This window comes from Brienomyrus brachyistius, chromosome 4 (genome assembly GCF_023856365.1).
Source record: "Brienomyrus brachyistius isolate T26 chromosome 4, BBRACH_0.4, whole genome shotgun sequence".
NCBI lineage: Eukaryota > Metazoa > Chordata > Actinopteri > Osteoglossiformes > Mormyridae > Brienomyrus > Brienomyrus brachyistius.
Genome location: NC_064536.1, coordinates 26,526,123 through 26,587,934, shown reverse-complemented (window position 1 = coordinate 26,587,934; position 61,812 = coordinate 26,526,123). Strand labels below are relative to the sequence as shown.

Genomic DNA, 61,812 nt, shown 5'->3' with positions numbered 1-61,812 from the left:
CATGTGAGCAATGAGAGCCCATGGTGAGCCCAGTCTTCCGGGAAATGAATGAAACGGAGAGAGGAGACTCCAAGGGATATGGTGGCACTGGATTGCCTCGAGAAATCACCTCAGAAAAGTGGATAAAGGTAGGATATGTTACGCCCTCTTGGTGAGAGTGTTTTCTGAGCAGACACTGGTGGATGCGGTTTGTGTGTGGTGAGGGTGTGTATGTTTTTGGGATTGGGTGGGGCAGGATGGGTAGTGGGGGGGCTTCTGTCGATGCTCAGAGCCCAGGGCTTGCTGACTTATGGGACAGGAAGCCGAAGCGTAGTTCAGGAACAGGACGATTATGGAGCAGACAGTTTTCCTGGAGATGAGCAGAACCATGTTCCTTCATTTGGAATTCAGATCAGGAGTAGGAATACAACAACAACAACAACAAATTTATTTTTGTATAGCGCAGTTTCACGACATTACATCGTCTCAAAGCGCTTTACAGCATCCGCACCCAAAGCCCCCAGTGAGTAAGCCAAAGGCGACAGTGGCAAGGAAAAACTCCCAATTAGGAAGAAACCTTGGGAGGGACCAGACTCAAAGGGGGAGCCCATCCTCCAGGGGCCGGCAGGGAGAGTCAAATACACATCACATGCGGAGCTTCCTCAATGTGTCCGACTGGGTATCCCTAGCACTTCATCATCCACAAACCTATAAGACCATGCATGCCACACAGACAGTGAACTGTGCATGTGCAGCAAGGAAATGGCTTGTGCCATCACAGCTCATCATCAGATCTCAAATACATCTGGCCACAAGCTACCCCCCCCCCCCAAAAAATAAAATAAAATACAAAACTGAATACTTATTCATCAAGAACTCATTTTGTGCTGCAACACTAAATTAAATCAAGATATATTATTGTCATGTAAATATTAGTGGTCAAACTTTTTAGTTATGTTATGTTAGTGTGATTTAACTTAACAGTAGTCATGTGGAATCAGGTCCAGTTACCATCAACTGAGAATCTCTAAACAAAATCTTTACTCCAAGTAATCAAATAAAGTGCATTTAGGTCAAATCTTCAAAAGAACTAAGTCAATGAGATAAACAGGGGTTGTAAACAGCATTAAGACAAAGCTGATTAAACATTAACGGGACTGTAAGTGGCTGGTGAATCACGTGCTGGAAGTGCCAGGCTCGCACACACACGCGCGCCAGGAGAGAACCGTAAACACACGCGCGCCTGTGCACACACACATACACGCGAGCATTCACTACGTCGTACACCCACACAGACCATGCACCAAGGCACACCTGAACATTTAGACCTGAACAGGCACACAGACATGCAGGTACAGATGCACGTATTCCTGTGGACAGATCACCAGCGAACTGGATCGCATCTGCCTGGTCTCCAGTGTCCCGCGATTCTCACGCGATCGGGCTGGATTTAGATAAATCGGGTCTCATTTTGTGCCTTTGTGTTTAAACTAACTGTCGTCATCCCCCCCGGATGATTTTATATGAGGTAATTAAAACAGAATTCACACAGAGGCAGATGTTTGCTGACTCCTTCGATTCATGTTCCCCTGCGTAAAGCACCGACTCCAGTAAGGAGGAGGGGCGCACATCCGATCTGTAATGTAAATCCACAAATCTGCTCTCGCATCACCTCTTTGGGTGTTTCATTTCCAGCTCCGGGCTGCAGTGTGGACGCTAGTGGCAGCAGGACATCCGTATCTGTCCTCTTGCCTCCAGAATGACTGAATTCCTTTCCCGGAACAGTACACTTCAGCTGTTTAGTGCACGCTGGCTATTTTAAATATAGTTTACGTTTTTGTTGTATGATAAACTGTCTGTTCACTGTCTGTTCGTTTATATGTCACACAGATACTTTCGGGACGAATTTGACCCCCTCCAAAGAAACGCCATTTGCATCTTCTCAAATGATTGCACTCGTGAATATATAATTTGAGCTAAGATTTTGACCCGTGAACAATGTTAGTAATAACTGACCCCCACCCGCTCAGCTGAGCACCAGCTGTGCTGACTGATTCGGATTTTCTGAGGGTGGGGGTCATTGTTAATTGTTGAATGTTAGCGTTTATAGGCCTATAAATACAACACATTTTTTTCTGTTAACATTTAAACGATGCTACAAATTTATTTTTCCTTTGTTTTCAGAAAATGTTTATATTTTATTTTTTTCTATTGGGATACTATGTGGTAAATAAATAAGCACACTACTCTTCATTTGCAGTGATAATGTTTATATAACTATTGCAAATATTGTCACATTATCGAATTGGCCCCTATGAGTGTCTCTTACGCTGGGTGAAATTTCAGTAGTCGGGTAAATCTGATGCACGGGCTGGAAAATAACGAATAGACGACAAAACCTCAGATACCAACGACACCAAGCGGTTATACAAACACCACGAGATATATCCATTTAGATAAGCAGCGCCAGATGAAGCAGGGCATCGCGCACTGAGCGCCTCCATACAGCTACAAAAGCCAAGAGTGTAATGAAACGAAAATGCAGGATGGTCCCTCTTCCTCTTCTTCTTCTTCCTCTTCAGATCGGCGGCACCCGCCGGGGAGCGGCCGGCTACTGAGCGCTCCTCACCCCGGTATGCGCGCAGCCCCCCGGCCCCAAAACTTTCAGCCAATCAGAGGGCGCGGCCGCCCCGCATGCAGCAGGAACAATATGGAAGTAGGATCTGGGCTGGGATCCGACACGCAGCTCGCAGAATAACCCACAAACAGACCAAAAAGAGAGAGAAAACGAGAGAAAGCAACCCACTGTCGTTTCTTATTAATGTGCCATCCACTGTCACGATAGGCAATGGCAATGCTGGGTATGTACGTGCCAGACAGGTTCGCTCTGAAATCCTCTAAGGTCCAAGACGGGATCGGGCTTTACACCGCCAGACGGGTGAAAAAGGTTTGTTCAGCGAAATAAAAAAGAGGAGAGTGATTCGTACGAGCCGAGAGCAGCAGGGGAGTTACGGGCTTTCTGTGGTTAGTTTGCACACGGGGCAGCGCGACTTTGCGGCATTGCGTGTCCAGTCCGGGACGGCGAGTTTGAGGGGTTGGAGTGCCACGTATCAGGTCCGCTGTGCGCTCGCAGATGCGGGCATGCTCGCCTGCCCGGCCAGCGCTTTCGCTTTCCGGATCTCCGGCTTTCCCTTCGCACAGGGAAAGTTTGGCAGCCCGCGGGGGAGGGGGGGGGCGGCAGATGATTACGTCCCGATACGAAGCCGTTACGTTCACTGCAGGAATGCAAATCCAAGTGCACAAAAGACCCTTGAATTATACTATATATGCTGTCATTTATAGTTATGCATCCATTCGGGGGGGGGCACACACTTATCTGCAGTGTGTATAAGAAACCGAAGTTTCCATGTATGACGTGTCTATGAGGTTATGACGTTACATGATCTGTTTTTTTTTCTTTTTCTGTACCATTAATTAGTGTGGGTGACTCTTTCAGGGGGAGAAGTTTGGGCCCTTTGCGGGCGAGAAAAAGATGGCCAGCGAGCTGGAGGACAGCATGGATACACGGCTGATGTGGGAGGTATGTTGGTGTAGGAGGTGGGCCATAAACACACAGACACTGTCACCATTAGTGGGCGGGTTCAGTGCATCATTCTCTATAGGTGTGTACCAGGTGTATTTACCTGTTAACTGAATCTGTTGTCGATAATAATTTTAGTGGATTCAGGGGATTTAGGGGCAACATGGAATGGAGTCTAACACTGCAGCCTCCCCCCTCCCCCCCAGGGTTGGGGGTTAGAGTCCCACTGGTGCATGTAGATGGTAGTTCGTACTCAGAAGTTGAATTTCTGAGTCCTGAAGTCAGAATTACATCTCGGAAAGCCGGAGGAACCTCTGCAACCCCGACCTCAGAATTCAAGATGGCTGCCCCCGTCATCAACTTATGTGAAAACTGTAGTTTTATACTGTCTATTAGCACTTATGGCTCATTAAATCAGTAGTACGCACACTCTACTGTCCAGCCCCTATCTGTGGACATGTTGCTACAGTGTTTGTATGCGCAAAATACTGCATAATGTTTTGTTATCAACTGGTATTGCTAACTATGGCTAACAATGAACCTGACTAGTACAGGTATTGCCTAATGATTTGTTTGGGTGTGATGTCATTCACTCCCAAGCTAAATGGAATGCAGCACCAGTTCTGCTTGCGTTTGCATAGTTTCCTCCTGCGATTTTGGGGAGTCAGTGTCTCTGAATTGCCCATATTGTGTGTGTGTGATAGGGGGTGCAAGCTGGCTAATGCGTGACTGTGTACTGGTCTGTGCGGTAAGTAAGGAACTCCCAGTCACACGGGGATGGGAAAGCTTGTGCCATGTAAACTGGCAGCTACACCCCATTCACCCTGAAGTTACCCCGGTGTATTCCCCCCCCAGGGGGGGGGACAGGTATGCCAGGTTAATTTGAAAGGCGCAGGGAAAATTACAGTGGTCCCGCTCAGGTGGAGAAGATTGATTGGGTGACATCGTTGACATCGTATCATTTTCTGTTGGCTGAGGAAACACCATAAAATAGTGCAGTACTGGTAATAACAGGGTTTGCGAGGCGCTCGTAATGCACACAGTAACCCCCCCCCCTTCACTATGCACTGATTTGGGTGGTGGGTGTAAATAAATAAATAGGGTAACAGTGGACATCCCCTGGTCCTCCCTGTCTTACACAGTGTGGACTGCAGCATGTCACAGAGTCGATTGTGCTGGGAGGGGCTGAGGGGAGATTTAGAGGAATAAGAGGCACGATCTTTCCATACATCAAATACCGAGCGACTGCCCTCGGGCCTGGATCCAGCGCACACCCGTTTTTTTTGGGGAAGTCCCCTGCATAATCCTTCCACGTCGCAGGCCTTTGCCTGTTAGACGTCGCCATGCCGGAATCCTTCGCCCTCTCATCCAGCCGAACAGGTGCGACATGCGTTTTCGGGAGCCGCTGGTTTTTCGGTGGGATGAAAAAGCTCCTCCTCCGCCCCCTCCAGGTGAGAGGCAGCAAGGGCGACGTGCTGTACGTCCTGGACGCCAGCAACCCCCGGCACGCCAACTGGCTGCGCTTCGTCCATCAGGCTCCATCTCAGGAGCAGAAGAACCTGGCCGCCATTCAGGTGAGAGTCCCGCCACGTCGCCAAGCCGCCTGCCGGCACCATCTTAGTGCCATCTCCCATGCCGGTCCGCGACGGATAAAGGGAGAGATGGAGATGGAGATAGAGATGGAGAGAGGGAATGTGAGGAGGAGGGAGCAATGAGGTGCTCGGGAGAGCTTTGTTTAGTCTGAGTCTGTGCCCGCCCCCCGGGGGGAAGGAGGGGGGGGGCGCATCCCCCATACACGCTGGTGTCTGACAGGACTGGGTCCTCGTGCTGTTCTGTACCTCAGAGCTGATATCAGGTTTCAAACTGGCCTCGGCTCAAGTGAGATTGTAGGATTTTGTTTTAAGGTGGAGGACATAAGAGAGCCCGTAATTTATACAGAGGAGCCAACCTTATCGTTAGCCAATGGTATGTTTTGAATCGATGAGTGAAGGGGAGAGGGCACAACAGGGGCCAATCATCTTTCAGCTTGGGGTGGTGCCCCTTGTGGCTCCTCCCCTGTATAGCACTCTGGCCTGTGCTGCACCCCAACACCCTATCACAGCCCCCCTTTTTCATAATTAAAAAGGCAAAGGGGAGATAAAAGAACATAAATGAAATAGGTGGAGAAGGCACCTGGGAAGAGAGCGTACTCGGTGCGTCGTCGCCGTGGATACAGCCAGCGCTCAGCGCATTCCTCGCCGCCCGTGAGGGTGAGTCACCCCCACCCGAACAAGTCCCTTCCACCCTGGGGACTCCCACCTGGGATTTCTATTCCTGGACGGTTCCGTCTGCCATGTTTCGGAAAGCGCAGAATTGCCTTTCATCTCGCCTCCACCCCGTCGGACGCCGTGAGCTCGGGACACGCCAGGCTCTGGGATCCGTCGGGCCGTGTCGTCTATTAGAGCTGTTTTTCCCAAACATATCCCAACCCTCCAGGCTGTATCAGCACTTTGATTTCATTAGCATGTGGCCTTTTTGCGCTGGCCAGTCCAACGATGATAAATGAAAGCGTTCTGGTCTGACCTGTCCCCATAATCAAGCCGGCACTGGTGAACATCTTACTGTAACGACTTTGAACTTTCCAGGTCTGGTGGGAACCCTCAAATGCTCGGGAACCTTTATGGTGGCGCCAAAGATGGGGAATTCGCCGTTTAGGTCATGTGATTCTCTGCTGTACAATACCCAGTCCACTAGGCATTTTCCTGACTCGTGTTTTTAACTTAATTTTCAATTAATCCTGATCTCTACTCTGTCATTGGACCCGGATTGTACAGGGAGTGAGAGTCTTGGGTGATATCTAGTTTTTCATATCATCCAGACATTATACCGTAGTTCATGGTATTTTGAAAGTGTTTTCAAAAGCTATGTTATTCTGGTATTGTGATCTACTCTTGCTTCATTAGGACATGCATGGAAGTGAGAGTGAGGCTTGGTGTTCGCGCACTGGGTTAGCCATTTATCCAGCACCCTGCACAGTTTTCAGAATTAAGGCCCCAACTGTAATACGACCTTATTGTCAGTAATGGGATTCAAACCAACGACCTGCTGATGGCAGACGTAGAGTACTAAACCTATAACAATGGCTTCTGTGTGTGCGTGGGGTAGGCGAGTGCTGGGGTGGAACACCTTTGTCACTGGAGCTTCTGGGAGGGACGGGGAGTCCCTGATTGTCTGAGGTTGAGTCTTTGTTGTGGGACTCCTGAACATGATGCATTATGGGATTATGCCCACGGCCCATTCACCGTCTCTGGGATTGTGAAGTCCTGAGGTGGGGTGGACGGGGGTGGAGGCACAGCGATCCAGCCCTCTTTCTGCTCGTGCCACGTGGGTCCAGCAGAATTTGTGTTTCGGTCAGCCTGGGGCCTGTGTGTATGGGGATTAAGCCATGATGTCGCTGTGATCAGGACAGAGACACCCCCATAAATCCTCAAGTTCTTGGCGTTTCTAAAGGTCATACCTGGGCAAACCGCTGTTATACGTAATCCTATAAACCGACCCTGACTGCAAAGCAAACAAATCTGATGCGTTGTTTCATGTTGTTTGCTGCAGCACTTTCATTTTTGTAAGTAAACAAGCAGACATGTTCTGTGATGTCTTTCAAAGGATAAGCCTTCAGATGTAATCCCGGTTTTGGTTTTCCACTGTACAGTGCTATTGAGGTGTTGACATGACATGACATGTTTCGTGTTACATTTCACTTCAGTTCAATTTGTTTGTATATAGCGCCTTTCAACCCAAGGCACTTGACAAGAGCGGTTGGCAATGCATTATTACATCCATACATGCTGCGTGAAACGGAGAAAAGACAGGGGCGAGGGAAAGAATGAATTCAAAAAGACAGCAGAGGAGGACATTTTAATTGGTTCAAACCACATTATTATTAATTGAGAAACACTGTGGGAGACATTTGTAATTGCAGTGAAGCTAGCTGATAACCAATGACTGTCTAGAAGGAAAGTAAGTAATTGTGAGAAAGTAAATGAAGTCATTCATTTGTTACTGTGTCGTTAATAGGAAAAGCATCTCAGACGTGTTGTTCTTTGAATGACGTTTCTGCTGGATTACCCATAATTCCCAATCAGTTTCCCTGTCTCTAAAATCGGTCGGTTTGCCTTTAAGAATAACTTAAGAATTTCACGCATTAGGATACTGCCTGGTGGTGGTGGTGGGAGGGTGTATCTGTTTAATCTGACCGTGTCTCTGCACCCCCCTGGTCATTGTGACCATGTTTCCATGGTGTTACCATAAACACAATGATGACTGCAACTGTGAGCAAAAGTCTGACCATTAACGGGGGCGGAGATGTAGTTTGGGTCAGTGGCTGAGATCCCCTGCAATGCAGCCTGGGAAATGTGGCATGGAAGGTCTGATCTGGATCTGAAACATGATTGATGAAGCAGAGATACCAAAAGAGCCTGTCCTACTGAGGTGTGTGTATCAGTGCTACATGCTGAGCCACCACCACATCATCATCATCATCATTGTTATTATTATTATTACTGTTATTGTCACTAGTATGATGACATTATGTATATATTCTGCATCCCCAATGACATTAATGAGGTTCTAAGTCTGTCCGTTGTGAAACGACATGAGTGGTTCCGATCTCGTCTGTTAGATGCCATCCTGATCCGTACAGGCTTACAAGAAGCCTCTGTAATTCCAGGCTTCTTGTTTTTTTAGCAGAACCACTCCGACCCACTTTCGCTCCCGACACCGTTTAAGTTCCTCACCCGGCGTGTTCAGACAGAAGTGCCTTCAGCTAAGATGAGAATTTTCCCCCACTTGGGGGGGGAGGGGTAGTCCTCTTCTGTCCTTAAATGCTCTCCTCAGGGTAGAAATTATGGTTATCAAACTAATAATTGGATGAGGAAGAATAAAAACGCTGTCAGAGGCATCCAAGCGTGGTTTCCAGCAGGTCTGCGGAGGAAGAAACACGTCTTGGGTGGAGAGGCTTGCTTGGGGGGGGGGGCAAAATGTGGAAAGAAAATATAAAAAACAGTGCGAGACGTCTCCGAGTGAGTGTGGCGGGGTTTCCGAGTGAGAGTACTGTCTGAAAGGGTCAGTGTATGAATGCGCAGGACAATGAATCGGAAGGCAGGGAGGTTTAAATCCCGGCGAGTATCGACTGATGGACGACGGGCAGCAATATCTGTGGCTGTCACAGGTTTGAGGTTACAAAAATACTGATGTTTATGGAGCACGTAAATTCGATTCAGACAGACTGCGGAATATTTTTTTTTAAAAAGAGAACAGCAAATTCTTTTAATGTCATAAGCAGATACAATGTTTTCCAAAAGGCCAGTTTTGTGTTTTATGTGAGTACAGTTTCTTTAAGATCAGTATGAAAGAGTTTAATAATAATAAAATGAACTGAACGTATTTTTTTTTCTGACTGTGGTATGTTGTACATACACATCTCGCCATTTTGGGTTGTCTCCATCTTAGGATGGAGAGAACATTTTTTACCTGGCTGTGGATGATATCGATACGGACACGGAGCTCCTGATCGGCTACCTGGATAGTGACATGGAGGAGGATGAAGAAGAGGAAGAGGAGGAGGTCGTGAAAGATGAGGATGAAAACAGCAGGGAGGCCAAGCACGTGGCAGAATCAGGTAAAGTGCGAACTGACTCAGATTTGGGATCTATGCCCACATCCGGAAGGTTGTGGGTTTGAGTCCTGTTGTATCATTGATGAGCTCTGCAGCTGAATAAATAAATGCGGTATATGCTGGCCCCCAGACGTGATGATTAAGAAGGAGGACCACCCATGCCTGCTGTGTGAGAGCAGCTTCCCCAGTGAGGAGGTGCTGGCTGCCCACCTGCAGAGCCTTCACCAGCGGCCCAGTGGCGACGACAAGGAGTTCAAGTGCCGCAACTGCGGAAAGAGGTTTCCTGTCAAGCAGGCCCTGCAACGGCAGTGAGTCCCAGCCATGCCCATCACTGTGTGTACATATGTGTGTCTGTATATACCTGAGTGTGTGTGCTTCTATATTTCTTAGTGTATATACCTGAGTGTGTATGCCTGTATATACCTGAGTGTATATATGTGAGCGTGTGTCCCTGTATATACCTGAGTATGTGTGCCTGAATATACCCGAGTGTATGTACCTGAGTGTATATGCCTGTATATACCTGAGTGTATATATGTAAGCGTGTGTGCCTGTATATACCTGAGTATGTGTGCCTGAATATACCCGAGTGTATATTCCTGAGTGTGTATGCCTGTATATACCTGAGTGTATATATATGAGCGTGTGTGCCTGTATATACCTGAGTATGTGTGCCTGAATATACCCGAGTATATGTACCTGAGTGTGTATGCCTGTATATACCTGAGTGTATATATGTGAGCGTGTGTCCCTGTATATACCTGAGTATGTGTGCCTGAATATACCCGAGTGTATGTACCTGAGTGTATATGCCTGTATATACCTGAGTGTATATATGTAAGCGTGTGTGCCTGTATATACCTGAGTATGTGTGCCTGAATATACCCGAGTGTATATTCCTGAGTGTGTATGCCTGTATATACCTGAGTGTATATATGTGAGCGTGTGTGCCTGTATATACCTGAGTATGTGTGCCTGAATATACCCGAGTATATGAACCTGAGTGTGTATGCCTGTAAATACCTGAGTGTGTATATGTGATCGTGTGCCTGTATATACCTGAGTATGTATGCCTGAATATACCCGAGTGTATATACCTGAGTGTGTGTGCCTGTACATATCTGAATATATGTAGCCATATGTAGCTGTACACACCTGAGTGTGTGTACGTGTATGTAGCTGTATGTATCTCAGTGTGTACGCTTTTATGTAAGTAGCTGTTTAAATCAGTGGCAGAGTGTATACACCTGTAAATAGCTGTTTAAATCAGAGTGTGTACACCAATATGTACCTGTATATACACCACATGGACAACAGTATTGGGACAACCTCTTTATCATTGAATTCAGTTGTTTCCTTTAAACCCATTGTCACAGGTGTAAGCCCCTAACCACACAGTCAGGTTTACAAACATTTGTGATTGAATGGGTCGTACTAAAGAGCTCAGTGAATTCAAGCGTGGTACTGTCATAGGATGCTACCTTTGCAGTAAGTCAGTTTATGAAATTTCTTCCCAGCTAAATGTCCCACAGTCAACTTTAAGTGGTACTTTTGAAAAGTGTAAGTGATTAGGAACGGCATAAACTCAGCCAGGAAGTGGTAGATCATGTAAAGTGACTGAGTGGAGTCACTTAGTGCTGAGGCACATGGTGTGTAAATGTCGCCAATGTTCTGTTCGTTTAATAACTGCAGAGTTCCAAACTTTCTCTGGAATTAACTCCATCACAAACACTGTGTACTGGGAGATTCATGGAACGGGCTTCTATGGCCGAGCAGCTGCATGCAAGCCTCACATCACCAAACGAAATGCCGAGCATCAGATGCAGTGGTGTAAAGCACGCCGCCACTGGACTTTGAAGCAGTGGAAATGTATTCTGTGGAGTGACGAATCACACTTCTCTGTCTGGTAGTCTGATGGATCAGTCTGGGATTGGCGGATGTCAGGAGAACATGACCTGTCTGACTGCATTGTGCCAAATGTAATGTTTGGTGGAGGAGGGATAATGGTATGGGGTTGTTTTTCAGAGGCTAAGCCCCTCAGTTCCAGTGAAGGAAACTCTTAATACTTCAGCATACCAAGACATTTTGGACGATTCTATATTTCCAACTTTGTGGGACTCTTTGTGGGTCCTTTTCTGTTCCAGCATGACTCTGCCCCAATGCACAAATCAAGGTCTATAAAGACATTGTTGTGTGAGTTTATTGTGGAAGAACTTTGCTGACCCACACAGCCCTAACCTCCACCCCATCAAACACCTTTCAGATGAACTAGAAGGAAGACTGTGAGCCAGGTCGTTACGGGCAGAATCTGTGCCTGGTCTCAGAAATGCTCTGGGCAGTAATGGGCAAAAATTCCTACAGAAATCCTTCCCAGAAGAGCGGCAGCTCTTATAGCTGCAAAGGATGGACCAACTCCATATTGATGCCTATGGATTTTGAATGTGGTGTTCCTGTGGGTGTAATGGCCAGGTGTCCCAATACTTTTGCCCATATAATGTACCTGAGTGGATTTACCTCTGTGTACCTCAGTGTGTTCATCAGTACGTACCCATATATAGCTGTGCGGGATAAGCATGCATCTGAAGATAATCAGATTTTAACAACTCTGAGCTATTAGTTAAGTTCTCCCCAAACGAGCTTCATGGGCCGAATGGCCTCCTCTCGTTTGTGAATTTCTTATGTTCTTATGCTTGCTCTTATGCTTTTATGGATGTGTTTATAGGAGTTTATGCTGTTACTTATGCTTTCCTCCCCCCCTGCATGCCCCCAGCGTGCTGCACTGCTCTGACAGTCTGAGCTCCGCAGGCGACGGCACCCAGGGGCACCAGTGCGCTCTGTGCCAGAGCACGTTCAGCTCCGAGTCCAGGTAGGCCACACCTCACAGTTATTGCACAGCCAACCTGACACCCTGCCCCCACGTCACCAGACTGCCTGCCCCCCCCCCCACAGCTTTGAGCAGCACAGGGAGGCATGCAAAGGGGATGCCAGGTTCATCTGTAAGGCAGAGAGCTGCGGGAAGCGGTTCAAAAGCAAGGAGTCCCTCAAGAAGCACAAAGGGAATGTGCACACAGGTAAGTGGGACATTCATCATACTGGTGGGCGGAGCTGTCATCATACTGGTGGGCGGGGCATTCATCATACTGGTGGGCGGAGATGTCAATCATACTGGTGGGCGGGGCATTCATCATACTGGTGGGCGGGGCATTTATCATGTGGGTGGGCAGGGCATATACAAATGGGTTGGCCAGTCGTTCTCTTCTCCCCTAATATGTCACGTCTGAATTGATCGTATTGGGTTGAGCTGCCTGGTGGTTTTTGGAGTCAGCATTGTGATGTTACATGGCTCTTGCTTCTGTCCGTCATCGGGACGCTGCACAGAAATTACTGAATGACAGGCAACAGCAAACACTCAGCTGGCTCACGATTTGTTTTGGTGAAATCCCAGCCGGCGTGGAAACCAAACATTTCTGAAGGCTCACCAGCCAGCCCCAGGGAAACAAACAAACACAAATTTAAGCCTCCAGTCTCTTTCTGATGTCGACCTTCTGATGCAGTCGTTACCCAGCACAGTGACGCACAGTAAACAGTAAGCTGGGTACTGACTGGTTCGCATGTAGATAGCATGCTGCTTCCTGCTGGGAGGTGTCCCTCTGCTTTATCCGTTTCCTCGTAAACACTGCATGTCATTCCCGGGATGGGAAATGGAGAAAGAGCTTTTGATGTCTATCTGCTTAGTGAAGCTTACTATAACTGGGCCTGCGGTGAATTTAATAACTGTGTATTATTACAAACAGCACTCCTGCTTGACCTTAATTAATTAAGCTGCCCCTCTGTAATTAGTGCGGCTGAGATTACATTGATTGCTGTCTTGCAGTCTCAAAGCTTTTCCTTGTTATTTTGGAGTATTGCGGAGTAATAATTATATCCTCGGCCAGATTGTCGCCCTCATCCCCCACCACTGCTCATACCCTGCCATATAGCGCTTGGCCATTGAAGGGGAGTCAGATGACAGGGGCGTGTAAATGAGTGCCAATCAGTAGAGCCGCACACCATGAGACGTGATGGTCACTTTGTGGACCTTCTGCTTGCTCGGGTCTCATTGCATCATTGATGCCACAAGTGACCCATAATTTAATTATCTGTGCTGTTATTTACCTTGTGAATCAATGCATATATAGGAGTGGGGCATGAGGGGGGTACTCGCCCCAGCTGAAAGCTGATTGGCTCTCTCCACTGTCACTAAGCAATTCAAAACATATCATTGGCTAATAAGGTTGGCCCTTCTGTATGAATCATGGCCCATTTTTTTTCTTCCCACCTCAGTTAATTTTATAAGCTGGTAAATTATATGTCCCCCCCCAGCTACCCAAGCTGATTAATCACAGACAAACCTGGCCCACCCAGGTCCAGGACCTGGTCATGGACTCCTGAATACACACAGATTTGGCCACACGTGACCCTGGGCTGCCTTGGTCGGTCCGATAACGCCAGTTCAGCCACACCTCATTAGTGGCAGCTGGTGGCAGGGACGGTGCAGAAAGCCAATCAGAGTTGAACCTGATGTAAAGTGACCCACACAAGTATCCGGGAGTGCTGGCAGCTGACCACTCGGCCGGAACGCTGTGTACTCATTGACATGCCTCATTGGCCGGCAGTTCATGTAGGGGGCGTGGCCTCAATGCCTTCTAATCGCCGGCAATTATAGCCCTGATCAAACGGTGGGATGCTGTCCCTTACACACTAGTCAACAAAACCCACCCCGTGGCGTTTTCCACGCTTCAGCAGACCTCATGGACTCCTGACCTCAAATCCCACCTCCCCATGTCACTTTGGGCCAATTCTGTAAGCATCGCCGTCCGAAGCTGGACGCAAATTAGTGTATATTTACTGGAATTTTGGAGGTGAGGGGGACTTTCTGTGTGTTTGTTCTGTGACGTAAAAGCTAAACAGCAGCAGCTAATTCCCTGCTGTGTATGTGTGTGTGTGTGTGTCTGTGTGTGTGTGTCTGTGTGTGTGTGTGTGTCTGTGTGTGTGTGTGTGTGCGTGTATGTATTTCTGCGGCTCTGTGTTTGTGAGTTTGTCTCTCTGTGTTTGTGTCTGTCTGTCTGTGTGTGTGAGAGAGTCTGTCTTTTGGTCTGTCTGTGTGCGTGTCTGTCTGTCTGTCTGTATGTGGGTCTGTGTCTGTGAGTCTGTCTGCATGTCTGTGTTTGTGTCTGTGTTTGTGTGGGTCTGTATTTCTGTGGGTCTGTGTGTGCGTGTCTGTCTGTCTGTGGGTCTGTGTGTGTGTGCGTGTCTGTCTGTCTGTGGGTCTGTGTGTGTGTGTGCGTGTCTGTCTGTCTGTGGGTCTGTGTGTGTGTGTGCGTGTCTGTCTGTCTGTGGGTCTGTGTGTGTGTGTGTGCGTGTCTGTCTGTCTGTGGGTCTGTGTGTGTGTGTGCGTGTCTGTCTGTCTGTGGGTCTGTGTGTGTGTGTGCGTGTCTGTCTGTGGGTCTGTGTGTGTGTGCGTGTCTGTCTGTCTGTGGGTCTGTGTGTGTGTGCGTGTCTGTCTGTGTGTGTTTTTGCTTTTGCACTGCTGTAAAAACTGGTACCAGCGCTAAATGACATCACAACAGGAGGCAGAATTTGAAAAATGGCTGTAGTACATTATAGGGCTCGACGACATTAATAGCAACATCGTATGTTATGCACATGCAATTCTTACATCGCTAGTCAACTAGATTAAGATCAGGATTTTTCATACTTTCAATTCTGTACAGACATTATAGTGCAGTTAGTTTAAGTTTCACTAAAACTCTTTGCAATTTTATTACTCCTTTTATAGATTATCTGGTTTATCTAGATTATCTATATGTTTAAAAATAGTTTTAAAGTTTACCTCCGTGGCTTTTGCATGAGCCTGCATGCGTTCTTGGATACAATCAGTCATTTTCATCCTTGCTATTTAAGTCACTCCTAGACAGGTTTGTGAGAAATTTATGAACTCCAGCATTTATTACAACAAAATCACATTCCTGTATTTACGATAAAATCACATTAACATTAACATTCAATTAAATAAAATACTTTAGAAATTTTTCATGCCATTTGATCTTTTTGTTGTATCTGTTCTTCTGACTAGGTCGCATTTTTTTTTTTAAACTTAGTCGCAAGCACGCAGCAGTTGTATTGAGTTCAGCGGCAGGCTATTTGCATAACCAATTGACAAAGAACACGTTTGAAGTCCCACCCTGAAGTACTGAAGTACCAAGGAACTACCCCAGCTGGTTTGGCACTTTTGGTACTCAGACTCGACTGGAAGTCAATGGAAAAAGGGAAGTACAAAAAAGTGCGTTACTTTGTGCAATGTGTGTGTCTGTGTGGATCTGTGTGTGTCTGTGTGGATGTGTTTGTCTGTGGGTATCTCATTTGTGCAGATTCCCACCCCCCCCCCCCCATTCAGCCTTAGCATGACCACTCACACCCCAACATCCCCTGTGACCCCCCCATCCTACGCCCCCCCCCCGCCCACTTACATGTTACCCTATTAACTTGACCCAGCCTGACCCCACCCTGAAATCTGCTGTGCACTGTGTGTGTCTGTGTTGTGCGTTTGTACTCTGTTGGGGGGGGGAGGGGGAGTTACCATTAATTTTGTTTCAGTAAAATAGCCGCAGGGTAGTAAACAGCATTTGACATAGACTTTAAATTGAAGGACTGTCAGTTTTTAATCTAGTTATCCATGAGGAAGGATGGGAAGTAAGATTGTGTGGGCTTTTGACCTCTGCCCTGTGACATTTGGAAAGCAGATAACGATTGGTGCCCCAGTAAGCAACATGCTACCAGCTGTGCTTGCTTACTAACCTTTCATTCTGTGCTCTGCGGTCAGAAATATCATCACTAGCTTGTATGTTTAGGGTTAAGAATCATTATTTATAGACCCCATTAAAATCGAATCATGTTGTATTTGTGGTTTGTTTTTCCAAAAGCAGCTAAAAGGTGTTTGACTAAACGCAGCTTGTGTGCATTGGGGTGAAGAGGAGGAAATCCGACTCGCTCCCTGATGCGTCTCATCCGCAAAAACCCAGAAGGCCTGCCAGGCTTTGACAAGGCCCAGTTTGCAAAGGCCTAGGTCCAACTTTCTGGCTGTGAAATGGCGTGGAAGGTTGTGATGGTCTGGCTCCCCTGTGAGCTTGTCCCGTCTGCTTTGGGGAGAGGGTGAGGCGGAACAGTCTTGTGAGACATGTACGGTTTGTGTTGGGTCTTTTCTGCTGCCTGAACCCTTTAAGAAAGGTCATTCATTTGACAGGTGGAGGTGCCCCATCAGCACCTTTCCTGGAAAGTACATGCTAGAAGTTGATTGGCTCTCAGTTCTGGCACTCGCACTCAGCATCCTATCTTTGCTTCACAGGAAGCTCATGCGAGAAGCTGATTGGGTGTCAGTGCTGGTACTCAGACTCGGGGCCCTAACTTCATTTACGCGTATGAAGCTGTTTAGCTCTTGATGTTGACATTTGCTTACAGTGACCTGCTTTTCTTTTCCAGGAAGCTGACTGGTTGTCAGTCCAGGCACATATGCTCACTCTCGTACCTTTTCCTTGCGGGAATTTGACGTGAGAAACGGATGGGCTCTGAGTATTCACGGAGACCTCTGTCTCTTTTGTAGGAAGTGCTCGTAGGAAGCTGATGTGCTCCATCTGCAACAAGAAGTGCTCTTCGTCGGTCAACCTGCAGGAGCACCGAAAGGTTGGCATTTTCCCACAAAATCGTTGCTCCATCTATACCATGATAGGAATAGGGAGAAGAATCAGAGCCTCCTCACTCTTGATGGAGGAGAAGACATTCTTTAATCATCCGGGGAAGCAAGCAGACACACATTCCATGAGAGTAATCAGGGGCCATGATTTGTGGTAGTTATCGGGGGCAGGTACATGGGTCACTTGACCAGGTTTCCTAGCAACGCAACACGCTTCTGCCAGGTCAGGTCTTCGATCTTTATCTTATGAAACTTCTTCGTGAAGCAGTAGACCTCAACGGTAGGGGGTGCGGTAGGCAGGCCCCAACTGCGTTGCCAAGGGTTCGCAGGAGTGGGTAGGTCGGGGGAGCGGTTTGAATGCGTACCCCCCTTGGATGTTATTTAGACTTGCTGAAGGATCTTTAGGTAGCAGATTTCATCCAAGAGTGACTTTCCTGGTACTCTGCACTATAGCCCTTGTTCATTGAAGGGGAGCCAGCTTCTCGATGCGCAGAGGATAGAGATGGATGCTGGCCAAGCCACTGACCCTTCATTAAAGAGTCAGGCTGCCATGAAGGGCACTTTAAATACATAATCAACACAGGCCATTGATACAGCGTCTCTCTCATCCAGTGTGATCAGCCATCACATGGCCCTTGTTTGGACCGTCTAGAAAATCCCAGAATGCTTTTCCTCCCTGATCAGGTGAAGGTCATTTAACCCCCCCCTCACGTTGAGACCCATTACCGTGCGGAGGACACATCCAGTTTGCCCCCTGAAGATGTCAGTGGGAATGGATTTCAGACGAGGCACCATAATGATGGAGGATGACCTATTGAAAATGGGGCATGAAGATGAAAGGGTGATTCGTGGTTCCCTGGATGCCAGGGGCGTGTACAGGCATGGGGCCCTATCTGAAAGCTGATTGGGCCCCCAGAGTGTCCCTCATAAATCTAAAACATTTGATTGGGTAATAATAAAAATTGGCCCCACTGTATGAACTATGGCTCTCTAATGCCTAGAATCACCCCTTCTGGACACTGGGTGTAAAATCCCAGTTTGATGTCAGGGTGCCCTTTGTCCCAGGGCCAGCAGAGCTCGTGTGGTAAGCTGTGGAGGGCTCTGGACCTTTTGAGGCTGCACTGAGGCGGGCCAGAATCGCCGCGGTGCCCTGACCCCTGTCAGTGGGCGATTACCCCCTCCCAGTCTCACTCGCAAAGCCTCTGATGGGCCTGGGCGCCCTAATGACAAACAGATTGTTCTCATAATCGGCTCTTTTGCTGGCCGGGCCGGCTGAGAGCGGCTGCATCGAGCGGTGTTGTTTCGGGAGGCTAATCTGATTTGGCACTGTGAAGTTCCTCTCTCTCTCCCCCTCTCTCTCTCTTTCGCTCGCTCTCTCCCAACTCGCCACATGGAATGAGCCTCGATCGTCCTAACTGCATTTTCATAAATTTTTTTCTGAAATTTACATCACACCTTGACGGTGCGCAGCATGGCTGTCTGTGAGCTGCAGGGTTTCTTGTTGGAGTAATTAAATGGACATGAAGCGATGTCACCCTCTGATCCGGACCCTGATTAAAACATACTTCCCAAAATATCAGCTCAAGACTCCATGGAGAGGTCCGGAAACCTTCCAAAATCTCGACTTGACGCTGACCCAGGACTCTATGGAGAGGCCCGGAAACTTCTGTCTGTGAGCAATTCTGAAGCTGCCCAGGGATGGTCGCAGAAAATCCGGCCAAAGGCTGTGCTAATCCTGTGTCTCAGCCCCTCTCTTCCCAAACTCAAAAGACGAACGGCAACCGTCGTTCCCGAAAGTGCTTCCGTCAAAGCCGGACTGCAGGGACCGGAAGTTTCCAGAAAGCTGCTGGCATGCTGGCTGAGGAGGCTCTGGCGTCGTCTCTCCAGAGAGGGCGTTTCAGACGGGCTGCCTTCCTTCTCGAAGGCACCATACTGATGTATCACTGCCCCCCCCCCCAATGAGGATCACATGCCCCACGGAACAGTCGCAAGCACCAGAGCACAGAGGTGCAGTTATTAAAACTCTGTTGCCAGCTTAATTACATTTCCATCCCCCCCCCATTTGCTTCATTCTGGCAGTGGGCTGGGCCTGGTGTGGGGGGGGTGGGGGCACAGCAAAGAGCTTAATCATTGCAGCTCGTCCCTCACGGGAGCCATTGGCATTATCCCCTCTCAGTGAGGTTCTCCACGGCAACTGTTAAGATAGGCTGGCTTCCTTATCTGGCTGGACCGTGGCATCTGCAATGTGTTCCGGAAAGTTCTGCCAGCAGACAGCCCGCTTCGAATCGGGAGAGCAGCCGCTCGGTGTCTCACAGCTGCGGTGTCTTTGCATCTGCCAGCAAAGACGATTAAAAGGAAAGTTGTGGTTAAAATGTAAGCGAAGATCCGGCTTTAATCCCAGATCAGCCTTGGCTGGAGCGTCTGACGTGCCGTCAGTGCGGTAAATTCTGCCCTGAGTGTTTTCAGATCCCTGTCACTAACTTGGCTTCTGCGTTTCATTTGTCTTGGTTTCTCTCAGGTGCATGAGGTCTTTGACTGCCCGGCGTGCGACAAGAAATTCATCTCCACCAATCAGCTCAAGCGGCACATGATAACGCACTCAGGTACAGCCAAGAGCAGCACTGTCTGTGATTCTGTCCCAATCGGAATGGGCGTAGGATGGCCCAGGGAGGGAGGGTTTCTTCTATCTGATTGGCTGTTTTCCCTCACTGCCGCCTCCCCCTCCGGGCTCGCAGAGAAGCGGCCGTACACCTGCGAGGTTTGCAGCCGCTCCTTCAAGCGCCTGGACCAGGTGACAGCGCACAAGATCATCCACAGCGAGGACAAGCCCTACAAGTGCAAACTGTGCGGGAAGGAGTTTGCCCACAGGAACGTCTACAAGAACCACAAGAAGGTAATGCAAAGGGGGGTGGGGCATGGGCGGAGCATGGGTGGCATGGGTGGGGCTGATAAGGAAGGGGTGGGGTTAAGGTGGACCATCGGGAGGATTGACACTAGAATGGGTGGAGCATGTGTGGAGCAGGGGTGTGGCATGGGTGGCGTATGTATGGCAATGCGTGTGATGGGATTGAGAATGAGTGGGAAGGGGTGGAGCATGATAGGGAAGGGGTGGATAGGGAAGGGGTGGAGCATGGGCAGGATAGATGTAGGAAGGGGCAGGGCAGAGGCAGTAGCCATTACATCATCTTGGATTGTGGGCTGTGCACTCCAATATGTCCCACACATGCACACACACACACACACACACATCCACACACGTACATGCATACACGCATACACACACACATGCATACACACATACGTGTACACACACACTCACACATACACACACGCACGCACACACACATGGGCTCTATAGAGCGGGGTGTCTGTCTAGGTAGACCAATGTTATTTGGAGTAAGAGGTTGTACAGGGAGGACCCAGGACAGCAATCCCCCCCATCCCCCCTCTCCCCCAGCCCGGCTGGAAACATGACACTCCATGAGACAGAGCCTCCCGCAAATAATTCTTCATCCTACCTTCCATCTGTCTCCCCTGGGACTCCCTGATCCGGGGGGGGTGTGGGGGGGTTGCTGGGCCTGATGAATTTAGTGGGGTAGTTGATTGACCTCTTGATTGAGGTGGGTTACAATCCCGTTATCCCTCCTTAGGTAATTATGCCGCTCGATTGCAGAGATCCCCCTGATTCCCTGCTCCCTCACCCCCACACAGACCCACTCAGAAGAGAGGCCCTTCCAGTGCGAGGAATGCAAGGCGCTGTTCCGCACACCATTCTCGCTGCAGCGCCACCTGCTGATACACAACAGTGAGTACCGTGTGTATTTGTCGGTGTGTGTGTGTATGTGTGGCTGCCTGTCTTTAAATGGTGGCTCTCCAGGTGTGCAGGACAGCGCCCCCTACAAGTGGTGATGTGCAGTTCAGGGATTTACACCTCTTCCCGCTGTCAGGATGTCTCAGCACCACGTGCACGGTGGAAACGGTCTGCTGTGTGTGGCTCGGCGTGTGTGCGGGTCTTTGTGTGCGGTGCCCATCAGGTGAAAATCAGGCACCACTGTGACCTCCTTGGTCCTCCTGGCCCACAGGTGTGTCATTTCCTGTTCCTGTTTGGAGTCCGCAGGTGCAGCATGCGGATGTATCTGCAAGGTGGCACGTTCGCTGCTCCCTTGCGCTCTGTCTGCGGCGGTCGTCCCCGGGTGGAGACGTTTCAGAGAGCGAGGGGGGAGCCCTTGCCCCTTTTTTCGGCTTGGGGAGTCAGGACGTTGTGGAAATCGCATTAAAACAGAAGCTTCTCTACTCACGGGGTTTTACTGCCTCCTGTCAGGCTCAGATGGGGCTGTGCGCTCTTTAACGAGACAGGCCTCAGGAGCGTGGCCTCGCGTGTCAGGGAAGGGCTATGCCTCTCTTCATGAGTCGGAGCTGTCTTTCAGGGGCAGAACACAAAGGATACAGAGCGGGGGGATTTTTAAAGCACTTGATCCTGAAGGTAGACATTTCCATGACTTACAGGATGATGACAGAGTCTCCGTAGAGCGATTTTCTGCTTTGCTCTTATTTGCGGATGCTGCTGGGAGACTCTCGTATTGGAAGGAGAGGACTTTATCCTGACTGATTTTCCATTGGCCGACCTTGTGACGTGCCCGTCTTTTCTCAGGCGAGAGGACCTTCAAATGTGACCAGTGCGACGCGACCTTCAAGCGCAAGGACACGCTCAACGTGCACATACAGGTGGTGCACGACGGCCACAAGAAGTACAAGTGCGACCTCTGCGAGAAGGCCTTTGTCACGCCATCCGTCCTGAAGAGCCACAAGAAGGTAAGGTGGCTTGCTCAGCAGCCCCCTTCAGGCGGAAACCCGAATTACCGTTTCTGCAAAATGAGAAGTTCATTCTCTAATTATGAGGTCGGCAGACTCTATAATCATGCCCAACTCTAGACGTCGAACTGAACATGAAACACTGATGAATAAATGTTCCTTTTTTGACTTTTAATTCCCACAGTGAGAATTTTTGGCGGTGCTGTAAATCTTGGTGTGTTAGATAAACACGCAGCCTGTGTTTTTCTGGTACAGCTGGGATCACGCAGTACTTTTTATTTCGACCATAAATGCTTTAAAATCCCCCCCACTCCCTCCCGCCTTTACACGCTTCTCCCGTGACTGCAAAAGCCATCACACACATTTTTCTTCGTAATTAGAGACGACGTTTAGCCCTAGCGGGGTTTTAAGGCACTGGAGAGGTCCCGGGGTGGATCTGGGGGGCTATAACGTGCCGGTGTGTCCGGGGGCTCGGGCCGGGAGCAAATCCTGCCTTGGCATGGGACCAAATAAATTACTAACATACTACCTTGCGAACCGTGGGGAAGACAGGCGGTTCGGCAGACAGTTTTGTGCCGCTGGTGTATGACAGATTAGCTGCGATCCTCTCCAGCGAGAAGGCAGGAACCTGCAACAGAAAAGAGCGCCGCCCTACAGGACAGCTATTATGTGCAATTTTGCTTTTCCCTCTGGTGCTCAGCCAGGATCTGTTGTTTAATTTCTGTTTATTCTGAACCTTTGCTTTTATTCTGGCCTCCTAGCAGTGCCGGGCCTTGCCTGTCCTTCCTGATAGTTCTGAAATTTCGGGGTTGGGGCTTTAGAGCCTGGCGGATGGGAGTATCGGCCGCAAACCTGCCTTCGATGCCGGAGAGCTGCTTTCACCCGTGTGAGGCGCCGCTGCCCTGCTGCTCACTGCATCCTGGTGTGACGAGGCTTGCACACCCTGCGGCCCCTTCTGGGCGAGCCAGACTCCTCACTTCACAATTTGGAGACGTCCTGCAGAACTGGGGCATTTTTTTTAAAAAGATCTTTGAAAAGACCTGAAGAAATGCCAAAAACTTGTTTTATTATTGAATTTCATTAGTTTTTTGGGTTTCATACATCGAAGACAGATGTGAGGGAGGGACTCGTTATTAGCAGGACAGATGTTAGACAGGGACTCTGTATTACTAGGAGAGATGCGAGACAGGGACTGTACTAGTAGGACAGTTGTGAGACAGACTCTATTAATAGAACAGATGTGAGTCAGAGACTGTTTTAGTAGGACAGAGGTGAGACAGGGACTCTATTAATAGGACGGATGTGAGTCATGAATTTTGTATTAATAGGACAGATGTGAGACAGGAAATATTTATTCATAGGATAGATGTGAGACGTGAATTTTGTATTAGTAGGACAGATGTGAAACAGGGACTATTTATTTATAGGATAGATGTAGGACAGGGATTTTGTATTAGTAGGACAGTTGTGAGACAATATTAATAGGACAGATGTGAGCTAAGGACTCTGTTTTAGTAGGACAGAGGTGAGACAGGGACTATTTATTCAAAGGAGAGATGTGACACAGGGATTTTGTATTAGTAGGACAGATGTGAGACAGACTCTATTAATAGGACAGATGTGAGACAGGGACTTTTTATTCATGGGAGAGATGTGAGACAGGGACTTTTTATTCATGGGAGAGATGTGAGACAGGGACTTTTTATTCATGGGAGAGATGTGAGACCTTCATTACTTTGGACTATGACTGTAGCCCTGCGTCTGCTGCACATTCTTGTTATTTAAGAAGTGGGGCTTATGTCCATGTTTACCATCCTGCAGTTAAGGTTGCAGTGTTCAACTGTCTTTGCTGGTCTGCTTCCCCACGGCACTCTATTAACTTATGTTTTCTGAAAAGCACCACCCCGACATCCCAACGGGTTCACGCTCCGAGTGAGAGTATGGCATCCTGTGCTGGCCGATCCTCCTGCTCCACACTGGCTCCTAGAGGCCAGCTGTTGTAGAGCAGGTTTAGGCCACTGGTCCCCCATTTCAGGGAAGCCCTAAAGCGTCCTTCTGTGATTAATCTCTCTTTTTGTGTTTTTCCTGTCTGTTTCCATGACCTGCCGTTCATCTTCCCTGATATACATGTCAAGTTATGCGGTGCGTCGTGCTCTTACAGCGTCTTGTGGTGGGACAGCAAACGGAACCATATGATGGGGACTCGGTAACGAAGAAAGCTTTTACTGGAAAAACATCCCCTTTCGGAAGATTGATGCGGGTTTTGAAGGGGGTGGGGGGAGTGGGAGGCCGCACCAGCACAACAGAAGCATAAACTTGAAAGCAAAGTGGCCAGTTTGCGGTAGGATAAAACGGAATCTGCCTTATTTAACTCTGGGGCCAAAGAGAAACCGAGTAAGGCAAATCGTAAACACTGGCCCAGGTTACTGCGTGTGGGTCCAGGCAGAACACGCTGTGTCATACCTACGTCGGGGGCGGGGTAGGGATGAGGGGGACAGCGACTGGATCGGTTTCACCGTACAGTGAGCGCATCCATTCCACCCTGACAGACTCACACGGGCGAGAAGGAGAAGATCTGCCTATACTGTGGACAGAAATTTGCCAGCAATGGTACGCTGAGGGTCCACATCCGCAGCCACACCGGTGAGTCCAAACCGTCCCGCTTCATCCCGTCCAACACCAGCAGCTTGTCCATTCTCGATGTCGGTCCCTGTGCCGCGCCCACCGTCAGTCCTGTGAGGTTCTGTCATTCTGGGCCTGTCCACGTCTGCCAGCCTGCAGGAAGAGGACCTTGTGTCACTTCCTGTTTTATTTCCACTCCTGTCTCGTCATCTGTTCCTCTCCGATTTGGAATGCCACCCCACCCCGCTAGAAATTCGGAGCCTATAACAAAATGCCTCCTTGAGCCCCCGCGTCCAGTAAAATTTCAAATTTTGCATATTTGAATGGCCCCGGTGAAATGCTGTAACCCATGAATCTACCAGGGTATCCATGCCCTTACTGCGTCTCTGCTCACAATGCATCTACCCAGAATGCACTGGGCCAGCTGATGGATGCTATATTGTACGGTATAACAGGAGGTGAACCTGCTGCCTCGGTGTGACTTCCGTTGTCCCCAGTAACTGGGCCGGACGAAGTTACGCCTCCTGTTCCAGTGGGCCGCCCCCGCAGACATGTCCAGCTGGTTTTGCGAAGAAGTATCTGCACTTGGTGTCACCCCCTGGCAGAACCCCCAGCCCCCCTTCAGCTCTGTCCCATTGCTGCCCCCCCTGCATTTTCCCCGTCGTTTCTCCCTTTATCTGCGGACGCCGGAATACCAATGAGGACGGACAATGGCCGTCCCCCCTCCCCGGCTTAGCGTGTGAATCTGCGTGTGGGGCGCACAGGGGTGTGGGGAGCAAGGCATGCTGGGAACTCACAGTGACGGTATTTGAATTAGATAAGACCTGCTGGCTGGTTTCTTCATCCATGTGTTATCGTGTCCTGCATTCATGTAACCAAAATCCACTCATCCATAAATCCATCCATCCATCCTTACATCCATGCATGCATGCATCCATCCATCCATTTCTCGATACACACACCCCCTGTTCCTTCATCCTCCTCCTGAGGAAGACTCCTCACCCTGCATATCCTCATAAATCCGCGTAGATATTTTTCCAAACGATGGCAATTTCCTTCACAAAATGCCTTCACTCCATCACACGCACGGGGCCTTTTACAGCTTAAACACTCCAGTCCCTCCTGGCTTTCATGTGCTAATAGAGACCACGCAACCCCCAAAAATGAGTGCAGGGCATTTCGGGGCCACCCTCTGGTAGATCCTGGCAGGGGCGAGGGCAGCATGAAGCACGAAAGCAGGACGACACCCCCTACAGGGATCACCAGCGGGAGTATACATACAGGCGCCTGAGAATAAACAAGACACTGGGATTCTGGGAATGCTGGGGAGGGGGAGCTTGTTGGGGCATCTCAGGGAGGGAAAAACACCAGGAAGAAAGGAGCACTTGAAGGCAGCATCCAGCGGGGTGACCTCAGAGGTGGCGCTGGCTGTAAATCAGCCCCATCCCCTCTCCCCGGGTCCACAGCTTCTTGTCTGTCCTGTTTTGTTTGCCGTCATCGCTGTGGTGCCGGGCCCGGCCATATGGGCCGGGGGAACCAGCCTGGTGCTGATCCATGACAGCCAGGTTCCGTTTCAGCAGACGGTGGCTCTGACACTTCACAGTAAATCCTCAATCGTCACTTTTGTATGACGGGCTCCGCGATCGGCCGTGTGTTGATGGCACAGCACGCATCATGTTTAACGCGTGTCTTCAGGAACTCCGGGAAGCCAGTGTCCTCTGGATCCTGCCCCTTGTCTGTTGTTATGATTTTTATGAATGTTTTTTTTTACAGGCCCCTAAATGTGATTAATGATCTCTGAAAATCTGAAATATAATGAATAGCCCCCATATTAGCAGGGTTGGCGTGTCGAGGCTCGGAGGATCACATGGTGAGGGGGGTGGACACAAAAGCAGGGGGGGGGGTGGGAACACAAAGTCAATCCCCCATTTCCTCCCGTCATTCATCTCCTGACGATCATCCTTTGATTTGACCCCACCCACACAGAACAGGGGTGAAGCCAGGTTGGTGGAGCTCCATAGGCCGTGCGGAGATGGTCGGATCAGACCCGGCCTGCCACGTGGAATGGCCCAGCTCGAACCATCAGATGGATGGTGTGGGGGGTGACACGTTGGCAGAGCTGCTGGTGGTTTTGAAGTCATTGTTATGCTTCCCCCCCACCCACCCCCTCATTCCAGATATTGTTTTGTCTCCCGTCGGGCACGGGGAATAAAGATGGAAGTTTTATCTTTGCGTAAACAAACTTCTACAAAGGACCCCCATGGATGGCGAAGCGGCCAGCACTGACAGATCCTCTCAGGGCATTTGAGACCTAAATCCAGGGGTTGTTTGCTTTCCCGCTGCTGCAGGATTACGGCGATGAGCGATCTGAGACTTTAACTCCGAAGAAAGCATGCGGCGATCGTTTTTTTTGAAATCCGATGTTTTCAAGACGTCGTTTCGCTCGCCCTGCCCGGCGTGATCCGTGAGGGTCCGGCGGTGCCGACGATGACGTCTGTCTGGCCTCCGACCGTGCGCAACCATGTCAGTCCTTTGAAGATGCTCCCCAGAACTGTGCCGTCAGACCAGAGAGGTAGCTTTGCTGGTTTTCCCAGGAAACCTGTCAGGGCTGTCAGAGATGCATAAATTAGAAGAATTCAAGATGAAAAGGATCTGAGCAGGAGGTAGATCAAACACGGTTATCGCACAGAACAAAGAAACGCGTCTGTCTCCAGAGACTGACTGTACCCTCCTCTGTGTTCTTAGAGGGTTGACCGTACCCTCATCTCTGTACCCTGACTGTTACCCTCCTCTCTGTACCATACAGGGACTGACCGTACCCTCCTCTCTGTACCCTGACTGTAACCCTCTTCTCTGTACCCTGACTGTTACCCTCCTCTCTATACCGTACAGGGACTGACTGTACCCTCCTCTCTGTGCCCTGACTGTACCCTCCTCTCTGTACCCTTACTGTACCCTCCTCTTTATGCCCTGACTGTACCCTTCTCTCTGTACCCTGACTGTAACCCTCTTCTCTGTACCCTCACTGTTACCCTCCTCTCTGTACCGTACAGGGACTGACTGTACCCTCCTCTCTGTGCCCTGACTGTACCCTCCTCTCTGTAGCCTTACTGTACCCTCCTCTTTATGCCCTGACTGTACCCTCCTCTCTGTGCCCTGACTGTACCCTCCTCTCTGTGCCCTGACTGTACCCTCCTCTCTGTACCCTTACTGTACCCTCCTCTCTGTGCCCTGACTGTACCCTCCTCTCTATACCCTGACCATACCCTCCTCTCTGTACCCTTACTGTACCCTCCTCTCTATACCCTGACCATACCCTCCTCTCTGTGCACTGACTGTACCCTCCTCTCTGTGCCCTGACTGTACCCTCCTCTTTATGCCCTAACCATACCCTCCTCTTTATGCCCTAACCATACCCTCCTCTCTGTGCCCTGACTGTACCCTCCTCTCTGTGCCCTGAACATACCCTTCTCTCTATCCCCTAATTGTACCCCCCTTTCTGACCTTACTCAGTTATCCGGTTAAGTGGTTATCCCTATGAGATCCCAACCTACTCACTGGCCCCCACATGCCACCTGCTGCTTATAAAACTCCAGCGCCCGCAGCCTGCTCCTTTCTGCTCTCCGCCCCCCCCCCACCCCCACCCCCACCAAGAGAGCACAGCTGTGTGCAGTGGAGGCCTGGCATACCGGAGAGAACATGCCTCTGAGGAGACGGAGGAGGGTGGAGGAAGAGGCTGGCCCCAGCTCTCAGCCCCGGGGGTGAAGGGTGATTTCCCAGAGCGGGCTGGCCCATCGCATGCCGAGCATGGGTGCTGACATGCAAGGTCCGTGCCTCGTATGCAGTGGTGGGGGGGCTGGGGGATAATGGGACCCCTCCCTTTGCCCCTCCCCCCCCACTCATCACTCTAGTGTGATAGCTACACCCCTCTTGGCACTGAGATGGTATAGGGTGGGGGGGATCCTGATGCGTGTGTCTGGCCTGGTCCAGTGTTGCTCCTGCTGGAGCTGGACAGAAGACTGAACACAGGGATCTGATCCTGGCCTTTCCCATCACAACCCAAATGGGCCCGTGTGCAGATTTTGCAGTGGGGAGGTGATTGAGAGGTGTGTGTGTGTATGTGTGTTTGCGGAGAACCTAGCTGACCCAGAACGAGTACCTCCCTGCCCCCCCCAAGGCCCTCTTCCGCTCCCAGCTTCCACGTGGTTGTGCCCTGGGGGGGTCTAACTTCTCTCTCACGCTGTTCTCATCTGCATCATACGTATGTGCTTGTTAAGCCGGAAAAGTTGTGCGGTGGTTAAAAGATCAGCCAAAGCGGGAATGACACCGAAGGATGGGTCAAGTGGCTGGGTGCTGCCACGTCTGATGCCCCCATTAGCCTTTGGGAAGCAGGGAGTCTGCTAACGGCCTGCATGCCTGGCTATGGAGGGCCTCCCACAGGGGCCTAGCAGCCCACAGCTCAGGGTCTGGGCTCTTCTGGATCAGAGATGCTCTCTTGGTTCTCTTTCTATTGGACAACCTTCATTGTCAGCCCCTACTGGATCATGGCTGCCTTATTGGTACCATTTCTACTGGACTGCCTTCATTGGTCAGTCCCTATTGGATTTGAGCTGTCTGGTTGAACTGGCACTGCTGGTTGTCATTGCCAGCATTGGAGACGGACCTCAGTTCCTTAGCTACTGGGTCATTTCTGGAAGCAGCAGAGGAAAGGCAACCTTGGATTGCCAGTAGGAGGTGTCTGTTAAGGTTGGCCAAGCATAACCTGCTCTGGGTTCACTGCCAGCCTGTTTGTAATTTTCGTGTGTGTCTGTTCGTGAATTCAGCGAGGGTGTGACCAGCTGTGTTTCATGATCAGTTATGCGTGTATTTGGACCGCTTTGCATGACCGGGCACGCCCCCTGCAATGCCCCCTCAGGCGAAGATGTGCGTGCTAGTACCACCCCAAAAGCAACAGGGGGCGTTCCGCAATTGCAAACCAGGCACAAATTCTGCCATTGTGGGGGTGGGGGGGAGCTTCAAACAGGCTGCCCCACAACCCCTGCTGCAGGATGGCAAACTTCACACCTCCTAAACTCTGTGAAATTACCCTGTCTGTTAATCCCATTAGAGAACAGGATCTGTCGGGGGGGCTGTTTATACCCCCCCAAACAGCCGTAACACAACATCTCATTAAGGCACGTTCCTCTCTCTACCACATGCACGCACACGCGCACACACACCCACACCAGGCACGCCATGACGACTCGGCTCCCTCATTCACCCATCTGGCAGGCTATAATGGGATTCTCCACCAGCCATTAGTGGACCGACTTGCATTACGCCGAATTACCCAGGATCACGTGCAATTGCACCGAATCCCCCCCGAATTACGCTGAGCCGCACTTTGCCGCACTTCGCCGCATTAGATTAGATTACGTTGCATTATGCCGCAGGATATGAAACCGCATTCCGTTACACTGCGGCACGCAGACTTGCATTCCGTAGCGGCCGTGTAAAATTCCAGTGAGCGACACTCAATTGCGTTTCACTGCCGCAGTGCCGACGACTCCGAACCATTGCCCCCCTCCTTACCCCCGGAAAGTTTCTTTGGCGAGGTCCATTTTCAAGTATCAGTTACTTCAGTTCTGGTTATTATTTTTGCTTGAAGCTGACCATATTCAATAAATCTGTTATTTTTATAAAAATCAATGATTCAAAAAGGGGACGGTGTGTCTCAGCGGGTTGGGATGTCTGTTCAGATTCCATGGTCTTTGGAGCGATGTCACTTCTCAAGGCCCTTCAGCAAGGCCCTTATACCCCAGTAACTCTAGGGACTGTCGGATCCAACTCTCTCAAATGCATGTCGCTTTGGATAAAGACACTAAATAACTAAAATGGAAAAACGCAACTAACAAAATGAACATTGCAGCGGCTGGAAGATTAACAGTAAAAGGGGAACAGATCACTTTCAATGCCCCATCTCCACACACAAGCCCGCCCCCCCCCCCCCGGCTAGGACCGCTTGTGGCCGTGTTTGAAAGCAGGCTTGTCACCTGTCGGCCGCATGCGGAGCATGTCAGCCGACTGCTGATTGGACGTGTCAGCGTAAAGGGGGCGGGTTTTAGCTGCACAGTCATCCCGTCTCTATGGTTTGCTTTGGCCGCGTGCAGACGGCTGTAATTCAAACCAGCGGGCCGATTGAGGCTGAACCCTGGGGGGGTGTGGGAGCGGGGCGTATCTCCTCCCCTTCACAGAGGAGGCGACGGATACCAGCAGGGGGCGCCATCCATGCTGAGGCGGAGACATCGAGCCCCCCCCACCCCCCCATGGAATGTCTGGGCAAGACCGGCCGCATACAAGCGCTGCCACCCTACACCCGGTTGATTGAACACGGCCCTGCGCTTTTTTGTTTTTTGCCGCTAATACGCTCCTCCGGGGGGGGTAAACGAATCCACATTGTGGCGGGCCCCTGACTGACGGCCCCATCACTGCTCGCCAGCAATCCGGCTGCCGCTGATAGCATCTCTGAGCCCCTCTTTGATCCCCCACCCCTGGACGATATCGGGGCCTGGAGCCCACCCCCCACACGGCCGAGAGGAAATGGGTGTGAGACCTGGAGCTGGTTCGGCGGCTGCCGTCAGGCCCGGAATGAGCCACAGGCCCCGTTAGTAATGTTTTTATTAGCATGATTAGTGTTTATTATTACTAAAGCTCCGCTTATCTCCACTGGGCCTGTAAGGCAAGCAGCCCGCTGTTATGGTGTCTGCCATGCTGCGCTCTGACCTCTGGGGTAATTGGGAAATTGAGTAATTGAGTAATTGGGTAAGGCATACATAAACAGCACTGGGCTTCTTGCTTCACCTGGGTCTGTCTTAACAGATGCTCCTCGCTCTGAGATGATCTGACTTAGGATATTTCAAGTCAACGTCAAAGTGAACTTTATTGTCATCTCAGCCATATAAATTATAAGGGGGAACGGAATGGTGAAACCCAGGGTCTGCAGTGTACAGATACTAGTGCAAAAAAAGAATTAAAAATGAAAAACAAGATGGGACACGACGAGACATCGTGCAAAAGAATCAAGACAGAAAAGTCGCAGCAGCATGGCATTGTAATAAATAAAATGTACATTGATGCAATGTATAGTCGTGCACAGTCGTATTTCGAATTCTGATCCGTTTCCAGGATAGCGATACGCCATGTGATACTTCATACTGAAGGGGGTGGTGGTGGAATCCGCGCGTCTACGCTTCCGGGCTCTGTAACGATCGCGAGCGTAATCATCACTTATGCTGTTTAACAACATAACGTTTTTTTTTTCTCTGTAATTAGCCAAATAAACTTTATTTTATTTTCATTTACTAGTTTTTAGTTAGGTATTTTTTATTAGATATTTACTTATTCAGTGATAGTAGTTATTTATTATCGTTTATCATATCACATTCAGCTGATAACATTTTCCACTTACGATGGGCTAATCGCGACATAACCTCATCGTAAGTTTGGAGCATATGTGTACTCTGTCTCCGCCCCTTGACCCGCCCCCTTTCTCACTTCCAGGTGAGCGGCCGTACCAGTGCCCCTACTGCGACAAGGCCTTCAGCAAGAACGACGGGCTGAAGATGCACATTCGCACTCACACCCGGGTAAGTGAAGCCCCACCCCCATAAACATCCACACGCTGGAGTGACTTGGCCTCCAGCCAATAGCTGTTTGCCCCATCCATAATCTTGCCCCCCCCCCCACATGACCACAAGCAGCCATTTTGATGGCAGTTGTCTTAAAGCCCTTTCTGGGCCCACAGCCAGTCATGCCTCACTTGCTATCCAAAGGCAGGTTTAAAGGATGCCCGAGTGTCCTCTCCAGAGCTTTCTCTTTCTGGAATGTTCTTTATGTCAGCCGAAAGGGTCATCGTGCATGAAAGGACGTCGAGCATCTGCGGTCCATCACGCCCTGGAGAGGCGTTACATTCCTGACAGACGCCCCGCACACTTTAGCACGCGTGCTGTCGTAATCCCCCCCCCCCCCCTCTAGAGTCACATTCATAACAAGCTCCGCTAAGATTCCTCCCCTCTTTCTCTCTCTCCATTGTTGATGCGATTTTATTTTTGCGGGTGAAAACGTGTAATGACAGCGATGGAGAGTTACTCTCCTCCATTTACACCATCATTAACAAATTAACACTCATCACGTCAGAGGAGGTCGACGTCCCTGTTTCTTAGTTTGTGGTTAAAAACAAATATTTTTTTCTTCTAATCTCAGACTTTGTTTTTTAACAGTGCATGAAGGCTTTGTGCTGCTGTGCTTGCAGTATGTTCCATTTACTGTTTTTTGTGAAACAAATTTGGTTACATTTTTTAATTTGGGTTGTGAAATGAAAATATGGGTTCTGAGCCTAAACCTACTGAGAACCAATGCTCTTGGTTTTGGTTCTGGGTTTAATGTGGACTCCATAATATGGGTTTAGTAGAGACCTCTCGACTAGAATTATACTCTAAACGTTCCATCACTGGTCATAATGCCTAGGAGCTCGGTTATGATTGGCTGCCTGAGATAATCGCTCTCAATGGGTTGTAACACACTGACAGAGCAGCTGGGGGCTTCAGCCCGTGCCGGTAAAGGAAGCTGTGTCCCCAAGAGCATGGGAGCAGCTTTTTGGGTGATACCCAACAACGCCACCATCTGGCCCCACAATGCAACAGCAGCTTCCCAGCCCTATAGGAGGGAGATGGTGCTATTTTATTTAGTTTAGTTTTTGTTGACTTTTTATTGGTTTTGTCTGTATTTGCGTTGCTGTTTAGGATAGCTTTAATCTGTCCGCTCTTGTGCCCACCATGAATCACTATTGGCTGTGGCTTTTCTGTGTCCTTATCCCATCGGCGAGCTGAGCATAAGCCAAGCACAGTTGCCCCCCCTCCCCCACTCCTCCTGCCTTCACACCCCGTATGTAGGGAAATCCCGCCGATCAAGTCGCGTGTCAAAACACAGGTGAGTTTCAGGAGCGTGAGTCTGTTTGTGTGCTACACCTTCCTGGGTACTTCCCAGGATGCCCTAGGGGCTGCCGTCTGCTTGGAAGAAGGTGGAGAAGGTAGGGCGTTCGCAGGCTTCTGTTGGCACCAGGCTGACCTGCGGTTATGGAATACATTCACTGTACGAATTCCTGAGGAAGAGATAGTTGGAGGGCGCTGCCTCGCCAGAGGGGGTGGGGCCTCACTGGAGGGGGTGGGGCCTCACTGAAGGTCATTAGCGTGAGCTGGCTAGAGGCGGCAGTAAGAGTAAGGGCAGTAAGGGCTGATTGGTTGATTTGGGACCTCAGGGATGCTCGCTCCGTTAGCCAGGATTTCCCCTCTCCCCAGGCCAAGACAAGCCACCCCAGAGCATTCTCAGCGATACGTGTATGTTTTATGGAGAAAGATGAAGGTAACTCTCAGGAAGATCCTGGAAGTTTCCAGAAGGCCCAATTTACAAGCGGCATCATCGGAGACATCCATGTGTACCTCCCTGGAACACAAGCCCAGCCCCATACCAGGCAGGGTGGTCGGGCGCTTGTCTGGCTGCTTTTTCGGTTTTGGGGTCCGGAACACGCCTCCCATGAGCCCGCAAATGAAAGCCAGCCTTCCCAGCATCCCACAGACTCTCCTGGCGTGCCCACTAGCCTACTGGGCTAGACCACCCAAACAAATGAGCTAGCGGGTTCTTATCGATCAGATCAGGAATGGTGGGCTAGCTTAGGGGGTGGGGAGTCGCGGCATTTTATCTGATCTAACTCCGACACCGACTTCCCATTGTGAGGTTCCCTGCCACAGCCCCTGCTGCTGTGCCCTCTGCTTCAGCGGGATGCCAGTCCAGAGGACTTCCTTTAGATGGACCAGCTGCGGGACTCAAATCACTTTGCGATTGGGGGGGGTGGGGGTTTGGGGTGTTGGTGGCATCCTTAGAAACTGGCCAGCAGCTTCTTGGGGTCAGCCAACCATGAGGGGCGCAGGAGGAGTGAAAAATTACCCGTAACATTCCGATGAAGTTGGGAGGGATAGTGGGACAATGACTGGAAGTGCTGTTTGGAGGCCGTGAGTTAAAACGCATCAAGATGCTAACATTTGACTCGTAGGTGGTTCCAGACCCTACATAGCAAGGCTCCAGTCACCCTATTTTTGTATGGAAATTTCCAGAAGGAAAGATGGGAAATGAGAGGCCCTGCAGGAGCTGGAATCTTTTCAGGCAGATTCTGCGGCAGCCTGGGTCGTCATTTGTGTAAATAAAGCCATACGATTCCCAATTTGTTTGCTATATGGACCCCTCCGAGGAAACGTGTCGACTGAGGGATTAAACGCTGGCTTTTTATTTGTTTGTTTTACCCAGGAAACTCGAGCGGACTGGTTCCAGGGGTTCAACAGTGGGGGGGGGCTTGGTCTCTGACCCTGGTGTCTTGAGGATCCCGACCTTACTGCTGGAGATTTGGTAAACAGGCGCTAGAAGGAAGCCTAGCAGATTTGGACCGGGCTGGGAGGCCCTAAAGGCTGGATTCCAGGAGGCTGGACCAGACCATGCACCAGGCTGCCCATGAACAGTACTCATGAGTACTCACAGTGCTGGCTTCTATATGGAATCAATACTTGATCTTTCACTCATTTATATGGCTGAGTATCTTATGGAGTAGTGTAATTTGCCCAAAGACTGTCTGTGTATGTGGTTTCCAGCAGATGGGTGTGTCCCCATCTTCCCTGCCATCCATCCCCTTTTCCTCAAATGCCATCCCAGTCCTGGCACCTCACCTCCCCAGAACGTCTTCCTGTGCCCACCCTTGGCCCCCTGACTGCTAACAGGGCCCGGCAGGCTACATGGGGTGGGGTGACAGGCTGTCTCCACTTATTGTCATACTGTCTGGCGTGGGTGAGATTCTCCTTGGCAACAGTGTCCGTGGTTTCAATACAAAGATAGCTGTATAGAAGGGATCAGTACAGAGACACTTGTATGAACAGGATCAGGACAGTAACACCTGTATGGACAGAATTTTGTGTGTGTGTGTGTGTGTGTGTGCGTGCGTGCGTGTGTGTGTGTGCGTGCTAGGGGTTGCACGACTTCAGATTGTTTGAAGTTGACAGTTATGTCATTACAGTTGAGTTGCCTAATCACAGATGACATCATTAATAAAACCACAGGAGCAGGGAATGGTTTGCAACAAGCAGCAATCTGTATTCGCAAAACTGAATGCATATGCTGACAACAAACTGCTCATACACAAACATTTTACATGGAACATTAACAAGTAGAAACAACAGGCTGTTATGCAACGATAACGGTTGTTGGCTAAGACTTCCATTTGAGTGTGAAAGACGAAAGATTGAAATGTCAGTATAACGTTTGGGGAGGAATCAGCTCCCCAACTCCCAAACTCGTGCATGATCCAGCTGGTAAGCCTGCTCCTCGCTGTCGTGGGGCACTTAGTAAATTCTATCCGGCTAGTGTGCGCCACCCCTAATGCATGCATGTCCTCTGAAGTCCCCGTCCATCTCCCTGTCCCACATCCCGTGTTAAAGGCCCATGTGTTTCTCATGCCTTGTCTGCATGCTGCCTTCTCCCAGTCGTCCCTCTGCGTTTAGTTTGATGGGTTTTGTTGCCGTCTCTGATTTCAGGGCTTTTACGTCTCAGCGCGGCCAGGGAGGAGGCGGATGGGGGGGGGAGGCTGGCCTGCTTTGAGTGCTTAAATGCCCTCCAGGTGTGGGGACAGCGATGTGGATGCTCACCCCCCATCTCCCATCTCTATACCTATGGGAGGATATGGTGCTGCCTTTTACTCGCATTCTCATGCTACCTCATCCCCGTCTCTTCCAACGGGCCTCCTGGGTTCCGCCCCAGGCTTGCTCTTTATCCATTTAAACCTGTCAGAACATCCTTTCATTTGGCCAGGATCTTCTTTACTTTGTTTAAATTCGGTTAAGTTTGTTTAAATCTCCCCCATGACCTTGACCAGGATAAATGGTTAGAAGATGGGTGAGTGGATGGATGTGTTTAAATCAGACTTGCGTGGAGGCCTGCTCTAGATCATTCTGATACCCACACATAAGCCATTAAGAGAGAAAGCTGACATGAAGCTTTGGGGTAAAATAACGCCTCACAAACATGCTCTGTGTTTCGTTTTGTGTTTTTGGGCCGTACGGATTTATGCGGATCCCTTCGGACTCGCCTCTGCACCAGGCCGATCTAACGAGCTGCAGTCTCACTGATGCTCTCCCATGTGTCCTTCCAGGAGAAACCCTACAAGTGCATTGAGTGCAACAAGGCCTTCAGCCAGAAGCGAGGCCTGGACGAGCACATGAGGACGCACACCGGCGAGAAACCCTTCCAGTGTGACGTAAGTCTGACCCCTGACCCCTAACCCCTAACCCTCTGGCTTTTCTCTTACGGCCACCTAAACCTATTTTAGGCACCAAAAGAGGGTGAGTTGAGTCACTCACCTGGCTTTGTCCACTTGATCGCACGTCTTAATTCATGTCATGCGGAACGGGCAGCGTCGCAGAGATGTTATAGAAAACAGCCCATGTGCGGCACTGTCCAAACCAATCCTGTCACTGCGGCTCCAGAACAAGGCCGCAAATTTTTCCAATGTCGCACAAAGAAGAATTGAAGACATCCCCCCGCCCCACCATGAATGTTGTGAGCAATTCCCATTTAAAGGCTGCTTGAATCCCAGGATGAATAAATTGGGTCTTTTCCTGGACCTTTCAGAATGTGACGCGTCTTTTCTAGCTAAAGTGAGTCACACACAGTTAAATGTGACATGGTTTCTATGAGCTATAAAGCACCTGTATTGCACTGTGCCTCAGATATGCTTTATTAGTCATATAAAGCATGTTTCCTTAAAGGTGATACAGCTTTTCTCATTAGTAAGACTCGTCTAAATTATGACAATACCGTGGACTCTTTAATTAGTATTGAAATTAGTATACAAAGTCAAGCAGTTTTACTTGAGGATTCAACCCGATCCAGTTTGCGAGTCCATAAACAATATAACCCTCAAACATGGGACCTCTTAACAGGACCCCCAGTACCCATAATACATCGCTGCAGCTTCTGGAAGAAAAGCACAGAAGTGGCTTTATTTTTTTGGTTGGGCTTGGCTGTAGTACCAAACCCACAACCTTCCGACGCTGGCGGACAGAGTGGCCACAGAGCCGCCACACTGCCTGATCTCCTGCTCGGGTTTGGCCTCCAGTGTTTTGCGGACCGCGTCATCTTTGAAAGTGGCGCATTCCTGGGATCTGCCACCGGATGCGACAGCCCGGGCGTTCCATGAGGCGTACTGTGAATTCGAGGCCATCGTGAAGGTAGAGGAATCCCGAAAACAGAGAGGATGCAGCCGGGGAATGTCCCTTACAAACTACTGCGGATGCAAAAGGTCTTCATTTTTATGTAGCCATTTTTTAAAATGGTTTTAGACAGGCTGCCGCTGGAAAGGGGCCTGCCATGTGATTTATGTCTGCAAGCTGGAAACACAGCGAGCTTACAGTTGTTGCCCAGACCTCCGAGTTGCGCCTCCTAAAGGCCCAGAGCTTTAACTCCACTGGCTGCATCCACGGGCACATTCTGCAGGCCTGTTATAGGCCCTGGTAAATGCCACGGGCGAGCCCTCCCTTCCCAGATGGGGCAGCTTAAGATGATTAGCGGGGGGGGGGGCATGGCGGAGATAATTCATCACGGCCCGGGCGGTCGCTGTGCCACCTGGAAGAGGATCAACGCTCATAAAAGGGATGATTTGTATGTTTTTAAGCAGCTTGTTCAGTAGGATTTTATTTACTTGTGAGCCACGTGGAAACGCAGTGTCTGCAGCATGGGGGGGGGGGGGTGTTTCGGCCAAAACAGAAGCTTCCAGGGTCCGTTGCCCTGAGGGGTCTCACGCTGCTTCCATTGCGACGCGGATCACACTGTTCTGCATCTCCGCAACAACTTTTAGGGGACTACATCAGTACTGCAGATTTCATGACTTTCATGGTAATGATCTGCCCCGTGTCACATGACATTATGGCCTGAGTACCACTAACGTCTCTGTTTTTCATCAGTGAATGTTACTACTCAAAATATCCCAGACCCCCCGCCCCCCCCCCCCCACCCGAATATCACCCCTGTCGTATAGTAGACCAGTGTTTCACAACCCAGTCCTCGGGGAACCCCGGATAGTCCACGTTTTTGCTCCGTCCCAGCTCCCAGCCAATCAGGAACACCGAATACCTGGTACAGGTGCGCTGGGAGCTGAGAGGAAGCAAAAACGTGGACTGTCCGTGGTCCCCCGAGGACTGGGTTGGGAAACACTGTTGTAGACCAAGGTGTAAGGCAGGCAGGTGTCAGAGATAACAACAGCTCCCCCTGCAGGTGTGCGACCTGTCCTTCAGCCTGAAGAAGATGCTGATTCGCCACAAGCTGACCCACAACCCCAACCGGCCCATGGCGGAATGCCAGCTCTGCCACAAGAAGTTCACGCGCAACGACTACCTCAAGGTGCACATGGAGAACGTCCACGGCGAGACCGAAGCGTAGCACTTGCCTTCCCCTCCACTGAAGGAGGGATTTCAGCATTGAACCCCGGGAAATTAAATAAACTGTTCCACACCGTCCCTGTCCCAGTGGTTCTGACGGTCCGACATCCTCAGCACCACTGCGTATCCCTTAATCTTGGTGTATCCAAACTCCAATATGGGATCAGTGATGTTGAGATAAGGTGCTAGAGGGTATACTGTGGACTGCGGCCTCCGATGCAGGAATGCCTGTGATGGCCAATCAAACACTTTCCCTGTGTTTGTTTTGTCCTCAAAAACCTAACCTCTAGATCCTGTAGCATTTTATTTCACTTCAGCTGCTGCCATATTTACATGGATTTTTGTTCAGTGTTGGGCATCCTGTATATCCTACACACCATTTAAACATCAGTAGATTTATTTTATTTTGTTTTTAAGGAGTGTTTCGGTAGCCGTGTACTTCCTTGAAGTTCTCTCGCATGTGCTGTATTTTCCATTCTATATATTCATTAAAAAAAAACATGTTGTATCGTTCTTAAAACTGAATTTTTCAGAATGTCCATACTCTTTGTATTATAATACTGTGGTTTAGTTGTTAGCATTGCTTATTAAAATGCCTATTTAAAATGTGATTTTTTTTTTCTTGTCATAATTTATTTTTCATGCCTTGTTGGGGCTGGATGGGACTGAAGTAGTAGCTGGTTATCTTAAACCAAGGCCCCTTGCCTCCACTTCCTTAAACACTACGCCACCTGCTGATTAGACAGCTACTGTCAGGGAGGTTTAGTGGTGAATAACTGTGCAGGTGGGGGGGCTGGGGGGGGTAAACTGCCCACAGCAATGTTTGATACTCAAGTGTTTCGGTTATGTGTGTTTCTGTGTGTGTATTGATATATTAGGGTGTTTCATGTATTTGTGTGGGTGTGTTTGTGTGTGCATGTGTGTGTGGTTCAGGTATACCTTACCTTGTGGGGACCAAATGTCCCCACAATGTGATGAATAGCCGGGCTTTTTTTTACCTTTATAAAAATCCGTGACTGCAATGAAAAAAACAAAAATGCAACAACTCTTGTATTTTGTTTGGTTACTTATGGTTATGGTTAAGGCTGGGTGGGGGTTAAAGTTGTCATAGTTAGCGTTAGCATTTTTCCCATAGAAATGAATGTAACCCATAAAGATATGTTTACACGACTGTGTGTGTGTGTGTGTGGTGTGTGTGTGTGTGTTTGTGTGTGTCGACATGTGTATTGGTATATTTGAGTGTGTGTGTGTGTGTTTAGTCATATCTCCGTGTGCATTCACCGGGCCCCTGGCTGCTGATCTCCCAGAATCCCGCGCTCCCTCCTGGCCTCGATGTTCCCACGCACACTAATGAAAGCCTTGCATGCCGAGCCGCTCGCCCCGTTAATTATAATTGCGCTTTTTTAATGTAAACCGTGAAGGCCAGGCCGCTCAAAGCGGAATTGCCGTTCTCACAGCGGCTCTTCGCTCGCCTCTCATTCTGCCTTCATGGGCCTTTCTGGGACGATTCGGTAATTAAGGCCGTCCGCGGCCACGGCATTGGCCCACAAAGAGCCGCTGACTGATCTACAAAAGCCGGCACTGGGAGAGCAGGCTCCCCGGGGCGTCCCCACGCGGGGCCTGCTCCCTAGGGCCAGCCCCCGGGGAGGGGGGGGGGGCGGGGGTTTTCCTGGATTGGGGCCTTGCTGGCCTGGGCCGCGACTTTCAATGCGGGAGCTGTCAGCGACTTTCTATGGGCTCCTGCTGGTTGCCGGGAGATTTCCGGGCCATTCCAGCTCACGGTGATACGGACTCGCACACGGACATGCTCCCAGATCGCAGAGGTGCATGCAGGGATACGTGAAGAATTTTGCTGTGTGTGTGCCCAATGACAATAAAGTTCATTTTGAATTGCATACACAGGCCAAATACGAATCCATGATTTAAAAATAGACAAAAAAATATATAATCAAGAAACTGATGGTTTATACAAATTAGTAAATGCATAATTATTATTTTAAAGCTTGTGAGTCTTTTCCCAGATTAAATTTAGTCCGTAACGATTATCACATGTACTGTGCAAATCTTCCCCGCTGAGAAACATGACAGCCAGTGCAGGCGTGTATTTCTGAATGCAAGCTGACCGCCGAGGTCCTTAATTAGTGCTGTATATCCACACAGTTTGCTTTGAAAATGCATAACAGATGACACAGCGAAGCCTGGACAATTTCCTTTTATATGTAATTAAAATGTTTGCAAACTTTAAACTAAGAAAGGAGTGGTTTTCGTTTGGTACATGTCTTCCTAAGCAGAAGCAGAGGCCCTAATCTTTGGGTGTCCCATTCATTGCCTGAACCAAAAGGGAGATACTTCCCCTCCCAGAAGCAGGGGCCCTAATCTTTGGGTGTCCCACTCATTGCCTGAACCAAAAGGGAGATACTTCCCCTCGCAGAAGCAGGGGGCCTAATTTTTTAGTGTCCCGCTCTTTGCCTGAAGTAATTTTTTTCCCCATGTCATCCAAATGCTTCAATTTTCCTTTGAGCATCTCAGAAGGTGCTGTAGGTTTGCTCCTAGCCAGGATTTTTTTCGGTGAGCCCAGCATACAGTCTCCCATCCGTGGATGTGGTCACTGCGTGTTTTTCGGAGGACCGCCCTCCCTGTTAATTGCATGTTTTCCGCGGGCCTGTGGCGACTTCCAGCACAGCCAGCCCCATCTGTGTGCGGTCAGGTCCAGTAGCGGATACCTCTGTAAAATGGGGTCCGGCTTTGGGATTTCCCAGCAAACCACCAGGAACGACACATAGTGGGCTCCCCCATGAACTAATTTGGCTACCATCTCCCCAGCAACAAGCTGTCCCAGAGGGAATGTGAAGTATGGACCACAGCGGCATCACAGAATTGCACAGGAGGTGCCAACCAAGGTATCTTTATACGTCAGGGTGGGTGTTCCAGTCTGGATTCCTGTTGCCATGTCAGTCGTATCCATAGTAACCAAAACACTGTTCCTTGTGCCTTGAACTTTCACCTATCTTCTTCCGAGATCCACAGCACCGACACCCCCCCGAGCACCAGGATTTTCTTGTACAACATCCCTCTGTGAAACATCTCGGCATACTGGCTGCCCACTATTCTCTACTCTGGAGGGTCATTTCTTAATAGCGTGATGTTTTAATCTGAACTCCCGGCCCCCCTCCCCTTCCCAGACTCCCCAGGAGGGATATCAACTCAGCGAGCGAGAGATGGTATCGTTTTTAGAGTCCTGGGAGGATGGAGTGAATAGATGCCTTTATCACTGTAAAAACGAGAGCAGGGAGGCTTACGTCTCTGTCCCTTGTGCCACGCGAAGAGATTCATTTTAGATAATGGAACAGATTTAGCATGTGAGCGGCACTTTAAAGACGCATGAACCAGTATTACCTTCTGTAAGCTTAGGGTGATTAACCGGGGAATAAGGATACCATCTTGCATGGCGTGAGATTGTTGTTATTCCAGCTTAGCTGCCCCTTTCTCCCGCCCTCGCTTCAGACGAACGATTTAGCCTAATTGCAAACCTCCCGGGTGCAGCGGCGGGCAGCTGGCCAGGCTTCACAGCAGAAACCTACAGGTTGAGGGCTGGTATCTCAAACCGGTATAATCGAGGCTGTGTCCACGGCGATGGGGAAACAAAGGGGGGGGGGGTGTCAGCAGCTGGAGGACAGAAGGAGTGGCCAGTCTGTCAATCTGATTGTTGTCCAGTGGTATGCTACGTATTTAGGGGTGCGACGAATCATCCAATCATATGTAAGCTTTTTGCATGCAGTCTAGTCAGGTATGTTAAACAGCTGCCCTTTAGAGCAGACATAGTAAATTTATGCTTTTCTTATTACAGAAATTGTGGGGATTTATGCAGTTAAATATATTCAGGTTATCTAACTAATGGGTAAAGGTACTAATACCATTTAATATTCTCTAATGTCTGTGTACTGCATATTTGTGTGTGTGTGTGTGTGTGAGAGTTCAGTACTGTCGGTCCATTTTGGCATCACATCGGTCATTACTCCTGTATGTAGCAGTTCATTTTTGTGACAGCACCAGCCCTTTTACCCTTACTCCTCCACACGCTGGATAGATACACATGCCCCATAATCATGTCAGCCACAATGACTGCAGTCTGTGGGCATCCACTAAGTGGGCGCCAAAGTGGACAATTTCTTTTCGGAACGATGTTATCAATAAGGGTTATGGTAGGTCATAGTGGAGTAAGGACGGTTACCCCTTAATATAAACTCTTATTTAAAGATATCCAGACGCACAGGCCATATTATTCCATCTCTTAGAAGCTCATCTGTTCACCCATCACCCGGTAGAGTATGGTGAACCTCCTGTCTCTGATCGCCACCATGTAGGCTGGAATGGGTGACCAGATGCAGCCCCAGCCAACGCAGCCTGGCTTGGGTTCAGAGTTGACCACAGTCTTGCCTCTCTGGTTACGGAGACGAGCTCAGGAACCGCTGTCTCACTTAGCAGGTATGTTCATTAGAACCAGATGTGTCATCTTTCACTCAAGCTCCGTGAGACCCTAGTGAACACGCTCAAGTGAATTCTGACCCTCGATATATCCTGCCTTTTCACTTCTGTTTTGTTCTGTGATTTTGATGCCACTCTCTCCTGTTCATCGCATGCTATCTGACCTGAGCTCTCGCCCTCAACGCCTGAGTTATAGGGCATGTAAATAACCTGCAAGGATTGACCCTTGACGTCACCCTTACTTTCAGACTTCCAAAAAAATAACATTTTAACTTGTCCCCGGCGGGTGGCGTCCGCCGAAAACGAGAAGCAAATGTTCGCAGCCGTCGTTCATTGTGAATAGCCTTTCGGACGATTTCATTAGCTCCGGAGTCTAGCGTCTGTCTTTCTTCCGTCTGACTCTGGACATCCAAACCAGGCTGCCCTCTCTGCGAGCCCACGGAGGCCCCATCGGGCCACATTATCACCAGGTGAGTGCTGATGACAGAGAGGTTTTAACTTGTCTAGTCAAAACATTTGTGGAAACGTGAGCAGAGATTCCTCACTAATCTCCTCTCTCTTGCCAGTTCCCCGTCTCCTCCCTTCCCTCTCTGGGTAGCCCCACCCTCACTGCTTCCCCAGAGGGAATAATAAATCTTCTAACGGGGGAATCTGTACTGGATCGCAGGCCGGGTAGCAGAGATGACATGCAGCAGCATTCGAAGCCGTTTGTAACAGAGCATGCCGAAGAGCTGTGAAGATAACCACACAAACACGCGTGTGTGGCGTAATCTACGTACATGCTCATAATATAAACCATACACACCACCATACTGTAAGACTTACTGTAAGACATTTAGCAGACAAAGCAATGTACAGCTGAGAAATTGGGGTCAGCCAGTCCCCGGAGCGATTGCTGGTTACAGGCTTTGCTCAGGGGCATCGCAAGGAAACAACTTGGAATGGTCCATGCATGAGGTCCATAGTAAGACATTGCCCATTGTCAAATTCTGAACCTCTCTCTGGCTAATTGTCCAATACTTATAGTATAGGAGCGTGAAAGACCTCCATCGGCATTAGCATTAGCAACAAGAGGGTGAACTATCCTGTCTTTTTGCTGCATAAATGTTGCTGGTGCCCCATGTAAACCGTACAGTACAGTAGAGAATTCCAGTTGACCCTGGATCGAATGGAGATAGTCACTTTTTTCTTAGACACTGGCCATGTGGGAATCTGCCAGCATTCCACTTTCACATAAAACTCAGCCTTATCCAGCCTGTCTAGCAACTTGTTCACATGAGGCATGGGGTATGCAACAGACTTTAAAACCTCAAACAACACACGAACAAACAGATCTGCGGGGCTTAGGCGGGGCTGGCCCCCCGTCCTTTTTGGGGCCCTAAGCAAAATTTGATTAACCTAGTTGTCATTTGTCACCTTCTTTCCCATTGTGATGGGCTGATCAGATAGAGAGCCCCCTGGTGGCCACTGGGCCCCAAGCCGCCGCTTAAGTCACTTATGGCTTGGGGTCAGATGTTTCACAGCAATATCGTACCAGCTGTGGTGCTTTTCATCACCAGGGCTTGGACTTATTGTTTTGGGTCTTTTCTCATCATACATATACACAAAAACACAGACAAGCAAACTTGCTCAACAAAGCTGAAGGACAAATGCTGGCAGAAAACACAAACGAACATGTCCCATCACACACACCAGTATGTTCTCAGCTTGGAAAGCAAACGCAGCAAGTGTCCGTGCCAAGAAATGCATCATAATTAAAACGGGAAGTTGTAACTCAACAGAATCCAATGCATGCATTGTTTACACACCTCTGACATGTAATCTTCTGACTGGTATGGCGTGACACAGCAAACACACACAGCATAGGAGAAATGGCAAACACCTGATGAGATAACAGGGAGGAATGGGCCATACAGGTGAAGGTAGAGAAATCGGCAAAGCAGATAAAGGGTACATAGAGAAATGGGCCAATCAGGTGAGGGAATAGAGAGAAATGGGCCAATCAGGTGAGGGAATAGAGAGAAATGGGCCAATCAGGTGAGGGTATAGAGAGAAATGGGCCAATCAGGTGAGGGTATAGAGAGAAATGGACCAGCCAGGTAATGGTATAGAGAGAAATGGGTCAATCAGGTGAGAGTATAGAGAGAAATGGGCCAACCAGGTAAGGGTATAGAGAGAATTGGGCCAACCAGGTAAAGGGTACATAGAGAAATGGGGCAACCGGGTGGGGGTACAGAGAAAATGGGCCAATCAGATGAGGGTATAGAGAGAAATCGGCCAACCAGGTGAGGGTATAGAGAGAATTGGGCCAACCAGGTAAAGGGTACATAGAGAAATGGGCCAACCGGGTGGGAGTACAGAGAGAAATGGGCCAATCAGATGAGGGTATAGAGAGAAATGGGCCAACCAGGTAAAGGGTACCTAGAGAAATGGGCCAATCAAGTGAGGGTATAGAGAGAAATAGGCCAACCAGGTAAAGGTACATAGAGAAATGGGCCAACCAGGTGGGGGTACTGAGAGAAATGGGCCAATCAAGTGAGGATGCAAGAAGAACAATCTCACAATCTGGGGCGGGGAGAATGGGCCTTATAAGGTAAGAGTGGTTGTCCAGAGTAAGTCACTGAGAAGGAAACAGGCCAACCTGAAGACAACCTGGAAAGTTAGTGAAGTATATCTCACATCAAAGCAAATGCGAAAACAGTGAACAGGTTTGGTAAAGTTTTACTGAGCACGATGTAAATCACAACGGCAAAAAAAAAAGTGAATCACAGCTAGCCATAAATGTCTCCACGCAGAAAGAGGCGTCCCTTTTGTTCAGCCTGTTTTTTGACTTTATCATAGCCTGCGGTCAATCTCTGAGACTGCATGTCGGTAGAATTCATGCCTGAAATAGCACACGTTATGGTCTTTTTAATGCTATCTATCTATCTATCTATCTATCTATCTATCTATCTATCTATCTATCTATCTATCTATCTGTCTGTCTATCTGTCTATCTATCTATCTGTCTATCTATCTATCTCTATCTATCTATCTATCTATCTATCTATCTATCTATCTGTCTATCTGTCTGTCTGTCTGTCTATGTCTATCTATCTATCTATCTATCTATCTATCTATCTATCTATCTATCTATCTGTCTGTCTATCTGTCTGTCTGTCTGTCTGTCTGTCTGTCTGTCTGTCTGTCTATGTCTATCTATCTATCTATCTATCTATCTATCTATCTATCTATCTCTATCTATCTATCTAATCTTAGTGTAATCTAATGTAATAAAAATTGGTTCAAAGGGACACCTAATTCTCTGATCTTTTCTGTTTTTCATAGAAAACAGACATGACTGTTGCCCCTTCCTCCTGTGAGCGGTGTCAGGTCGCCCGTGGATTGTTTGTGGTGAAGCCCAGTGGGGAGAGGTCATGCAGCACTTTGAGGCCGAGGTGTCAGCTCGGAAGTTCGAACCTCAGTTAACAAGAATCTGAGATGAACGTGAAAATAAACAAATGACCCAGATTTCACTGGGTTAGCTGTTTTGTTCTGTAACCCCAGAACCGTCCTTAGCGGAGCCTCACACTATCGGTGACGTTCCCGCGTGCGTGTGGCGTATCCGATAACGCTACGGCAGGTTCACATCTTCACTTCTGAAGGATGCCATCCGGGCAGCGTGAGATACCGCTGCCTTCTCCCTCTCTCCCATGTGGGCGTCTCCTGCCTGCAGCACCTCCTTAGACGGGGCTTTTAAAACCGCAGATCTGTCGCCTGTTTAACTGCGAGGCCTTAAAAGATACGATCATACACGTGTCGGCTTGCAGCTGACTCCCCCGTTCTGATGCCTTTCAATGCCCCGATGAGTCCAATCAGGAAAACTTCATGGTGTAAATATGCAATGACCACCTTTCGCTTTCTAAAGCTGATTTAAAAGTCAGATGGATAGAATAGAGTAATAGAATAAGATAAAACTATATTGTTCAACCAATATACAGTGTATATTGTTGATACAAGTAAAAATGAACCAAAAAAAGTTTACAATCAGACAGAAAAGGGACATATTGTAAAATCAAAGAAATGATGATAAATACGTTTGTTTTTTTTTATTATACCTTTAAACAAAAGGAATGTAATACCATCGATTTAATCCAACTCCTAAACCCTGGCATGCATCTTTGACATCAGCCACAATACCCCAGGACCAATTCTGCAAATTTCTTAAGGATTTACATTTGAAGAAAAATTATACAAAGACGTCAACAAAATGAAAAGCTTCCAGCTGAAGTTTAATTGGTCCCTTTCTCACTGTCTTTCACGTCAGTTCAAACTGCATCAAGGAAGAAAAATAATGTGTTATCATTTAATTTGTTCTGAGATGTTTTTTTTTTAATAATGAATGGATGGTAGTTAATTGGGTTTGGTTACGGCACAGCCCTGTGGTGCTCCGAGATAGGGCCCTTCATTACAGTCACCAGGGGCCCTTCATTACAGTCACCAGGGGCCCTTCATTTCCAATAAATATTTCACTCCATCATCAGTGACAGCTATAGAAATCGGGTTAAGCGGGACCTTTAAGGTTTTCAAAGCTTCGTAAAAGTCCTAATTCTCATATAAGGGGGCTGCACATTGTTCTGTGCCGCAAATATGCTTCGTATATCTGCCACATGTGTCTGCCGTCCGTGATATCTCAATCTTCTGGAGCTGTTGAGCACATTTGCAGGAGATTGACTCGCGTTTAACAGTTTCTTTCCAGCAGCGTCTGGGAGTCCGCTCGGCCTTCCCTTTGCATTGTCGTGAACCCCGCGACGGTTCTAATTACGCCTCACGCCTGTGTCGCACAGGTAAAAACAATGTGTAATCCGAGATCCCCGCAACGAGGCTTTCATTTCTTCACCTGTTTTGGGAAGAATAGAGAAACTCGATCCCATATGGGGGGGGGAGGGGGGTGGTGTTTCGAGTTTAAAGTATCTCCGGCCCCGTGTTTGAGGGCTAGAGAAACACTTCCCCCCAGATCGCTCCCGCTCGCACGTTCCTGTGCGCCAGCTTCTTTGTTCTTCATTTGGAAACGTGTTCCAGTTTAGATTTCATTAGAAGCATTTCGGGAAACTGGATCCAGTCCCCTTTCAGATTAATTCTCGCAGAGAGAGAAAGCATGGCTTAAGTGAACGCAGATGCTCGCGATCTCCACACCGGGCATCGGGGGATGCCGCCACCTCTGAGACTGTGAATCGAGAGATGGCTGATGTGCTCTGTTTAGGTGGGATGGGGGTCAGTCAATAGTATTGCCAGGTAGAAGGTTCTGGAAATGTCCATGAAATAGAGGTAGATGGTTCCAGTTAACCTAACCTCACCAGCTGAATGGCGGGAGTCGGATGAGTGAGGTCTCACGTACGTCTGTGGTCCCTTGGTGTCACGGTGTTTCACAAGGGGAATTCGGTAGAGGTCCTTTCCTCGTGACCCCAGTCAAGTTGGGGCGTAGAAATACTATCATGTGATTGGATGGGACGTTTGGATTCTTCTGGGGTTTCCAGAAGCGTGGGGGGTGAAAATAAACAGTGCTGGATGTTTGAGTCATGTCAAGTGTCAGTCAGTTCACCAACACCCCCTCAGGTACTATTCTTCTTTTCAGCCAGACTCCGGCAAACTGCTGGCTCATGGGAGGCCACCCCGATGCAAGTTATCATGTCCTTCCTATATTTTCTCACACCTGCAGCTGCAGCAGTGAAGAACATGGACCCTAAGGGAGGGAACTTTGCAGTTGGGTCCTGAGTCAGATCTTTACCGGCCGTCTAGCTTATAGGGCAAAATCTATCCCCTGGAAAAACTTACACAGGGGGAACCCCCCCGCAAGTCAGCAAATTTTATCATGGGGGACCCCCAAAGTCCTGAGCTGGTTTTTGATCCCAGTCTGACCCTGCCTTCAGCAATGTATTTCAACTTAACTTCTGCGGTAAAAACCATTAAAAACTCCAGCTATATTAAAATGTTAACTTGCCCATTAATATAACAGGCAGGGTATGAATTAGTGTCCCACTCACATCGCTGCATTTTGACAGGGACAGCACCGTCAGTTACTCTGAGCTGCTAGTGTTTCCAGTCACCCTGAGACCTGCAGTTGTGGGGTGTCCTCCACATGTAGGACCTGATGAGTAATCCCACCATGCCTCGGGCTATTGGTGAGTAATCCCACAATGCCTTGGGCTGCGAAATCCTTCCCCCATATGTCCCCTTCTCCCCCACCTTTGGATGGACCCCGTCCACATCAAGTAATCCGTTGCCAAACACCGCAGACAGAAGGAAGAGCAGAGATCAGATTAGATGAAGGGTGGCACTGATTGTGTCGCCCTGTGACGGTGGCTGAATCGGAGGTGACCTGGGTCACAGGGCTCCGTCAGAGGCGACAGCAAGCCGCTGCTTGGCATTCAATGTGATGAATCTGATACGCTATCAGATCTGTACAGTTTAGACATACGATTCATGATCCAATGTGTCGGCTAGAGAGCTGAAGATGTAGATAAACTTGAGCGGATCTCCACTTTGTAGCATCTCCAGATCTTCTCTCATGGAGGTTAACAGCCACCAGGCCTGAAGCCAATACTGGGGACCAAGCCTCGACGGTCAGTCGTGTCCATGCGGAAACTCACCAGAACCAGGAAAACACTCTGGAATCCAGTCTGCGTCAGGTAATGTGGGTTAAATATGGATTTTCCTTCGAGGGGGGCAATCTCGATGTAGCCATGATGTCATCGGCGGAGTCGAGCGCCGTTGGCGTGGAAGGTGTTCCAGGCGAGTCTGCTTCGCACCGCACCCCGAAACACTCTGTCTTTGTCCCGCTGGCTCCACGCTTGGCAGCGACGGGCTTTTTCGCAGATAATTAGGCCATTACCAGCTCGGACTGGACACATAAACACCGTGGAGTCACTCGTTTGCCTGGCACCTTCTGTGGGACTGTGGAAGTGGCTCGCTCGCTTAAACCTGTGTCGCCCAACTCTATGCGTTTATTTTTCCAGAAAACGCTGCTCAGCCTAATGCTCGGAGAAAGGTGGCTCCCCGCGTGCGTGCCACATTTACCGAATGTCGCCATGACGCCATGAAAATGGGGAGTTTTTTAAAAGTATCGTTAAGTTTCAAGCGCACGCCCAAAGTTGACGTTATTGTCATTGTGCGTTTTTTACAACGGAATGAGGTAGCAGTGTCTCCTAGTGCAAACGTCGCACGTAGTGATAAAATGGCGATAACAGACAATAGAATGAATAACGTAACATAAAGTAATAGTGCAACAGTTCGTTTACTGAATAAGTCATTTTAACGGCAAAACTTCCATCGGGGGGGGGGGGGGGGTGGGTCCTGTCGCTGTGTTCTCTCTCTCACAGGAACTTCTGGGATACATCTGGCACACGCAGCTGGGTAAACAGATGATTCTCACCTCAGAGCAGGTGAGGCGATGTTACCTTGAGATGGGATTTTCTGCTGTGGGTGTGCTGTCACCCTCCCCAATCAAAAAGCTCTATGTATCCCTAAGAAGACGAATGACAATTTTGCGAGATCACCCTCTGTCACGTATCCCACGGCGACAGAGTGTCTGGCTTCCTGTTTCCGACAGGTGCCTTTATTTCTCTTTATGATGCCTGTAAATTGTTTTTTCTTTTTTTTTTTGGACACGCCAAGCTTGCGTCAGCGAGGCAGGATGACACAGTAACATTAGATGGTTAGCAGGGTGTGGACTTCCCGGGTGACAGGGCTCTTCACCCTCCGAGCTCTCGGCCCTGGAACGTTCCCGGGCTCTGGCTCCTGAACTTGCACTCTGCAACTCGTCATAAAATCCACTGTTTTTTTTAGTTCTTTTTTTAAAAAAAAAAATATCAGTTTGGTGCTGTGACTGATGATGGGGCTGTATTGAGAGTATATTGACCAGCCTGTCAGTTTTTGTAGAACTTGAGATTCTTTCACCTTTCTTGACCCCGAACGTAGGAGTCTTTCCTATTTACATTTATGTAGCAGATGCTTTAATCCAAAACGACGTAGGATTGAGAGCACGGGTCGGCCGGGCCCCATAGCAATCGGGGCTTAAGGCCCCCCCCCCCCACCAGCAAAATGTCTCTGTGCCACATGTCAAGGGTTTCATTGCCCGGTTCCCCACAAACTCTTAAAACCGGGGCAGATCCAAGGGGGCCTGGTAGGTAGATGCTGATGTAGCCACGCCGCAATGACATCGATGGGGGTCACTGAAAACCTTTCTGCCTATAGCTGGGAAGTCACATACCCCCCCCGAGTGCCCCTCCTCGCAATGCACCAGCTTACCGCCCATCTGTTACGGGTTAGGGTTGCCCACGGGGGAGTCTAGGGGGGTGACTGCCAGCCATTCTATGCTAACCCTGGAGGGACACAACCCCCCCCCCCCAGCCTGAACCCTTTGGCCCACCTCCCCAGCGAGGGCCCGTGACCACATCAGACCACATTGAAATGCACAGCACATTTGTGTGCAACAAAAGGGAAAAACACACACACACATACACACACACAGGCCAAAGGCTTCCAGATGTGGGCTGGGTCAGCACCACTGACACTGATCACGGCTGCGATTTGGACAGAGTCGACAGGCGATTGGACATATTTGTCCAGAGTGTAAAAAGTTACTTGCCATTAAGTGGGAGTCTGTCAGCCCCCATATGTATTATTACTGTCACAAATGTCCACATGGACACCTCCTTTGGCTCACTGATGTGCACATTCCACAGTGATCTACCTCCCACATACATGTCTGGGTAGCTGACCACAGTTTACACCACGGTTTTTGTAAGCAGGCCCACTCTCTATTTTCTGTTACCATGTCCTGGGGGGGCAGTTGACCTTAGACCCCCAAAGGATTTTTTTCTCACTACTTGAGAGCTGTTTATTCCTCTCCTCTGTTGTCATCTGCCTTCCTTTTGTTCTTTTTCTTTCTTTCTTTCTTTCTTTCTTTCTTTGTCTTCCCTTTTCTCTGTTTTTGTATCATTCTCTATGATGTAGCGAAGTATTACAGCACACTCATGTAAAGCGCCGTGTGCCAACTCTTCCTTTAAAGGCGCTATATAAAATTGTATCAGTCCAAATCACTGGGGGTCTGAGCCTCTGTTCACCTGTACCCTGCCATCCAGGCCAGTCTTGGGCTGACGCTGCGAGCCAGGATAGCCCTCCTTCCTGGTTGAAAGGGATTATGGGTAGGATTAGGCCCGCTACTTCACACTGGGCACAAGGTTGCTATGCCTCTCTCGCGTGGCACGTGTCCACCAGATGCCAGTACCCCTTCAAAGAAACAATTAGGGGCAATTATCAGGACGTATAAATGAATTTCATCCACGATTAAAATGTTTTCTTGGGGGGGGCAGAAACGCACAGCAGGTGGTAACAATCTCAGTCACAATCACAGCGGGGTTTCCAAAAAAAATGAAAGGAGCAAAGGAGGGAAATTAAAGAATGCTGGCTCCCTGTTTATTTAGGCTCAAGCACCCCCCCAGCCCCCCTTGGAGAAAATCCATGAAAATGCATCTGTCCCCCTAATACATTTAATGGTGGCAATTTGTTGTAATGGTGGGTCATTCCTTGTTTCAACAGTCCGAGCGTGTTCGCTGCCTTGGGTGGCACAATTTGCAGTCCCCAAACAAACATGTCCCCAGTAAGCAAGAGGTGTCCCAGTTGTAATCGCCAAAGGCTGTAATCGCCTGTCCCAGTTCAGACCCTGCAAGCTGGTTTCAGGCCTCCTTTTATTTTTTCAGAGGAAGCTCGAATTTTGGTTTTAACGCACATTTCTGTGGGCGGACGCATTTCGAAGATGGATCGTTGACCGGGGGATGTCACATGAAAGTCACATGAGCAAATACACCTTCCACAACTAACCTAGACCGGTAATATTGAACCTGCACTTGCATATTTTCTTCAGGGGCAGATTAATGCATTAGCTATGCTTCCCAACAGCCTAGGGCCCGGCAGACATCAGGTGCCGCTTCTGGAATGGTCGGTGAAATCGGCAATACCCGAGTGTCCATGTTAATGTCAAAGTAGGACTCAAGTAAGTCAATATGGCCCTGATTTTCTAATATTAAAAACGGACGCCAGTCTGTTGAATTCTATGCTCCTTGGCAAATGGAAATGTGTAAATGTTTGATTTATAGCTGAACTCACTGTGTCGGATGTGGACAGATGTCAGCATAAGTGACCTGTGACTCATGGCTGCCTTTCGGCTATGAGCCGGGAAAAACTGCGTACAGAATACAGAATAATATCGGGGCTCTGTAAATCCATATTTGATCCAGACTGAAGTTCTTCCACAGATCCGAAAATGGTTTAGCTGTTGCCTTGGGGGGGAGCCACAGGTACTTGTAAAATGAAGTGATTTCTTGATTCGCTAGATGACCCCAGTTTAAATAGACTTTATTTTTGTTCAGTTGCATTTAGCCTAGGCTACCTTAAATCTGACGGGTTATCTTGCTAACCTGAAAATCCAGTGACATGATAAAGATCCGTTGTGTGTGGCAGGCAAATCCGTGGCCAGCCCCGGGTCCTGTCAGAACACAGCAGGGCCCTCCGTAATGGCTGTCCAATCAGGGAGGCCAGAGAACTTCTGTGTTTGATAGTGAAAAGGCATGCTGGGTAACAAGGGCAGAGACAGGAGCCCACATGTTTTAATTGTTATCTCACACTTTCCCAGCCGCTGACATACACCATATTGCCAAAAGTATTGGGATACCTGCCTTTATACAAACATGAACTTTAATGATGTCCCATTCTTAATACATAGGATTTAATATGGAGTTCGCCCACCCTTTGCAGTTATAACAGCTTCAACTCTACTGCGAAGGCTGTCCACAAGGTTTAGGAGTGTGTTTATGGGAATTTCTGACCATTCTTCCAGGAGAGCATTTGTGAGATCAGGCACTGATGTTGGATGAGAAGGTCTGACTCAGTCTCCTCCCTAATTCATCCCAAAGGTGTTCAGTCAGGTTGAGGTCAGGGCTCTGTGCAGGCCAGTCAAGTTCCTCCACACCAGACTCACTCATCCATGTCCTTATGGACCTTGCTCTGTGCACTGGTGTGCAGTTATGTTGGAACAGGAAGGGACCATCCCCAAACTGTTCCCACAAAGTTGGGAGCATGAAATTGTCCAAAATGGCTTTGAATGCTGCAGAATTAAGAGTTCCTTTCACTGGAATTAAAGGGCCAAGCCCAACCCCTGAAAAACAACCCCACACCATAATCCCCCCTCCACCAAACTTTACACTTGGCACAATGCAGTCAGGCAAGTACCGTTATCCTGGCAACCGCAAAACCCAGACTAATCCATCGGATAGCCAGACAGGGAAACATGAATCGTCACTCCTGAGAACACGTCTCCACTGCTCTAGGGTCCAGTGGCAGCGTGCTTTACACCACTGCATCCAACGCTTTGCATAGCACTTTGTAATGTAAGGCTTGGATGCAGCTGCTCAGCCATGGAAACCCATTCCATGAAGTTTTCTATACCATACACTGTTCTTGAGCTAATCCGAAGGCCACCTGAGGTTTAGAGGTCTATAGCTATTGACCCTGAGGACAGTTGGCCACTTCTACACACTGTGCGCCTCAGCATGCATTGTCCCCGCTCTGTGATTTTACATGGCCTACCACTTCGGGGCTGACTTGCTGTTCTTCCAAATTGCTTCCACTTTGTTATAATACCACTAACAGTTGACCGTGGAATATTTAGTAGCAAGGAAATTTCACAAATGGACTTATTGCACAGGTGGCATCCTATCACAGAACTACACTTGAGTTCCTGAGAGTGACCCATTTTTTCGCAAATATTCGTAGAAGCAGTCTGCATGCCTAGGTGCTTGATTTTATTCACCTCTGGCTATGGAAGTGATTGGAACACCTGAATTCAATATTCAATATTTTTGGCAGTATAGTGTATAAACACAAGTCACAAAATTCTAATATCCCCATTCAATGCAGGAATGCACATCTGGACCAACAAGCTGAAGCTTATGCCTGTCACCCTCTGCACTGTGCAGTGCGGTACCCTCTACTCCTATGTTAATGATGTACTTATAATTACATCTGTTAGGACTTATGGTGTGTATTTAAGACCCCCCCCTCTATCTATGGGTAAGTTTGGGAACCCCAACTTCTCTCTCATGTATCTTCACCATGAAGACTAGTGGACACCCTCTACTTCCTGCTGCATCCCGGCTAAATGTTGGTGGGGCATCTTCGGTAAAACGGTGAAGACAGTGGTCCATCACTTCCAAGGCCCCCTTTCATGGGGTTGCCATAGCGATGCTGGTCCCTGCCCCCTGAAACAGCAGCAAGTGTCCTGTACAGTTCAAGGGAACGACCCCCAGCCGCGATACTGGCTATCCACCTGCTCAACACGTGGACCTACATGAGTGAGGGGGATGCTCACAGGCTTCTCTGCTCCCTGCTTGGAGCTGGTTTCTGGCAACAGATGTCTCTGCCTCAAACAAGCTGCCTTCTGGGATTTTCCTACGATTTCCCCACCTCTGCAAGGTAAGTGGGCTCATATGGACAGACAGACAGACACAAACGCACAGACACACAGACACGTTGCCTCCTCTGTCTAACATTCGTTTGCCACACTCATTGAAAGCCGTGATGAAATGAGACAGACATATGCGGATATCAAAGTTCTGTTGCTGTCTCTAGCTGTTCAGTCACCCCCTAGGCTGATAACAAGCAGGACACCAACTGGGCCACTGGGGGGGGGGGGGGCGCCACCACTCGGATCCCACGATACCTCACTTCATTAGTGATGAATCCCCGTCACTCACATCAGCATTCATTTAGATAGAGGGATTTTCACAGATTCTTGACGATAATGAGATAGGGACCCTTCGCACTGACTCTGCTACGCAGGTTCTGCCAGCGTGACGCGGGTCATGAAAAAACCCCAGTCAGGAGCTGGAGCATGGCGGCATTGCCACGGTGATGGCCATCAATCGCAGAGGCCAAATATGTTCCAGCTTTCCCGGCTTATGAATATTAATCGTAGTATCATGGCGGGATTTAAAGGGGCGGCAGGAATGCAGGGATATTTTGATGTGAGACACCACACTCAATGGCAGCCTTGCTTCTCAGACGCTGGCAGCCCCCTCCAGAAGAAGTCCTCCAGCTGGAGATTGAAACTGAGACAGAGAAGCCCCCATGGTTTTTAAGGTGGGAGGGGGTGCATTTTATGGGTTTCCTCCTTCATGTGTAGATGCCGGTGCTGAAGGAGAGCTGGTGGCCATGGGGGCGGGTGGGGGGGGGGCATATTTGACACGTAGACATAGGGGGAGCTATTGAGCCTATATGGGGAGTAGTTTGCCTGTTTGAGGTAGCTGGATGTGGATGAGTCATTAGGAAAAGACATCTAGACACACTAGATGTCTTCTGAGAGAGTCTAGGTCCAGTTCCAGAATCCAACACGGTTTACTGATTTCCTGGCTCAAACTTCTCTTAAGCAGCTAATTATCCAGTTTAGTAGGTGTGTTTGAGCTGGAAAATCTGCAAACTGTGTTGGATTCTGGCCCTCCAGGACTGGAACTGGGTAACCTTGGCCTAGGTTCTGAGAGTCTACACAACTGACACGTGGAGCGAGAAGCTAAGGAGAATCCATCCAGCAGGTTCCTGATCATCAAAGTCGCTAATGTCTCCGGGACTGATGAAGTACGAAGGTGCATATTATAGGATAGGTTAGGGTGGGGTAGGGAAGGGTAGAATGGGGTATAGTAGGGTAGGGTACAGTAGGGTAGGATAGGGTAGGATGGAGTAGGGTAGAGTAGGGTAGAATAGGGTAGGGCAGGAAGTGGAAGAGTAGAATAGGGTACGGTAGGGTAGGATGGGGTAGAGTAGGGTTGGGTACGGTAGGGAAGATAGGGTTGGTTATGGTAGGACAGCATAGGATAGGATAGGATAGGGTGTGGTAGGATAGGGTAGGATAGGGTGGGGTAGGTTAAGGTAGGATGGGGTATAGTAGGCTAGGGTACAGTAGGGTAGGAAATGCGTTGGTTATGGTAGAGTAGCATAGGATACGATGGGATAGGGTGTGGTAGGATACAGTAGGGTAGTATAGGATGGGGTATAGTAGGGTAGGGTACAGTAGGGTATGATAGGGTAGGGTAGGATGGGGTATAGTAGGGTATGATAGGGTAGGGTAGGATGGGGTATAGTAGGGTAGGATAGGGTAGTGTAGGATGGGGTAGGGTAGAATAGGATAGGGTGGGGTAGGGTAGAATAGGATAGGGTGGGGTAGGGTAAGGTAAGTCCTGGCTAATGGGAAGGGCTTTGTTAGGGAAAGGGGGAGATCAGTTAAACAAACTGAGCCTTTCTGTACCCCTCTAACTTCACAAAATGATAGGACAGTGATGAAGGAGCATTGATATTGATCAATTTTTACATTTTACTTATCTATTTAGCAGATGCTTTTATCCAAAGTGATGTACATAAAAACACCAAATTATGGAATGTCCCTACGAATATTGTGGGAGTACCGCGTGTGTTTAGGGGGGTGGGAAGTCTGGGGCTAATTCGGCACCTACTAATGATGAAACCAAACGTCAGCCCTTGGTCAGAAAGTTCCTGGAGCAGTTTGGATTCAGGGCCTTGGTCGAGCAACAAGTGATCACTTTGCTGACCCTAGGATTTGAACTATTGGCTTCCTGATCACAGACTCAGCATCCCAACCTCCTGAGCTCCATATGTCAGGTGACTGCTGAGAACCTCCTACAGTATGTGATGCTTTGTACTGAGATGCTCCCTCAGAGCAGGTTGGGATGCTCCAGAGAACCAGGCCGTCTGTGCAGCTCCATGCTGAGCTTCTCCAAGGCTGGTGCCGGAGGTTGGGCCTCCTGAACTTTGCGCCTCTGGTCTCCACACCAGATCCTGCTCCAAAGCCCTGCCGTATCTCGCTCTTCATCACGCTGCAGTATAATCTGTTTTCTTAGGGGTTGTTCTCTGATGCTATCTGTCGCACCTGCAGCTGAGATCTTTAAACATCTCGTTCTGCCATGTTCCACGGTCACCCGGACAAAACCGGGAGATCCCCTCCTCCCGCTGTGAGCGTTTCATCACATCACAGGCAGGAATCACGCAGCTCGATTTTGCACGGCTGCACGGGATCGGAACCATCCCGTGTCTCCTAACATTCACCAGAGAATGAACTGGCATCTTATAACGCTGCCAAAAATTACATCTAAAAAAAAACCTGTGGGGACAAACTTTGAAGGATCCAGGTTCCTCAAGCATTTAAAAGACCTTTTCGTTTCAAGTTCCTACCATTTAAAAACCTGAATACCTTAAAAATAAAAGCAGATGACCTCATGTATCTGTAAGAGGGAACAGAACGAAATGTTTGTCTATAATCAAACATCAGAGAAGAAGTTTAGAGGTCTGCTTGCATCAGCTGTAGATGGTTACCTCTAACCGAGACGAGAACAGCTCCTATTTTTTTTCTGATGTCATGGATCTGGCTGATGTTTAAAGTCACAGGTTTGGAGGACATCTCGCGTAAGCGGGGATTCTGTGGACGGCAGCGTGTTATCACCGCACGTGAAACCTTGCTGATGGCCATACGAGAAGGAGGGTCAGAGGAAAGAAGTTACTCCCCATCAGGTGCTAGGATTTAATATCATCTGCTCCGTAGACAGAGAAGGCCAGTCCAGAAAAAACGTCAACTAACTGAAAGAGGAAGAAAAGCTATTTTCTTTGAAATCGGATCCCGAAAACATCTGCGTGGTTTAATTGCTGTATGTGTTTGGTGCGTTAATGTGAGGGGTATGGGAATCCTGATTGTATTCACGTGGGGAGTATGGATGCAGACGAGCCTGATTACTTTCTTACTGAAAGACATGGTCTTGGGTCTGTCCATGAGTGCTTAATGTTTCCAAGTTTATATCTTTGTCAAAAAATCATTTCCTCAAACTGAGCTCCTGCTCTTGTTTTGTCTGGAAAATTATTTTTTAAGTGAATCCTTTAAATCAGAGATAAATAAGATTTTAACAACTCTGAGCTATTTGTTAAGTTCTCCCCAAACGAGCTAGATGGGCCGAATGGCCTCCTCTCGTTTGTAAATTTCTTATGTTCTTATGAATATTTTTTCGAGCTGGAAGGCTAAACGGTGTAGGAGAAACACTGCAGGAGTTTGTCAATAAAGAAGGACTTTAAAAAATGGACCATTTTTACAATGGAGAGGTTTTTAAATAAAGCAGCCAGTCCGCCGCGCCCAGCCAGAAGGGTGACGCGGTTTCGGGGGTGCACCTCCGCCATCGTTTTTGGCAACAGGGCTGTCCCTTTCCAAGCAGGATCGTTCTCGAGGCACGTAAACGTTGGCTCCACATTGGCTCAACACTCGATCACTGGGTTTGTCCATAAAAGCTCCCTTCTGAGAGAAACATTTTTACAAGTGTCGCCGGGCTATGGAAAAGACCTTTCGAGATCTATAAATACGTAAAATGTGTGATTTCATTTCTGTTTTTTTATATATGTTTTTTTTTTCAAAAGGCACAGAGAACAGCTGTGCTCTGTGAAAGCTGGCAGTAAAAACACGGTTAACCCTCCAGATGCCTGATGGGAATTATGTTCCAGAGGCCACTGAGGATGGAGAACACCCAACAATTATCCAGAAAATCTATCCCCCTTTTGCCTTCGTTGATTTAATTTTTTTTTTCTCAAGAAATTTGAGAAATGAGAAACAGATTAACTTCGCCAGTGAATGAATTGGCATTTGATAATTTTCATTAAAAATCACCTACATATTTTCTCAGCGGGCACCTAGACCAGATCGGGACAGAAAAGACCGCAGTTTTTATAATCCCAGTGGTGGGGCATATGTTGTACCTTTGAGGGTTGCATAATGACATGATTTACCTCAGAAACGGAGAAACCGGGTTCCAGGGCTTGAAATGAACACGGACCACTGTGTGAGTGTTTGCAGGACAGTAAATTCAGGATTCAGCCCGAAACAGGTAAGTAAACAGAAGATTTCGTTACACAGAGATCGTACGTTACCAGATGGAAAAGACACATAAATACAAACACAAACTGTCAAAACCGTTGATGACACGTTTCTGTCTATTCCGCTCCCTAGCTATCAGATGAGGCAATGAAGTTGATTTTTGTTGCCATAGATGCCAACATGATCTCATCAGATGTTCACCGTACTGAGCGCTAGGTGACTCCTCTGTCTATTTCGACTTGCTTTTCAGCGGCGAGACCCTGACAAGAACGAGGTGATTGTCCTGCACGAGAGCTGAGGCTCATCTCCGAAACGATACAGTTATTCACCTCTTTATTTTCGTGATCTCTGTTTACAGTTATGCCAGGCCGACGGTGCTGGCTGGGACAATCCCCTCGCTGTTCGAGCCAAGCGGCACCATGCTGATTTGATAAACTCCCATCCCGAGTACGGCTTCTCTTTTTTTTAGACCTGGAAATGATCCAAAAGAAATTCAGGTTAAAGCCTTTATTGAAGGATACAACTTCAAGCCTGTCGGAGACTAGAACCAGCTACCTCTGGGCTACGGGTCACTGCGGTACACCGGGAGGGTGCCGACTCACGTTCAAATGCCTCCAAGGTGCCTCAAACTCCCTAGTCGCAGACATGTGGATCCTGAGTCAACAGTTTAGCCATTTTCATGTTTTTCTCATAAATTAAATTAAAATGTAATTGGTGCTGGAGTCTACAGTGTGCAGCAAGAATCAAATGGAAATGCTAAGACATATAAGGAACAAACGACAAACTATGACTAAATCTGATGCTCAGACATATATTTCGTTTCCCCATTTACCTTGATGGCATGGAGGCTAAGCCTGTTCCACTGCAGCTTCCCTCCCCAGGTCTGGAGGTCTGAATCCTGCCTCTAATCTGTACTTATAGAGCTGTCGGTTTCCTACAGATGCTCTGGCTTCCTCCCTCATTTCAAAGACCTGCATTCAGGCTAATTTGACTCTGTAAATTACCCATAGAGTCAAAGTTTGCCTACGTATCCTAAAATAGACTGGCAGTCCAATCAAGGTAAACCTTGTGCCCTGTGCTGCCTGGGATAGGCTCCAGGCCCCCCCTCCTTCTTCCCACATGACCCTGCTTTGGGTAAGTGATTGGTTGATGGATCAAGCTATAAGAATGAGTGAATTACTTCCTTCTCCCTGGGTACTGAAGCAGAGATCGTTTCCTCAGGTTTTCAAATGCGATTTGCGAACATGGCCTACAGTTCAAACATTTATAGACATTGTATTCTGCGGGAGTGGGGGGGGGGGGGGGGGGGGAATTACCCAGTTATCTTACAACACAACGAAGAGACACTCCTCATTATTTCCGCAGGAACATCAACGCTGAAATGCTTGGACTCATGTTTAAGAAAATGTGCAATAGCAAATAAAATTCGATTGAGAATAAAAACCTCAGTGAGATGTAAGACGTTCCTGTGGTGTATTAAGCGCTGTG

General features: G+C 48.8%; 1 protein-coding gene across 3 annotated transcripts; it reads left to right on the top strand.

Annotated features, from left to right (window-relative positions):
- Window positions 1-2,571: 2,571 nt before the first annotated feature.
- Window positions 2,572-39,496, top strand: prdm5 (PR domain containing 5). 3 transcript variants are annotated; one of them, XM_049010805.1, is made up of 16 exons: window positions 2,572-2,612; window positions 3,476-3,559; window positions 5,011-5,133; window positions 9,047-9,215; window positions 9,343-9,520; window positions 11,983-12,078; window positions 12,162-12,283; window positions 16,852-16,931; window positions 19,460-19,544; window positions 19,677-19,834; window positions 20,653-20,746; window positions 21,593-21,753; window positions 24,303-24,396; window positions 31,915-32,000; window positions 36,602-36,706; window positions 38,722-39,496. In XM_049010805.1, the coding sequence occupies exons 2-16, from the start codon at window positions 3,512-3,514 to the stop codon at window positions 38,884-38,886; spliced, it is 1,764 nt and encodes a 587-aa protein (XP_048866762.1). In that variant the 5' UTR covers window positions 2,572-2,612; window positions 3,476-3,511; the 3' UTR covers window positions 38,887-39,496. The 3 variants fall into 3 exon arrangements, with proteins under 3 accessions (XP_048866762.1, XP_048866761.1, XP_048866760.1); XM_049010804.1 differs by lacking the exon at window positions 2,572-2,612 and adding an exon at window positions 2,657-2,840; XM_049010803.1 differs by lacking the exon at window positions 2,572-2,612 and adding an exon at window positions 2,657-2,926.
- Window positions 39,497-61,812: the final 22,316 nt, after the last annotated feature.

Bases quoted from the DNA above. Each gene is read 5' to 3' on its own strand.
- prdm5 (XM_049010803.1), top strand. From the start codon at position 2,828: ATGGCAATGCTGGGTATGTACGTGCCAGACAGGTTCGCTCTGAAATCC. The intron at 9,521-11,982 runs GTGAGTCCCAGC...GCATGCCCCCAG, and splicing joins AAGCAGGCCCTGCAACGGCA to CGTGCTGCACTGCTCTGACA. The intron at 12,284-16,851 runs GTAAGTGGGACA...TCTCTTTTGTAG, and splicing joins CAAAGGGAATGTGCACACAG to GAAGTGCTCGTAGGAAGCTG.